This window comes from Triticum aestivum, chromosome 5D (genome assembly GCF_018294505.1).
Source record: "Triticum aestivum cultivar Chinese Spring chromosome 5D, IWGSC CS RefSeq v2.1, whole genome shotgun sequence".
NCBI lineage: Eukaryota > Viridiplantae > Streptophyta > Magnoliopsida > Poales > Poaceae > Triticum > Triticum aestivum.
In genome coordinates, this window is record NC_057808.1 from 525,381,180 (window position 1) to 525,452,384 (window position 71,205).

At 42.9% G+C, this 71,205-nt stretch overlaps 2 protein-coding genes, 1 long non-coding RNA gene and 1 other non-coding gene across 4 annotated transcripts; 2 read left to right on the forward strand and 2 right to left on the reverse strand.

Annotated features, from left to right (window-relative positions):
* The first annotated feature begins 9,571 nt into the window (after positions 1 to 9,571).
* LOC123123464 (leucine aminopeptidase) lies at positions 9,572 to 13,419 on the forward strand. The gene is made up of 4 exons (XM_044543980.1): positions 9,572 to 10,630; positions 10,983 to 11,216; positions 11,333 to 11,659; positions 12,855 to 13,419. Exons 1-4 carry the CDS (start codon positions 9,638 to 9,640, stop codon positions 13,146 to 13,148), a joined length of 1,848 nt encoding a protein of 615 aa, XP_044399915.1. The 5' UTR covers positions 9,572 to 9,637; the 3' UTR covers positions 13,149 to 13,419.
* Positions 13,420 to 14,493: 1,074 nt separating this feature from the next.
* LOC123125969 (uncharacterized) lies at positions 14,494 to 15,480 on the reverse strand. The gene is made up of 2 exons (XR_006461524.1): positions 15,201 to 15,480; positions 14,494 to 14,772 (listed from the first exon to the last, which is right to left on the reverse strand). It is a non-coding gene; the product is annotated as an uncharacterized lncRNA (long non-coding RNA).
* A 9,700-nt stretch (positions 15,481 to 25,180) lies between these two features.
* Positions 25,181 to 25,253, forward strand: TRNAE-CUC (transfer RNA glutamic acid (anticodon CUC)). Its single transcript has one exon. It is a non-coding gene; the product is annotated as a tRNA-Glu (tRNA).
* A 467-nt stretch (positions 25,254 to 25,720) lies between these two features.
* LOC123125970 (uncharacterized) lies at positions 25,721 to 29,055 on the reverse strand. Its single transcript, XM_044546401.1, has 2 exons — positions 28,969 to 29,055; positions 25,721 to 27,308 (listed from the first exon to the last, which is right to left on the reverse strand). Exon 2 carries the CDS (start codon positions 27,262 to 27,264, stop codon positions 25,915 to 25,917), a length of 1,350 nt encoding a protein of 449 aa, XP_044402336.1. The 5' UTR covers positions 27,265 to 27,308; positions 28,969 to 29,055; the 3' UTR covers positions 25,721 to 25,914.
* Between the last annotated feature and the right edge of the window lie 42,150 nt (positions 29,056 to 71,205).

Genomic DNA, 71,205 nt, shown 5'->3' on the forward strand with positions numbered 1-71,205 from the left:
TGGGTTGGCACGGATCGAGACTGGGATTTGTCACTCCGTGTGACGCAGAGGTATCTCTGGGCCCACTCGGTAATGCATCATCATAATGAGCTAAATGTGACTAAGGCGTTGGTCGCGGGATCATGCATTGCGGTACGAGTAAAGAGACTTGCCGGTAACGAGATTGAACAAGGTATTGGGATACCGACGATCGAATCTCGGGCAAGTAACATACCGATTGACAAAGGGAATTGTATACGGGATTGATTGAATCCTCGACATCGTGGTTCATCCGATGAGATCATCGTGGAAGATGTAGGAGCCAACATGGGTATCCAGATCCCGCTGTTGGTTATTGACCGGAGAGGCGTCTCGGTCATGTCTGCATGTCTCCCGAACCCGTAGGGTCTACACACTTAAGGTTCGGTGACGCTAGGGTTGTAGAGATATGAGTATGCGGAAACCCAAAAGTTGTTTGGAGTCCCGGATGAGATCCCGGACTTCACGAGGAGTTCCGGAATGGTCCGGAGGTGAAGAATTATATATAGGAAGTCAAGTTTCGGCCACCGGGAAAGTTTCAGGGGTTATCGGTATTGTACCGGGACCACCGGAAGGGTCCCGGGGGTCCACCGGGTGGGGCCACCTATCCCGGAGGGCCCCATGGGCTGAAGTGGGAGGGCAACCAGCCCTTAGTGGGCTGGGGCGCCCCCCATGGGCCTCCCCCCTGCGCCTAGGGTTAGAAACCCTAGGGTGGGGTGGCGCCCCACTTGCCTTGGGGGGCAAGTATCCCCCCTGGCCGCCGCCCCCCCATCCAGATGGGACTTGGCCGCGCCCCCCCCCCCTCCCAGGGGGCCTATATAAAGGGGGGAGGGAGGGCAGTAGCATTACAGCCTTGGGCGCCTCCCTCCTCCCCTGCTACACCTCTCCCTCTCGCAGAAGCTCGGCGAAGCCCTGCCGAGACCCGCTACATCCACCACCACGCCGTCGTGCTGCTGGATCTCCATCAACCTCTCCTTCCCCCTTGCTGGATCAAGAAGGAGGAGACGTCGCTGCACCGTACGTGTGTTGAACGCGGAGGTGCCGTCCGTTCGGCACTCGGTCATCGGTGATTTGAATCACGGCGAGTACGACTCCGTCAACCTCGTTCATTGGAACGCTTCCGCTCGCGATCTACAAGGGTATGTAGATGCACTCCTTTCCCCTCGTTGCTAGTATACTCCATAGATGGATCTTGGTGAGCGTAGGAAAATTTTAAAATTATGCTACGATTCCCAACAGTGGCATCATGAGCCAGGCCTATGCGTAGTTACTATGCACGAGTAGAACACAAAGCAGTTGTGGGCGTTGATGTTGCCAATTCTTCTTGCCGCTACTAGTCGTATCTTGTTTCGGCGGTATTGTAGGATGAAGCGGCCCGGACCGACCTTACACGTACGCTTACGTGAGACAGGTTCCACCGACTGACATGCACTAGTTGCATAAGGTGGCTAGCGGGTGTCTGTCTCTCCTACTTTAGTCGGAACGGATTCGATGAAAAGGGTCCTTATGAAGGGTAAATAGAAATTGGCAAATCACGTTGTGGTTTTACGTAGGTAAGAAACGTTCTTGCTAGAAACCTATCAAGCCACGTAAAAACTTGCAACAACAATTAGAGGACGTCTAACTTGTTTTTGCAGCAAGTGCTATGTGATGTGATATGGCCAGAAGATGTGATGAATGATATATGTGATGTATGAGATTGATCATATTCTTGTAATAGGAATCACGACTTGCATGTCGATGAGTATGACAACCGGCAGGAGCCATAGGAGTTGTCTTTATTATTTTGTATGACCTGCGTGTCATTGAATAACGCCATGTAAATTACTTTACTTTGTTGCTAAACGCGTTAGCCATAGAAGTAGAAGTAATCGTTGGCGTGACGACTTCATGAAGACACAATGATGGAGATCATGGTGTCATGCCGGTGACGAAGATGATCATGGTGCCCCGAAGATGGAGATCAAAGGAGCATAATGATATTGGCCATATCATGTCACTATTTGATTGCATGTGATGTTTATCATGTTTTGCATCTTATTTGCTTAGAACGACGGTAGTAAGTAAGATGATCCCTTATGATAATTTCAAGAAAAGTGTTCCCCCTAACTGTGCACCGTTGCGAAGGTTCGTTGTTTCGAAGCACCACGTGATGATCGGGTGTGATAGATTCTAACGTTCGAATACAACGGGTGTTGACGAGCCTAGCATGTACAGACATGGCCTCGGAACACACGCAATACACTTAGGTTGACTTGACGAGCCTAGCATGTACAGACATGGCCTCGGAACACGGAGGACCGAAAGGTCGAGCATGAGTCGTATAGAAGATACGATCAACATGGAGATGTTCACCGATCTTGACTAGTCCGTCTCACGTGATGATCGGACACGGCCTAGTTAACTCGGATCATGTTTCACTTAGATGACTAGAGGGATGTCTATCTGAGTGGGAGTTCATTGAGTAATTTGATTAGATGAACTTAATTATCATGAACTTAGTCTAAAATCTTTACACTATGTCTTGTAGATCAAATGGCCCACGTTGTCCTCAATTTCAACGCGTTCCTAGAGAAAACCAAGCTGAAAGATGATGGCAGCAACTATACGGACTGGGTCCGGAACCTGAGGATCATCCTCATAGCAGCCAAGAAAGATTATGTCTTAGAAGCACCGCTAGGTGAAGCACCAATCCCAGAGAACCAAGACGTTATGAACGCTTGGCAGCAGCGTGCTGATGATTACTCCCTCGTTCAGTGCGGCATGCTTTACAGCTTAGAACCGGGTCTCCAAAAGCGTTTTGAGAAACATGGAGCATATGAGATGTTCGAGGAGCTGAAAATGGTTTTCCAAGCTCATGCCCGGGTCGAGAGATATGAAGTCTCCGACAAGTTCTTCAGCTGTAAAATGGAGGAGAATAGTTCTGTTAGTGAGCACATACTCAGAATGTCTGGGTTGCACAACCGCTTGTCTCAGCTGGGAGTTAATCTCCCGGATGATGCGGTCATTGACAGAATCCTTCAGTCGCTTCCACCAAGCTACAAGAGCTTTGTGATGAACTTCAATATGCAGGGGATGGAAAAGACCATTCCCGAGGTATATTCAATGCTGAAATCAGCGGAGGTGGAGATCAGAAAAGAACATCAAGTGTTGATGGTGAATAAAACCACTAAGTTCAAGAAGGGCAAGGGTAAGAAGAACTTCAAGAAGGACGGCAAGGGAGTTGCCGCGCCCGGTAAGCCAGTTACTGGGAAGAAGTCGAAGAATGGACCCAAGCCTGAGACTGAGTGCTTTTATTGCAAGGGAAGTGGTCACTGGAAGCGGAACTGCCCCAAATACTTAGCGGACAAGAAGGCCGGCAACACCAAAGGTATATGTGATATACATGTAATTGATGTGTACCTTACCAGTACTCGTAGTAGCTCCTGGGTATTTGATACCGGTGCGGTTGCTCATATTTGTAACTCAAAACAGGAACTACGGAATAAACGGAGACTGGCGAAGGACGAGGTGACGATGCGCGTCGGGAATGGTTCCAAGGTCGATGTGATCGCCGTCGGCACGCTACCTCTGCATCTACCTACGGGATTAGTTTTAAACCTCAATAATTGTTATTTAGTGCCAGCTTTGAGCATGAACATTGTATCTGGATCTCGTTTAATTCGAGATGGCTACTCATTTAAATCCGAGAATAATGGTTGTTCTATTTATATGAGAGATATGTTTTATGGTCATGCCCCGCTGGTTAATGGTTTATTCTTGATGAATCTCGAACGTGATGTTACACATATTCATAGTGTGAATACCAAAAGATGTAAAGTTGATAACGATAGTCCCACATACTTGTGGCACTGCCGCCTTGGTCACATTGGTGTCAAGCGCATGAAGAAGCTCCATGCAGATGGACTTTTGGAGTCTCTTGATTACGAATCATTTGACACGTGCGAACCATGCCTCATGGGTAAGATGACCAAGACTCCGTTCTCCGGAACAATGGAGCGAGCAACCAACTTATTGGAAATCATACATACCGATGTGTGCGGTCCAATGAGTGTTGAGGCTCGCGGAGGATATCGTTATGTTCTCACTCTCACTGATGATTTAAGTAGATATGGGTATGTCTACCTAATGAAACACAAGTCTGAAACCTTTGAAAAGTTCAAGGAATTTCAGAGTGAGGTTGAGAATCAACGTGACAGGAAAATAAAATTCTTACGATCAGATCGTGGTGGAGAATATTTAAGTCACGAGTTTGGTACACACTTAAGGAAATGTGGAATCGTTTCACAACTCACGCCGCCTGGAACACCTCAGCGAAACGGTGTGTCCGAACGTCGTAATCGCACTCTATTGGATATGGTGCGATCTATGATGTCTCTTACCGATTTACCGCTCTCATTTTGGGGCTATGCTTTAGAGACTGCCGCATTCACTTTAAATAGGGCTCCGTCGAAATCCGTTGAGACGACACCGTATGAATTATGGTTTGGGAAGAAACCTAAGCTGTCGTTTCTAAAAGTTTGGGGATGCGATGCTTATGTCAAGAAACTTCAACCTGAAAAGCTCGAACCCAAGTCGGAGAAATGCGTCTTCATAGGATACCCTAAGGAAACTATTGGGTATACCTTCTACCTCAGATCCGAAGGCAAGATCTTCGTTGCCAAGAACGGGTCCTTTCTGGAGAAGGAGTTTCTCTCGAAAGAATTGAGTGGGAGGAAAGTGGAACTTGATGAGGTGATAGTCACCCCTTCCGTACCGGAAAGTAGCGCAGCGCGGGAAAATGTTCCTGTGGTGCCTACACCGACTGGGGAGGAAGTTAATGATGATGATCATGAAGCTTCGGATCAAGTTACTACTGAACTTCGTAGGTCCACAAGGACACGTTCCGCACCAGAGTGGTACGGCAACCCTGTCCTGGAAATCATGTTGTTAGACAACGGTGAACCTTCGAACTATGAAGAAGCGATGGCGGGCCCGGATTCCGACAAATGGCTAGAAGCCATGAAATCCGAGATAGGATCCATGTATGAAAACGAAGTATGGACTTTGACTGACTTGCCCGATGATCGGCGAGCCATAGAAAATAAATGGATCTTTAAGAAGAAGACAGACGCGGATGGTAATGTGACCATCTACAAAGCTCGACTTGTCGCTAAGGGTTATCGACAAGTTCAAGGGGTTGACTACGATGAGACTTTCTCACCCGTAGCGAAGCTGAAGTCCGTCCGAATCATGTTAGCAATTGCCGCATACTATGATTATGAGATATGGCAGATGGACGTCAAAACGGCATTCCTTAACGGCTTCCTTAAGGAAGAGTTGTATATGATGCAGCCGGAAGGTTTTGTCGATCCTAAGAATGCTAACAAAGTATGCAAGCTCCAGCGCTCAATCTATGGGCTGGTGCAAGCATCTCGGAGTTGGAACATTCGCTTTGATGAGATGATCAAAGCGTTTGGGTTTACACAGACTTATGGAGAAGCCTGTGTTTACAAGAAAGTGAGTGGGAGCTCTGTAGCATTTCTCATATTATATGTGGATGACATACTATTGATGGGAAATGATATAGAATTCTTGGAAAGTATAAAGGCCTATTTGAATAAGTGTTTTTCAATGAAGGACCTTGGAGAAGCTGCTTATATATTAGGCATCAAGATCTATAGAGATAGATCAAGACGCCTCATTGGTCTTTCACAGAGTACATACCTTGACAAGATATTGAAGAAGTTCAATATGGATCAGTCCAAGAAGGGGTTCTTGCCTGTATTGCAAGGTGTGCAATTGAGCACGGCTCAATGCCCGACCACGGCAGAAGATAGAGAAAAGATGAGTGTCATCCCCTATGCCTCGGCCATAGGGTCTATTATGTATGCCATGCTGTGTACCAGACCTGATGTAAACCTTGCCGTAAGTTTGGTAGGAAGGTACCAAAGTAATCCCGGCATGGAACACTGGACAGCGGTCAAGAATATCCTGAAGTACCTGAAGAGGACTAAGGATATGTTTCTCGTTTATGGAGGTGACGAAGAGCTCGTCGTAAAGGGTTACGTCGACGCTAGCTTCGACACAGATCTGGATGACTCGAAGTCACAAACCGGATACGTGTATATTTTGAATGGAGGAGCAGTAAGCTGGTGCAGTTGCAAGCAAAGCGTCGTGGCGGGATCTACATGTGAAGCGGAGTACATGGCAGCCTCGGAGGCAGCACAGGAAGCAGTCTGGATGAAGGAGTTCATTACCGACCTAGGGGTGATTCCCAATGCGTCGGGCCCGATGACTCTCTTCTGTGACAACACTGGAGCTATTGCCCTTGCGAAGGAGCCCAGGTTTCACAGGAAGACCAGGCATATCAAGCGTCGCTTCAACTCCATTCGTGAAAGTGTTCAAAATGGAGACATAGATATTTGTAAAGTACATACGGACCTGAATGTAGCAGATCCGTTGACTAAACCTCTCCCTAGGGCAAAACATGATCAACACCAGGACGCAATGGGTGTTCGATTCATCACAATGTAACTAGATTATTGACTCTAGTGCAAGTGGGAGACTGTTGGAAATATGCCCTAGAGGCAATAATAAATGGTTATTATTATATTTCTTTGTTCATGATAATTGTCTATTGTTCATGCTATAATTGTGTTATCCGGAAATCGTAATACATGTGTGAATACATAGACCACAACGTGTCCCTAGTAAGCCTCTAGTTGACTAGCTCGTTGATCAACAGATAGTCATGGTTTCCTGACTATGGACATTGGATGTCATTGATAACGGGATCACATCATTAGGAGAATGATGTGATGGACAAGACCCAATCCTAAGCATAGCATAAAAGATCGTGTAGTTTCGTTTGCTAGAGCTTTTCCAATGTCAAGTATCTTTTCCTTAGACCATGAGATCGTGCAACTCCCGGATACCGTAGGAGTGCTTTGGGTGCACCAAACGTCACAACGTAACTGGGTGACTATAAAGGTACACTACGGGTATCTCTGAAAGTGTCTGTTGGGTTGGCACGGATCGAGACTGGGATTTGTCACTCCGTGTGACGGAGAGGTATCTCTGGGCCCACTCGGTAATGCATCATCATAATGAGCTCAATGTGACTAAGGCGTTAGTCACGGGATCATGCATTGCGGTACGAGTAAAGAGACTTGCCGGTAACGAGATTGAACAAGGTATTGGGATACCGACGATCGAATCTCGGGCAAGTAACATACCGATTGACAAAGGGAATTGTATACGGGATTGATTGAATCCTCGACATCGTGGTTCATCCGATGAGATCATCGTGGAACATGTGGGAGCCAACATGGGTATCCAGATCCCGCTGTTGGTTATTGACCGGAGAGGCGTCTCGGTCATGTCTGCATGTCTCCCGAACCCGTAGGGTCTACACACTTAAGGTTCGGTGACGCTAGGGTTGTAGAGATATGAGTATGCGGAAACCCGAAAGTTGTTCGGAGTCCCGGATGAGATCCCGGACGTCACGAGGAGTTCCGGAATGGTCCGGAGGTGAAGAATTATATATAGGAAGTCAAGTTTCGGCCACCGGGAAAGTTTCGGGGGTTATCGGTATTGTACCGGGACCACCGGAAGGGTCCCGGGGGTCCACCGGGTGGGGCCACCTATCCCGGAGGGCCCCATGGGCTGAAGTGGGAGGGCAACCAGCCCTTAGTGGGCTGGGGCGCCCCCCATGGGCCTCCCCCCTGCGCCTAGGGTTAGAAACCCTAGGGTGGGGGGGCGCCCCACTTGCCTTGGGGGGCAAGTATCCCCCCTGGCCGCCGCCCCCCCCCATCCAGATGGGACTTGGCCGGCGCCCCCCCTCCCAGGGGGGCTATATAAAGGGGGGGAGGGAGGGCAGTAGCATTACAGCCTTGGGCGCCTCCCTCCTCCCCTGCTACACCTCTCCCTCTCGCAGAAGCTCGGCGAAGCCCTGCCGAGACCCGCTACATCCACCACCACGCCGTCGTGCTGCTGGATCTCCATCAACCTCTCCTTCCCCCTTGCTGGATCAAGAAGGAGGAGACGTCGCTGCACCGTACGTTTGTTGAACGCGGAGGTGCCGTCCGTTCGGCACTCGGTCATCGGTGATTTGAATCACGGCGAGTACGACTCCGTCATCCACGTTCATTGGAACGCTTCCGCTCGCGATCTACAAGGGTATGTAGCTGCACTCCTTTCCCCTCGTTGCTAGTATACTCCATAGATGGATCTTGGTGAGCGTAGGAAAATTTTAAAATTATGCTACGATTACCAACAGTCGCCACATACGCCTTCGTACTCGACGTGAACGTCTCCTCCAATTAAACGTGCATCGTTGGAAGGCCTAAATTAATTCCAGAAAAATGCGAGCACCAATGTCAAGTCTAGGACTTGAACTCTGGTGGGCTTAGAATACCATTGTCTTCCTAACCATCCAACCAGAGGTTGATTCACATGTGTCCGTGATTTTAGCATGTCATGCACACACACTCTTTCATTTTTTAGATAGACTAGATGATTGTACATGTGTTGCAACGGGCATAAATATTCTAGTATGCTACCTGTGATTATCTGCCCATATAATGTGATTGTATAAATAATTGTTAAACAAATCGTGCTCATATCTAAATAAAATTTTAGATTCTTTGGTAAACACTTATTTGATAAGGACTTATTGGCTTACTAAAGAAACCATAATATTATTTGGTAAGTCAACAAAAGGTTTGACAGTTAATGCGATTTAAAAAAAACCCAGATATATGAAGGAAAAAAAAACCAAAACCAAGAGAGACAGGGGGAAAGTATGTAAGGTCAAGGATGAGATAGACCACATATTCTTACATTCATTTTAAATAGGATATATATATATATATATATATATATATATATATATATATATATATATATATATATATATATATATATATTGTGCCTACTGCTCGGTTGCGGTTGCGGTTGCGATTGCTTAATCATTCCAAAACCAACAAAAGCTTAGTAGAGTAGTACCTAACATTATCTTAAACAAGTTGCAGCCATGTTCTCATTCATCACCATTTATTTTAAGAGTAGTACCATCATATAATACTCCCTTCGGTCCTTTTTACTCCGCATATAAGATTTTTTTAAATCAAACTTTATAATGTTTGATCATATTTATTTATATGAAAAAATATCAACATCTATACTATACTAAAGTTATACAGTATGAAAATTAATAATATCATGACGTATCTAATGGTATTGATTTCGTATTGTAGATGTTTGATATTTCTTTTATAAAATTTGAAGTAAAAAGGACCGAGGGAGTACTAAAAGTATTATAACCCTTTGGTTTACAACCTGGAATTTCCTACACCGGCAAGTTGCACCATGATGTCATTAATCATTCCAATCAAAGAGACCCTGCAAGTTGCACCCCATCTTTTGGGTTGGAGCGACCGATCGAGTGACTCACTCGTGATCGGAAGCAACTCACGCAGGAGGAGCCACCCTTTCGTTTCGTTCCCCCGGTTTCGCAGCAAAAGCACGGAGACTTTCGTTTCGTTCCCCCGGCTCGACCAGACCCAACCCCGACCCAGCCGGAAAGGCCAGCCAAACCCTCCCCAGTCCCCATTCCCCACCCCCCTCCGAGCTCGCCATGGCGCCGGTGGATCCGCACTCCTACACCGACGGCGCGCACCCGGTGACCGCCCACGCCGCGCTCGCCTTCTACCTCGACTTCGCCGCCTCCACCATCCACGCCTCCGCGCTCGTCACCCTCTCGGCGCCGCACACCGGGGACCTGCTCCTCGACACGCGCGCCCTCGCCGTCCACTCCGCCGCCACCGCCCCCGCCCCCGACGCGGCCCCCTTCCCCATCCCCTTCTCCCTCGCCGCCGACGCCGACCCGGTCCTGGGCACCGCGCTCACGCTCGCCCTGCCCCCCGACACTGCCTCCTTCCTCCTCACCTTCTCCACCTCCCCGGCCGCCTCCGCGCTGCAGTGGCTCGCCCCGCCGCAGACCGCCTCGGGCCTCCCCTTCGTCTTCTCCCAGTGCCAGTCCATCCACGCCCGCTCCGTCTTCCCCTGCCACGACACCCCCGCCGCGCGCATCACCTACTCGCTCCTCCTCAACGTCCCCGCGCAGCTCTCCGCCGTCGCCGCCGCGCGCCACGTCGCGCGCCGCGACCCCGTCCCCTCCGACCACCGCGGCGCCTGCGACGACGCGCTATGGTGCGCGCCCGGCCGCATCGTCGAGGAGTTCGAGATGGCGCAGTGCGTGCCGCCCTACCTCTTCGCCTTCGCCGCCGGCGGGATCGGCTCCCGGGACCTCGGCCCGAGGACGCGGGTCTACGCCGAGGGCGGGGACACGCTCCTCGACGACGCCGCCCGGGAGTTCGCCGGGGTCGAGGACATGGTCAAGGTCGGGGAGTCGCTCTTTGGGCCCTATGAGTGGGAGAGGTTCGATCTGCTGGTGCTGCCGCCCAGTTTCCCCTACGGCGGCATGGAGAACCCCAGGATGGTGTTCCTCACGCCCACGGTCATCAAAGGGGACGCCGCAGGGGCGCAGGTGGTGGCCCATGAGCTCGCGCATAGTTGGACTGGAAACCTCATCACCAACAAAACCAACGAGGACTTCTGGCTAAATGAGGTGATCCTTTTGTCCTCATGTGTGCTTGTTTTTTTATCTTATATGCAAATGGAATTCGAATTTACCAAAACACCTGTTGTTGTCTAATTGAGGGGGCAGATTTGTATTGTAGCTACTGATAGTTAACTTATCCATCTGCATTTGCATGAGGTAGATTTTGTACTGTTGTGTGTTTGTAAAATCCTTTCAAGCAAGCAATTTAATTTTAACTAGAATCTCAATCAAATGCGTTACAATTTTCTTCAACCAGGTCTCATTGTATAGTTGATTCACATCTGCTTTTTCCAACTGTTGTGAGTGAGGTTCACACATTCAACTAGAACTGTCACGGTAATATCTTTTCCGCATACAGGGTTTCACAACATATGCTGAGAGGAGGATTGTCGAGGTGGTTCAAGGTGAGGAGCGGGCGGCCTTAAACAGCGGAATTGGATGGAGAGGGTTGAACAGAATGATGGAGAGGTTTAAGGATAACATGGAGTTTACCAAACTGAAGCCGAAGATGGCTGGGATTGATCCTGATGATGTTTACTCAGAAGTGCCCTATGAGAAAGGCTTCCAGTTCCTTTGGCGCATCGAACGCCAGGTGGGTATAACACAAGATTTAGTTTACACTTATTTGTACCATTCTCTGATGAAATCGGTGAGAATTTGATGACTAACTGTGACTGTGTACTGCGCTCTGCCTGTTGATTGTATTAGATTGGCCGACCTGCATTCGATGAATTCCTCAAGAAGTATATTGCCAACTTCAAGTTCCAATCGATAGATACAGAGACATTTCTTGAATTCCTGAGAGCCAATGTACCTGGGATTGAAAATCAAGTTGACCTTCATGAGTGGATCAATGGTACTGGTCTCCCTCCGGATGCCATGGAGCCAGAATCAGCTACCTATAAGAAGATTTGTGTCTTAGCTGCAGAGTTTAAGTCTGGAAAAATTCCAAGTGAAGAGGAGGTGGCAGACTGGAGTGGACAAGAATGGGAGCTTTACTTGGAAAATTTACCCACAGATGTTGAAGCATCACAGGTTTGAATTGTTGGCAATACTCTGTTTTGATACTTCATCCAGTTTCGAATAGTCTATCTCTTCCTTTATAAAAGTGAAAAACGCCATCAGACATGCTTTGTTAATTTGACAATATACAGTAAATGCATCCAAGTCAGTTGTTGAAGCATTTTCTTATGTAAAGAAGAAGTCATAGTATGTTACATGACCAGTTAGAATAGATTGTTCCTCCTTCGGGACCAGAGATAACCTATTTGTTGTCAAATCATGCAGTCCTGCTGAATGCCAAATAAATAAGATAGTTGTCTGTGTGAGAACAGTTGTCCAGAGCAAGTCACATGTCTTTTGATTCATCAAGGGATATCAAACTAGCATCAGATTTTAAATACATTGAAATTAGTGGAAGAAGCATATATTCCTTTGTCTTCTTCACTCTGGAATGATATTAGAACCAGATTCTCCTTATTAGTTTTATTTATAATGGGTTGGGTAGACTTGTCAACGCAGTTTCTATCTCGAATATCAGTTATGCTGAGGGTACTTTGGAGAAGTCCCTTACTCATCATATATTTAGTCTATTATGAATGTGATGAAAACTTGGCTTTCTATTATAGAATCGTTGGGTGGCAGCATGAAAAACTACATACTCTCTCCGGTCCGAATTAAATGACGTGGACTCTATACAATGTCCATTTTACATTGTACACAGGTTGCGTCAATTAATTCAGACCGGAGGGAGTAATAGTTTCTCAATTTATTGATACTGAAGCAGTTGTTTCAAGTCACAGAGGGAGTAGTAAAGTTCCACCCTCTTTAGCTAGGAAACTTCATTTATAGATTACACAGTACCCAATGTGAACATTCACATGATCATGTGTTTAAGCCTATGTTGGGTTCAATACTTATTGAGTCCATAGCCCCCGTTTGAGCATCTAATTAAAAAGTATGGATAGCTCTACAAAGCAAGATCTAGAAAGTACCGAGACCTTCAGGTGTGTTCAGGCTAGGGAATTCGTTACTATCTTTCAGAGTATTGTTTTATTTATATGTGGTTTTCAGTTACTGCAAACCGAAGTATTCAGTGTTATACTATACCGTTATATAGTCATTCTGTGGACAAGAGCTTGGCTTCCAAACAAATATTGATAGAAGTTACATAACTGATAAGTGACTTAAGATTAACTGATTTTTATCGCCATTTGTCGTTTCTATCCAGGTTACTGCTCTTGATGAACGGTACAAGCTGTCAGAAAGCCGCGACTACGAGGTCAAAGTCGCATTCCTCCAGCTAGCGATCCCCACGGGCTGCAGGTGTTACTTCAACGAGGTGGAGAAATGCTTGAAGCAGGTGGGGAGGATGAAGTACCTGCGCCCGCTCTACAGCTCGCTGGCTCGGTGCTCAGGGGAGGAAGAGAAGATGCTGGCCAAGAGGATCTTCTCGGAGGCCCAAGAGTTCTACCACCCGATAGCCCGCGGCGTCGCGGAGAGCATCCTTTTGAAGCATGGCTAGTTGAGTTGAAGCCACATTTTACCGAGCCTGAACTAGAGAGAACATCTTTGATGCCTATTGACTGTTTGCTCGCTCATTTCTTCCGCATAAATTTATCTCTAGAGCTGACCTTGGATGAAACACTGAACTTCCTTCCGTGATGTGTTATGTGAGACTGCATGTGCGTAATTTATTCTGACCCTGTAAGGAACTTGAAACTCTGCCTCCTGATAACAATATCCTGTGTTGATACTGCTATGATCTCTTAATGATCATCGTCTTTTAAGTCAAATCTTGCTTATACTCCCTTCGTTCGGAATTACTTGTCTCGAAAATGGATGTATCTAGAACTAAAATACGTCTAGATACATCTATTTCTGCGACAAGTAATTCCGAACGGAGGGAGTATATATTAGACTAGCAATGTGCCTGTGCTTTGCTATGGAATGAGGATGTTATCAGTAGTGTGTTGAGCACCTGTGGTTGACGTGGTTCTATCGACTGCGAGCTAGTGCCCCAACGGGGATTGAGCGTCATGGAGGTGATTGAACACGAGGAGTGGGAGTAGGTTATTGAATTTCAAACCCATCGTAACAGAGATCGGAGAACAAAAGCGGCAGGGGAGGGATTGGATTGGATGAGAAGAGATGGCGGCCGTTTATGCAAATGGTTTTTGTGTGCTGGTTTGTACAAATAAAAGTGTTGTGTTTCTTTTTTGGATCGGAGGGAGTAGCTTATTGTGCTGCATGCTATGCAAGGATCTCAATCGTCTGAAAATGCTTGATGCAACACTATATGTCTGAAAATGCTCGATGCAATGACTGCAACGAGTTGGAGTCTGAAAGTGTTCTATGCAATGCTGGCTATGTTTGAAGGGAGTGTCTATCTCGCGCGCGCGTGTTGCAGCGCTCGTTTTCGGACAGGCCTAATTTGGAAAGTGACTTAGTTACATGGATTAATTAGGGGTGGATTAATTAGCAGCGGGCCCCCTGAAAATCAGGGGGTGGCGATTAGTGTTGATTTGGGGTGGGGCCGACTCCCAGCCTTCGCATGTGTACGCGCACAAAAGTCTCACATGGTGGGCCCTGATAGAAAATCTGGTCGGCTGAAGTCTTGCGCTGGATTGGTTTCGCTCGTTGCAGCGGCCGAGCGTGAAGGAGTCTTCTCGATGTTTGAAATGATGTGCTACCAGCATGCTGACCAAAAAAATAAAATAAAATAAATATTCCCTCCGTCCGGAAATACTTGTCTTAAAATGGTTGAAAATGGATGTATCTATAACTAAAATAAGTCTAGATACAACCATTTCTAGGACAAGTATTTCCGGACGGAGGGAGTAAGCTAGAGGGGCTCCGGCTGGCAAGCCTTATGATAGGCAGTTTGTGACCCTGGCCTTCCCGATGTTCCCAGGGTAATAACTGCCATATTATGGCCCATATGTTTGGGGGTGTGTGCAAAGAGATCAGCTAGCAGAGAGAAATATCAATATTTGTTCTTCCTCGCCTCCTCCCGCCGCTCCCTGGCCTCCTGCTCCTTCCTCGCCTCGTCGAATCTGTATCCCAGTATTCCCTTCCCTGTCACATTGTACTTGTATGTGACCATCATGGTAAGGGCGATGCAGCCAAACAGCAGCTCAGGCCCTCTCCTGTAATAAAGCCACCATCAACAGATCAGATATGTTGCAAACCGCAGCAACAATTCAGAAAATAAATGAATTTATGAACAGTTTGTTGGGGAATAATTATGAAGAAATGAGCAACGAGAAGAGGTTGGAAATGGCAAAAGCATCAAATAAGGATGATGTATGTAGTAAGTGCCAGTTTTCGTAAAAAGATTCTATTGCTCTCTTGATGTTATCAGCCGTCCAGGATCCATAATCCGTACCATCGGAGGACATCTTCCTCTATAAATCGGAGTAGCTGAATAAGTTACTACAGTCAAAAGGAAGCTGAAAATCACAACTAGTCGAGCCTCGAGCCAAGGTAGGGAAATACTACCGCAGGCTTACAATCCCAAACATATGAATACGCAAATTACCCATGGACAAGCAGAGGTACCTACGTACGTACGTACCCTGGTGGTGCGGCTGCATCCGCTGCTGCCGGAGAACCGACGGGCCGGCGCCTGCCGCCGGAGCGCGACCCCAGTGGCCGATCGGAGCATCGCCAACGCCGCGCTTGTATTGCTCTGGACGGCCGAAGATCCCGGTGGTTGAGTCGGCTGAAAGATCGCCGGAGCGTGCGTCTTCGACGTCGCCTGGGGTCTCAGGTCGCGCCTCGCAATCGCCTCAGCCTCTGGGTCTCCAGCGGCCTGGTACAATCCTGCCCTTGGGCGTAGAAGCCCTCGAATTCACCACTGATCCGCCAAAAAAAAAACATTACGAATGGAAATCATCGATGCAGACCAGGAGATGTGGACGGCCGCGATCTGTGAAGCAAAGAAAATCGCCACCCCCTAGATAAGAAAAAAAATCAATAAGGGCCAGTAGAAACCGAGCTTTGGTTTCAGCAAAAGGCCCAACTCAAACAATCAACCATATATTGTGCTACATCTTCCCATTTTTTGAGACCTCCTGATTTAGTCGAGGAAATGACGACTGAAGGACCTTGTATGAACCGGCCATGGAACACCCCATTTACTTCCTCGATTTAAATAAAAAGTACTTTTGAAAGAACCATAATTGTATTTACAAAAAGAAAATAAAGAAAAGGTCTGTGTATGTACACATATGGTTCATACATGTGAAATAAAAAGAAATCCTCATCGCCTACTTAACAAATTTTTATGTATGCGAAAACTATATCATGTGTTACAAAATTCATGTATTTTTTTTAAAAAAAACTTAATACATGCGTGAATATATTTTCATACATTTATGAAAAAAATAAAGTGTAAAAAGAAAAACCATAAACGTAAATCGAGAAAAGGGTGAAGGATATAGACAAAAATGCAAGGAATAAGGGGCTAATATGCTTAAGAGATGTCGCCTGTTCCTCTCCCGAAACCCACCCCAGGCGATTTCCTCTTCTCCTCGAGGATCCGCCCATGGCGTAGCCCTGAAAACAGAGTCTCCACGAAAACTAATCCTGTTTCCCTCCCCTTCAATTCTACCCAACCAGATCCCAGGTATTTAGCCAGTATCAAAAGCCGCCTCAGAGAAACCGCCGCGACCGTCGAGTGCCTAAAGACCCAAATCGCGTCTTTGAGAGTTCATTTGGAGATCGTAAGAGCAAGTTTTCCTATTTTCCATCCCCCTCATGATGAGAGAAAGGGGCCGCCTGATCCTGGACGTGGGCAATCAACGGAGCAATCTTCCCGCTTTAAGGGTCATGAAGGGCAGGACAATTCATGGAGGCCGTTTCTGCTAAAGGAGATGGAAGGGCTGTTAATCCCCCTCATTATGCACCGAATTACTCCCTGTGAATTCGGTGCATAATGAAGGTATTAACATGGCCATGGAGGATCTACTATTTAGAGGAGGCTTTGTTCTGCATAATCCATCACCAGTCTCTCGTATCCAGTGTTGTGCTATTCTGTGGCACACAAGGTGTTCGTACTTTTGCCTCATGGCTGCAAAGGAAGTCCACCAGATGAAGGGTCTTGAGGAGGAGGCGGGGGCTGATGTTGTGGAGGCGTGTGGTGCAGTCGGGTCGGGGTCTGCTGCTGGTTCCTCGGCCGGCCTGCTTGGCGACCACGCCCTATCCACCATGGTCCAGCGGCCGGGGAAGGAGCTGGCCATGGCTGTGAAGGGTCCGACAAAGAAGACCCTGGTCATCAACATGACTGGGGCCCGGAAGGCAGTGCAGGCACGCTTCCTGGCGGTCGGACTGTTCCTGTCCGTACTGTTGGTGAACTCCAGGCAATTGATCGACCACATGAAGAAGGTTTGGAAGGTGCGAGGAGAGCTGGGTGACCATGAACTGGTTGCAGCGGATGGGCGAAGATTTGTCCTCGAGTTCTCTGAAGATGGAGACCGGCAGCATGTCATCAAGGGGGGGGCGTGGCAGTATCAAGGGTGATGCGTTCTTGGTCGTCGGCCTGGAGAATGGAGTTGATCCTGCTTCGGTAATTTTTTCTCATGTGCCGATGTGGGTACAGTTCAGGGGCATCCCTTTTTACCTCCTCACTAAGGAGCTTGCTCGTAGCCTCGGTGATCAGGTTGGACCAGTGGTGATGATTGACAATCATGTGAGGGGCAATATCTGCGACAAGTTTCTCAGAGTGAGAGTGCAGCTGCCCTTGTACTCTGCTCTACAGAAGGAGATCACGCTTGCCGATGAGATCACAGATGAAGAGGTGACAGTTTATCTGCGGTATGAGAGATTGCCAAATTTCTGTTTATTCTGTGGATTCATAGGACATATGGAAGTGAGGTGTGACTTCCCAAATGCAGAAAAGAAGCTAAGGTACAGTAAGGAGCTTGGTGTGTTCCCAGTACATTTCGATGATCCCCGAGCTTGGTTTCTACCTGAAAAAATGGGGCAAGCTACTGGATCCCGGTCGTCAACTCCCCTATGGCGTGCTCCTAATCCAGCCAGCCATGCCATGGTTATGTCAGCGGTGGAACAGATGCGGGACGAAGTTGCTCGCCTCTCGGTGGGCGATGAGATGGAAACTGATAAAAACCAGAAGTCTCAAGTTACAAGCACTCTGGTTGACTCTGAGGCTGAAGCAAATCTCAGGGAGATACAGAACACTGATGAATCAAATAACAGGCCAGTGAACGCGATGATATCTGCTAACTCTGGAAGCCTGAAGAGGGCCAACAACACCAATGCCTTGGCCCCTGCTGTGTGCAACAAACCCAAGGCCGATGAGTACAAGGAGGAGGAGACCAATGAGCACAAGGCGGGGGCTACGGTGGGTATTCCTGCGTCGGCGTCTGATCCTACGGGCGTCGATATGGTGGCCACGGCGGGGGTGTACGTCACGGGCGAACTAAACAAGACGCAGAGCTACGAGGATATCCAGCAACCTGTTGTCAACAACACCATGGATCTCCCAGAAGGGTCCATGGTGTTTGCAATCGGCTCAAACACTCCCCCCGGTTCTGGACCGGGGAAGGGAAGATTGGGTCTGGGTGTGGCCAAGCTGGGTCGCAAGGGACTTGGTCGCTCCCCCATGCTTGTTTCTGATGTAGATGGCAGAGCCAGCTCCATTGTAAAATCGGCACTTGGAAAGAGGCAACATTGCTCTGCAGTAGAAAAACAGTTAGAGGAGGAGAGTAACATCTCAGAACAAAATGTAAACCAGAAAAAGCTCTGTAGTGGAGAGAAACACCATGTGGTAGGGCAGGACTTAGGGTTGAAGGGTGGCAAGGAAGCAACCGATCCTGGGGCTATCGGTAAACTGACGGGCGCGATTGACGACGCCCGTCAGGAGAAATGAGTATCCTCAGCTGGAACTGCCGGGGCCTGGGGCAGTCTCGGACAGTTCAAGAGTTGGTGTGCCTCGTGCAGACCTACCGCCCCCGGATCGTCTTCTTATCTGAAACAAGGCAATGTGAGGACAAGGTAAAGGCAATAAAATGGAGACTAGGGCTGAAGCATTGTCTTACCCATGATGGTAAAGGCAAAGGAGCCGGCATTGCTTTGTACTGGGATGATTCAATAAATATTAAGATTTTGTCGTATGGTCCACGTTATTTGATGTGCTTGTGTCTAATGACCCCAATGGCCCAAAGTGGCGGGGAACTTTTGTCTATGGAGAGCCACGTGCACAAGACCGACACCACATGTGGTCGCTTCTCAAGCGGATTCGACCAAATGCGAGTGAACCTTGGATGATGATTGGCGATTTTAATGAAACCATGTGGCAAGCTGAACATTTTTCTTGCTCTCGAAGATCGGAAGGGCAAATGGCTGGGTTCAGGGATATGTTGTACTTTTGCAATCTTCATGATATTGGATACAAAGGAAAACCCTGGACTTATGACAATAAACGGGGGGGGGGGGGCGGAAGAATGTTAAAGCCAGAATTGATAGAGCTGTAGCCTCTCCTTGTTGGAGTGATAGATTCAAAAAGGCTCAGCTCACGCATATTATTTCCTCGAGGTCTGATCACTTCCCCTTATTACTGGACTATGAAGGTGTACCAGAAAGGAGAAAAATCCAAAGATTATTCAGGTATGAGGCCATGTGGGAGAGAAATGAAACACTTTCTGTTGAAATTGAGGAAGCTTGGAAGAAGAATAATGTGCCCAGTTCGGGCCTGCAGGGGATTGCCCAGAATTTGGCTAATGTGAAGCATGGACTTCAATACTGGAGCAGTAAATTTTTTAGGTCTGTTACTTTTCATGTGCAGTACCTTCGGAAACAACTCGCCAACTTATGGGACAGAGCTCCTTCGGTTCAGAGAGACGAGCTAATTCGTAGGAAGTCTCTAGAGCTGGATGAATATTTGTACAGAGAGGAAATCCTATGGCGTCAACGATCTAGAGTTAAATGGCTTCGAGAGGGCGAACAAAATACGAAATACTTCCAGCAAAAGGCCACTTGGCGGCAAAAGAAAAACAAGATAAGTAAACTGCGCAATACTGAAGGTAAATGGGTTGAAGGTGCTAATGAATTGGCTAGTATGGCCACTGAATTTTTCAAAGAGCTTTACAAGGCGGATAACAATCTAAATCCAGAGGCATTGCTCAACCTCTTTTCGGCCAAAGTGACACCTGAGATGAATGATCAGCTATGCAGTGAGTTTACTGAGAAAGAAATTAGTGATGCATTATTCCAAATTGGGCCTTTAAAAGCACCGGGTGTTGATGGTTTTCCGGCTCGTTTTTATCAGAGAAATTGGTCTTTTATGCGGGATGATGTAGTTGCTGCAGTAAAGGAGTTCTTTGTGAATGGAGTTATGCCTGAGGGCATAAATGACACGGTCATCGTTCTCATACCTAAGGGTAACGCGCTGGAGGGCCTTAAAGATTTTCGTCCAATAAGTCTTTGCAATGTCATTTACAAGGTGATATCTAAGTGCCTCGTCAACCGATTGCGGCCTTTCCTTGATGAGCTTGTGTCTGAAAGTCAAAGCGCGTTTATCCCGGGAAGGATGATAACTGACAATGCCAGCATCGCTTTCGAGTGCTTCTATAAGATCCAACATAGCAAAATCTCCCAAAACACTCACTGCGCTTATAAGTTAGACCTGACCAAGGCTTATGATCGCGTCGATTGGAAGTTTCTGGAAGGTGCCTTGTCCAAGTTTGGCTTCTGCCAAAAATGGATATCATGGGTTATGACTTGTGTTCGCTCAGTGAGATATGCGGTGAGGATGAACGGGGAAATTCTGGAGTTCTTTTACCCCACGAGGGGCTTGAGGCAGGGTGACCCACTAAGCCCTTACTTGTTCCTCTTTGTGGCTGAGGGTCTCTCCATGGCCCTGGAAAAGCAGTGTGAAGTTGGACACATTACCCCAATTAAAGTGGCCAGGGGAAGCCCAGGGATCTCGCATTTGTTGTTCGCAGACGACAGTTTGCTCTTCTTCAAGGCTTCGGAAGCTCAAGCTCGAAGTGTGAAAGATGCTCTATCTTTATTCCAGCAAGGTACTGGTCAATGTCTTAGCCCCGGAAAATGCTCTATTTTGTTTAGTCAGGCGTGTCCAGAACTGGTCAGGAAGGCTATTTCTAGTACCTTGGATATTACAACTTCTACTTTTGAGGAGAAATATTTGGGCCTTCCAACCCCTGAAGGCCGCATGAAAGGTGAACATTTTCAACCCATTTCAGCTCGTTTCACTAAAAGGCTTACAAACTGGGCTGAGAGGTTCATGTCTCATGGTGCGAAAGACAACCTTGTAAAATCAGTGGCTCAGGCTATTCCCACTTACACTATGAGCATTTTCAAGATGGGGGCTGGTTTCTGTGATCAGTATGAAAAACTCATTAGAGATTTTTGGTGGGGCGATGAGCAAAATAAGCGGAAAGTGCATTGGATGTCATGGGATAGAATGACCCGTACTAAATCGCAAGGCGGATTGGGGTTCCGTGACATGAGAATTTTCAACCAAGCTTTGTTGGCGAAGCAAGCATGGAGACTTGTTCAAAGGCCGGACAGTATGTGTGCTAGAGTTTTGAAGTCAAAATATTATCCAAAAGGTAATATCATGGATACGGTCTTCCCCTCGGATGCATCTCCGGTTTGGCGAGGGATTGAACATGGGCTTGAGTTATTAAAGAAGGGCATGATATGGAGAGTGGGAAATGGAAAAAGCATCCAGATTCTTAGACATAATTGGATCCCTCGCCAAGAAGGGATGTCGATCATGTCCCTTAAGAACAGAAGCAGAATTCGTTGGGTCAACCAATTGATTATTCCAAACACAAATGAGTGGAATAGGCCTTTGATTCATAGTTTGTTCTATGAATTTGATGCTCTAGAGATTTGTAAAATTAGGATACCATCAAGTCCTGTTGGCGATGTGCTAGCGTGGAATCATGAAAAGGATGGTAATTTCACGGTGAGAAGTGCGTACAAGTTGGGGCTGAACCTGAAAAATGGTACAGGCTGGGAAGAATCATCACATAGTCACGGCAATGGAAGAGTGTCTCTATGAAACCTCATATGGAAAGCACACATTCCCCACAAGATCAGAATTTTTGCTTGGAGAACTGCTACTGATTCCTTACCAACAAAAGAAAACAAATTAAAGCGGACTTTGGAACATGATAGTATTTGCAATATTTATGGTAGGGAGCCTGAGGATGCATACCATGCTACTGTTCGCTGTACTAAAGCTAGAGCGTTCAGGGAAGCTATGAGGAAAGTCTGGCCTTTGCCAAAAGAAGAATGATTTGCTCGTTCCGGACCCGATTGGTTGCTGATGTTACTCAACCAATGTGATAACACCTCCAAAGAGAGAATCTTGTTGTTGTTATGGAGAGCCTGGTACTTACGTGATGATATAGTGCATCATAAAGGTACTGCTTCCATTGCCGAATCTGTCGTCTTCTTGTCTAATTATTGGTACTGCCTTAACGGAGACATTAGTTCTGCTCATGACTTGAAGGGCAAAAGTCCTGTGGCTGCAACTCCGAGAGCGAAATATGAACTTAGTGCCCATGCTTTCAATTGGACCAGGGCACCTGTTGGCGTTATGAAGGTAAATTCTGATGCATCTTTCATTGCTACTTCGAGTTTGGCAGCGGCTGGAGTCATTGCAAGAAACAGCGACGGCGAGGTCTTGTTTAGTGCGGGCTGGATCCTCCCTGAGTGCAGTGATGCCGAAGAGGCTGAAGGGTAGGCGATGCTCTTAGGCAAGCAAACTTTGGAAAAAATATTTTTTGGTCCGACGATATTCGAGACAGACTGTGCGGCTGTTGTGGAGGCCCTCAATGCAAAGTCTGTGATCAGGCCAAGATGGTGAGCTACTTATAACGATTCTTTGGTGTTATTGAGGAATTACCCATCCTGGAGAGTGACAAAGATTGGAAGAGAGAGCAACGTGGCTGCTCATAATCTTGCTGCTTATGCTAGATCTAATGGCAGTTTTTTTATGATGGGCAGTGTGCCATGCAGTATAACTGATGTAATCTTCAAAGATTGTAATCCGGGTAAAAGTAATATATAAAGCTCTCTTTTTCCCTCAAAAAAAAATGCAAGGAATACAAGAATCAAAGAAATAAACCGAAACCCAAATGGGGTGTCCAGAACGGGCGCACGGCGCACTCCACGCATTTTGTTGACATTTTGACGGGTTGAGCATCAGATATGCATCACCCAATTTTCCCTGAGAATCCTATTTGCCGCTCGCATCGACAAATAACGAGAGCTATGCCTTTGTCCCAACTCCAAAGTGGGTGGCCGGGCCCAATAAGATCAGGACCATCTTCCGATTCATTTTCACATTTTTGCTGATGCCTTTTAGTTTCTCTCTTGTGTTTTTGTTTTTTTCTGCTTGTTTTGTTTTGTGTATGGGGAAAATACGTAACCACTTGCAATTTTTGTGTGTGGAAAAGGCCTAAGGCCATTTATTTAGTATCACATGTCTTTCCATACACCCTTACAGAAAAAAACACATCCAAATTCTTAGGAGTGTCGAATTATTAATACCCATGCATCCGTTGGTGACCTTCTCTCGATGGAGCGAACTTGTTTAAACCCGGAAGCTTGTAGAAGCAGCAGCCATGAAGTCGTCAATGTAGACCAGAAGACCCCGATGGCCATGATCTGCGTAGCAAATCACCGCCACCAGAAGAAAACACCAAAAAGAGCATGCAAATCATCTGAAGAAACATATATTCTAACACACATGAAGAACTATTTTCAAATGCATGATTTTTTTTAAATATGAATTTTTCGTACAAGGTTAAAAAATATGATATATACTTTTAATATATGAAGATTTATTTCTAGGTACATAACATTTTATTTTTCATAGACAAAATATCTCCATGTTAAACCGTTTATTTTAACAATACATTTAAATTTTATTAAATAATAAAATCCGGTGGCCAAGGAGGAGGTCCCTGATGCGTAGTGCAGAGAGGGTGGCGAGCGTAGAGCGGTAGAGGCTTTAGCAAAGGCGGCGAGTCGAGGTCCAAGTCGAGCGGCATGGGCAGTCACCAGTTGGGTGATTGGTCCACATCTTTGATGTCCGAAACAGTACGAGGTTGATTGGCTTGTGATTTCCAATACATTTAAAATTTTCTAGCTAAATACCCTTGCGATGCAAAGGTGGCAACTTTATTCTAGTGGTTCAACATAGGACAATTTTGATTGGATTGATGCGATTGAGATTGTGTACGTACAACTATGTGAGTTGATTTTATTGTTTGCTTGCAAGAATTTCTTGCTATTGGCGATTTATTTGATTTGTGCTGATTGCTTTGCAAAGGTTTGTTCACAAAAATAAGGAGGTGTGGGTCAGTTTCAGAAAAATAAATAAAGGGGGTTATCACATGGTTTAAAATAAAATCGGTGGGAAGGGGCATATCTCGATGAGAGAGGTGGAAGCGATGGAAGCAAAGCCAATAAACTTCCCTTTGATATCAGAGATTAAATAAGAAAATTAGGTGGCCAAGGAGGAGGTCGCCGATGTGCGTGCGGAGAGGGTGATGAGCATAGAGGCTTTGGCAGAGGCAGCAAAGTCAAGGTAGAAGGTGAGTGGCATGGGCAGTCACCAGGTGGGCAATCAGTCCACATTGTCGACGTCCAGAAAACTACGAGGTTTTTTGGCTTGTGACTAAGTTGCCTTAGGTTGCCGCACCTATAGTTAGATAGGTTTGACCAACTTAGGGAGTGTTTGGTTCAAGTCTCATCTTAAGCAAGATATTCTTTGCCACACTGAGGCTCAACTTGTAGTTTCCATTTTATTGACATAAGCTTAGACAAACTTAACAAAAAAATGTGGTAAAATATGGCATTGGCTGGCTTAGAACCAGATGCAACATCTCGAAATTTTCCCTGTCCACCGCATGCGGTGTCCATGTTGTTGAGGGTACTTGTTGTGCTCTTAGTGTTGCCTCTGACGAAGACTTTGGTGGGACCGTTTGATTGCATACTATCTCCATACAGGTTTATTAGTCTCCCATCGTATTTTAGGTCAAATTTTGATCATATATTTGACTAGCGAAATGTTAATGTCTGTCACAAAAAATTAGATTGTTGGATTCGTATTTAAATATAGTTTCTAGTGATATTATTTTTGCTACGTATAACTTATATTTTATTAGTTATTAAAATCATGGTCAAAATATGACTACAAATACGAGGCGACTAGTGAACAAGGACGGAGATAGTAATTCCTATCCTAATTCTACCAAGTGATCAGCTTGGTAAGCTATCAACAAAAAATGCAATCAAATTTCAAGTCTCAAAAGTTGAGGACCTCCCATTGGTGCAGTGTTGAGCAACATCAAGACTAAGGTGCCCAGCTCTACATCTTGTTCTTCTGATCGTGTCAATTTGGTCTTCTTTTTTCTCACACCACGTTAATCGGTCAGTTAAAGTAACGGGTATAGCACATGTTCTTGCTTGCTCGAGTCGACACTGAATGTGCATTAGCCCGTCAGAATGTAACAAGAATAAACAAAATTAAATTTAGAACTCATAGCACAATCCGTCGTAGTCTAGGTGGTTAGGATACTCGGCTCTCACCCGAGAGACCCGGGTTCAAGTCCCGGCGACGGAACTAATTTTTTTTATTCTAATATAATTTGACTTTTGATGATGTCCTATGTGCCTTTTGGGGACAAGGCGTATCACAGAGATCAGTTCATTCTCACTAAACCTGCAAGCACTCAGAAGATCAGAAGGTCCAGGGAAAATTCAGTTGATGTGAAACAAAGCTGGCCTGTTGACTGTACATGCTTCTCTGACTAACCCAACACTAACCCTGAAACTTTTGAAGAAAAACAATGGGCTGAAGCTTGTAACGAATATTTGTTTTGGCATGGTACAGGTAAATGAATTGCAGCGTCCTATTATACATGGAAAAACTGTGGGGGGGAATCTGACAACCATGCTACCCTGGCGTCACTTGCACATCCCTTCAGCAAAAATGGCCTACCAGCTCAGATGCAAAGACAAACGCATGGGTCAAACACAACTTATAGTTGATAAAAATAAATAAACACAGCTTCCCTAAAAAACAGCTTAGGAAAGATAACCTTGGATTTCAACAGGACATGCCAAAGGTTTGACAGGAAATGTCGTTAGACTGAAGTAACAAACTGATAGTCACTACTCATTATTGTGATATGATGATCATACAAAATAAAACACTTCCAACCATAAATAGAACTCATGGTTGTTCTACCAGAAACTAACCGGATTGACGTTGTTCCTAGCCATTAAGATGCTCCGTTCGCCGTCAAATTCCTTCCCATTAATGTCCTCCACCTGTCTTGAGCCTTTTTCCTTTCTACGTCCAGCGACAACGAGCCATCGACGACGAGGTTTGTGATTGCGAGGCAGGTCAGCCAATCAATCTCATATGGGCAGAGGAAGTACTTCTTGGTCACACTCGCACAGTCAATCTTCCTCATCGACCTATCACTGAGGCTGAATAGAAAGAAGCCATCTCCATCAACCCAGAGCACCACCGCACCACTCTTGCCCCGGAACATCTCCAAGCTGACCTTCCCCCTGATCCCTAACGTGACCACCCGCTGCGGCAAGGAACTTCTCATGTCAATCCTTTCAGATAGCACCCAGCTGCTGGTGTCACTGCCCTCACTGTTGTGTTTCCAGAGTGACACCCGAAGGCCTTGCATGAAGAGCAACAGAAGCCCCCCGTCCGCTGAACTCCCCAACACTGGATCCTTGTTGCGCTTTGCTTCTGGTGGGAGCTCCAGGTATGAAAGCTCCATATTGCCAGTGTGTAGTGTGGCAACATGAGTGAGCGACAATTGTTTCCAGCTATCACAGAGCCAGCTGATGACACCATCATAAGCAGCTGCTGAGGATGGCACCAAACAAAGGCTACGCCTTAGCTCAGGAACTACTGGAGATTCCATCCATGTTCCAGTCTTTGAGCTGTAGCACACGGAGATGAAATGCTTTAATCTTCTTATCCAAATGGCAGTCAGCTGGAAGGACTGGGACACATGTCCATAAATGTCGACATCATTGGTGACTAACAAGGCATAATGGTGAGGAGGCATATATTCGAGGGTAGGAATCTTAAAGGTTTCACCAGTGAGAGGATTGCAAACACATAGCACATCCCTCGTGGCCTGACCATTGGCGTCTTTCGATTGGCGGTGGAGGACCAGGAAGCTGTCCTGGGATGCAATGGGCTTATAGAAGTTGAGGCTTGCACCAAGACCTGGAATGAAGGTCCCAAGGGATAATGGCTTGATAACACTGCGAGCGGATTTGCTGCCAACAAATCGTGACAATTCTGACTTCCGCACAAAGCTTGGTGCCAAACAGCGGGTTTTGTCAATATGATGCTTCCAGAGCTCCGGGGAAGACTTTTTCTTGTCCTGGTAGAAGAAGCCAAGAAGGAGGGACGGGGTGAAGCCGTGGTCGCCATGCCGCCTCCTTAGGCGATCAAGGAAAGTCGGGTCCTTGATGAGATTGCGCCAGAACTTGCAGGACGATGCCAGGCGGGCAAGGGAGGCTGGATCAGAGATGTGTGCCGGGATCTTGTACATGATGTCCATTGGAAGATGTGGTGCTGAGTAGTCGTCCTCCATTGGTCTCTTTTTTTTTACAGTCTCCAATCTCCATTGGTCTTTCCCTGTAAAGAAAAGCAAGCCACGTGTGTTTATCCCATGAGTTAACTGATTGTCCCAAGGGAATTTATCATAGACTTTCTTAGGATGACTTAATAGAAAGATCTGATCGAAATATCCAAAAAAAAGTATTTGGAAGAACCCCCTAAGGAAAACTGCACATTCCAATTTAAATCATCATCCAGAATAATAGTAAGGCAGACTTGGAATATTCGACAAAGCTATGGTTATTTCCATAGAACCGCGATATAAGAGATGCGACACGCGATTCATGAAGCTACACGGTAAAAATCCATTCCACATTCATCAGCAGCGTTAGGGCTAATTTCTGATTAAAATATCAAACTGATTGAACTGGCATTAAATTACATTACATAGCAAGACATTCTTTTACTAGAAAACAGTTTGTATGGAAGGACACCAACATGGTCGTGAGCCAAACTTGGAAACATTAACAAGCAACGATTATTCTGCTGGAACCACAAACTGACAAACACATGGAACTGTATACCTATAACATATGACTAGTGATAATTATAGTGTACCAGTTTTGAATCTGGATTTGCTACCCTACCATTTGCTTACTGCCCAAACAACCGTTGGCTCAAAAACCACGGTTTATTTCTCCTCCCATGCATATCACTGCCAACCATCAAACAAACACGGACATAATCAGACGGCTAAGATCAACCGGATTTGCTCCCGTTTCCGGTGCACATGCCTGACTGGGCTTGTCAATAAAAAAAAAAATCCTGATTGCTGCCGATGTCAAGAAAGTTCAGAAACTGATGTCACCTCATCACATGTATGTACGGCAATTCTGCAAGAGCTAGCACTTTGCAGTTTGTCTTATTTATTATACGCTAACATCATTACTCAATTGTAACCAATGTTAGCTAAAGTTTTATTCTGCTCAATAGAAGTGAAATATTTTTATTTCAGTCCACCATAAACTTTGTCTCAAGCTAATACAAGAGTATCTGTCAACTCTAAATAAATTTAGTTTCACAAAATAGCCCATATGTATGTACAGTACACAACCAGAGGACTCAAATGGAACTATGGATTAATGGAGCTCATGAAACAACATAGTATGTAAATAAAACTGCAGCTTTTATGGTGCACCAAAATTCACAAAATAGGCTTGCGTGTTGGAAGCTCAGTTCGATTTGTGCAAGTGATTTGCATCTTATTATGCAATTTATCATACGAGTTCACAGCTGTTGCAAATATATATACCACGAAATTTACTCGGGATCTGTGTACCGATCATACAGATCTATACACGTGCCTCCTACCAGTGACCGATGATTCGTGAGCCTATGCGGCCAGTAATAGCACAGCACGCCACTGTTCATCGCCGTTGCCGTTAGGGTTAGGTCTTCACCCAATATCCCCAGCTGAATAGCTGATCCAGCATCTCGTTACCCTACTGCGATCGAAATAAAACACTAGGCAACAACCCCACAGACACGGGATAAGTGGGGATTGGGGAGGAACTGCCAATCAATTTCGCTGGCTCGGGAGCAGACGGTTTATGGGGGTGGGGGGAGAACTAAGAGCAGCCATCAATCACGACGTATAATCCATCTGCCCCCAGATTGTTTCAGTAATACTACGTACAAGGCAACTTCGCAGTGGATAGATACCTAGGAAGAGAGGTACCTGGTCGCCGTCGCCGTGGGCGCCGCCGCGTTCGCGCCTGTGTGGCGTCTGTGTACGGGGAGAGGACGACAGAAATGGGGCCGGACGGCGATCACTAAGCAAGAAGCCTCAGTCGTGACGCCGTTATACAAGAGGCATACGACGTGTACGGCCCGGTCCAAAGCCTGTTTTTTTTTAGAAAAACGGTCCACAGCCTGCTGAGACAGTATTTTGGGGTGCTCCTATTTACCGCATTATGCGGCAAACAGACGCCTCTACGCACAGACCGCGCGCAACTGGGCCGGCCCATTGGAGTAAACCTCTTCGCGATTGTTCGGCGCAAAAAATCAGAACAAGAAAGAATGCGCAACCTGGAATTCGATCCACAGATCTTCTGTTGTGGTCAGTACCGTGCTAGCCAGCCAAACTGTACACACAGATGTGAAATTCAGTAGCACCAAGTCTAAAGAACAAACTGCAGCAGCGTCATAACCATCACTCAATATTTTAAAAAACACAAACAATTTATTAAATTCCAATTTCTTTTCAAAATGCGAAAAATGGTTTGAAAGAACACACAATATTTGAAAACTTGGAACAACTTTTTGGAATTATGAAGATATACCAAAAAATGAGAAAAATAAATAAATTCCAAGCAATTAAAACACGAACAAAATCTGAAACTCCGAGCTTCTTTGAAAACGTGATTTTTTTTAGAAATTACGAACATTTTTAGGGAACGCGCTTTTTTTGAAACTCTCAACTTTCTTAGAAACATAAATAAATTTTGAAATTCTGAACATTTTTTTGAAAGTGTGAAGAATTTTTGAAAAAACGAACACCATTCTTATTCAAAACACAAACAAATTTACAGATTCTGAAAAAAATTAGTACAACAAACAAATTGAAACGCTAAACTTTCTAGAAAACACGAAAAATTCTTGAAATTGCGAACATTTTTTGTAAACATGAACAGAATTTTGAAACAACAAACATTTTTTTGAAAACATGAACAAATTTCACAATTCAGAACTTTTTTGGTAATTGTGAACATAGAGCAGCAAAAACCTTTAAGAAGCAACATCCAACCCAGATCCGACATATTTTTAGATCTTCGAACGCAATAGTTTTTGAAAAACCCTGAGTGTTTTATGAAACAAAAACTTTTCAACTTTGTAAAAAGAAATTTTTGCAAACAGAAACATTTTAAAAATAGGAATATTTTCTGAAGTCCTAAACAAATTTCGGAACTAGAACTTTTTCTGAAATTCCCAAACATATCTTAATTTGTGAACAAATTTCAAACTGAACATTTATTGAATGTCTGTACAAATTTGGAAAACAGGAACATTTTCTAAAATTCCCAATTTTTTTGAATGTGTGAACAAAATTGAAAAACGTGAAAGTTATCTGAATTTGCGAAGAAAGTTAAAAAAGGGAACATTTTTAAAATTTGTGATTTTTTTTAGAAATTCCTGAGCATTTTCTAATTCGTGAACAAATTTTAAAACGCGAACACATTTTGAAACGTGAATATTTTTGAATTTTTGAACTAATTTTGAAAATGCGAACAATTTCTAAACCAAGCATTTATTAGTTTGTGAAGGTAATTGAAAAAGACGGACATTTTTTGAAACTTTGAACATTTTTTGAAAATAAGCAAACAAATTTTGAAATTCTAAACTTTTGTGAAATTTTTGAACAAAAATTTGAAGATAGGGAAATTTTCTGAAAAAAAAACTGAAAATTTCTGAAACAACAACAACAAGCCTTTAGTCCCAAACAAGTTGGGGTAGGCTAAATGTGAAACCCATAAGATCTCGCAACCAACTGAAAATTTCTGAAACATTCGTTGAAAATAGAAAAAAAATTGAAAAAGGAAAGAGCAAGAAGAAAGAAAAAAAGACATAAAAAAGAAAGAGAAAAAACTTAAAAAGTAGAAAAAAGAAAAAAGAAATATAAAAATAAAAATAATTCAGGAACCTTCTAGAAGATTCCCAAAACTGAAAAAAAAACTGGCTAGGAACATTCATAGAAGGTTCCCAAAACCGGTAGGGTTGGATCGCTTTACAGGCCGGCCCCCTGGTGTGGGCTCGGTCGATAAGCTGTGCGGAACGCCGACTGTTTGCCGCAGAGCGGCAAATAGGGTTTTCGAGTATTTTGTGCGCTTGTTAAAAAGCCAGACGAGCATTTGTTTCGAGGAAAGACGTAACCCAACGAGTCCCCCACACAGCCGAGGCAGAAAATTAAATCACGAGCCCATGAATGGTCGCAGCCCAAAAATGGTACACCTACTGAAAGATCGTGGATGTCGCCTAGAGGGGGGGGGGTTTGAATAGGCGCTTTAAAATAATTACAGTTGAGCCTTGAACAAATGCGGAATAAACCTAGCGGTTAATTTGTCAAGCACAAAACCTACAACATATAGGCTCACCTATGTGCACCAACAACTTATGCTAAGCAAGAAAAACTACTTAGGTGATAGCAAGATATATGACAAGAAACAATATGGCTATCACAAAGTAAAATGCATAAGTAAAGGGCTCGGGTAAGAGATAACCAAGGCACGCGGAGACGACGATGTATCCCGAAGTTCACACCCTTGCGGATGCTAATCTCCGTTTGAAACGGTGTGGAGGCACAATGCTCCCCAAAAAGCCACTAGGGCCACCGTAATCTCCTCACGCCCTTGCACAATGCAAGATGCCGTGATTCCACTAAGGGACCCTTGAGGGCAGTCACCCAACCCGTACAAATGGCAACGCTTGGGGGCGGTCACCGAACCCGTACACTTTGGCAACCCTTGGGGGCGGTCACCGAAACCCGTCAAATTGCTTGGGGCGATCTCCACAACCTAATTGGAGACCCCGACGCTTACCCGGAGCTTTACACCACAATGATTGAGCTCCGAACACCACCAACCGTCTAGGGCGCCCAAGCACCCAAGAGGAACAAGCTCAAGGGTACCAAGCACCCAAGAGTAATAAGCTTCTCAACTTGTAACTTCCACGTATCGCCGTGGAGAACTCAAACCGATGCACCAAATGCAATGGCAAGGGCACACAGAGTGCCTAAGTCCTTCTCTCTCAAATCCCACCGAAGCAACTAATGCTAGGGAGGAAAATGAGAGGAAGAACAAGAAGGAGAACACCAAGAACTCCAAGATCTAGATCCAAGGGGTTCCCCTCACATAGAGGAGAAAGTGATTGGTGGAAATGTGGATCTAGATCTCCTCTCTCTTTTCCCTCAAAAACTAGCAAGAATCCATGGAGGGATTGAGAGTTAGCAAGCTCGAAGAAGGTCAATAATGGGGGAAGAACACGAGCTCAAAGGATAAGGTTCATTGGGGAAGAAGACCCCCCTTTTATAGGTGGGAAAAATCCAACTGTTATGGTCACAGCCCGCACCGAGCGGTACTACCGCTCCAAGGAGCGGTACTACCGCTAGGGCGGTAGTAGCCCTTTGAAACACAACAGCGAGGAGGCAAAAAAGCCAGAAGAACCGTCGGAGCGGTAGTACCGCTTGACCTCACGGTACTACCGCTAGGGGTAGCGGTACTACTGCTAAGGGTAGCTGTACTACTGCTTGCGAGCGGTACTAAAAAATTACATCCGTGCCTACCACCGCAGGACTTGTGACGAGTTTTTGGTCCCGAGCGGAAGTAGCCACGGAAGTAGCCGTGGTAGTACTGCTCCAAGCGGTAGTACCGCTCCCAAGAGCGGTAAAAAATTACATCCGCTCCTGTCCGCGGTAGTACCGCTGCAGCCTTTTCAGAACACCAAAACTGACACAACTTCTGCAAACGGACTCCGAATTCGACGAAACCAAGTTTGTTGGAAAGCTAGCGACAAGGGCTAAAACAATCTTGATAGAAATACCAATAAGAAGCAAATGAGAAAAGGCCCAAAAGAAAATGGTGAGAACCCTTCCTCGGATAAGACCGGTAAAACCTCCAACATCGAAAACATCATAGAAGACGCATGCAAACTCCGTTTTCGATGAACTCAAGCTTGTCATCAAGATGACCATAAGCTCTAAGACTCACAAAGAGAACCAAACAAGTACCAAGAAACATGATGCAAGGATGCAATGGTTTGAGCTCTCGACGAACGATACGATCAAGCTACTCACTTGAGAGCCCCCCTTGATAGTACGGCTATCGATCCTATAACCCGGTCTCCCAACTACCACCATGAGACCGGTAAAATAGAAAACCTATCAAGGGAAAACCTTTGCCTTGCACATGGTCCACTTGAGCTAGATGATGACAATCTTGACTCCCTCAAGTTGGACCACCTTTCTTGATTGCGTTGGCTCGATGAAGACTAGATGATTACTCCCCCATAGTCCACTATGGGTGAGCCACTCTTCGGCACATCTTCAAAAGTCCATTGTCACCACAATGGATGACAAGCTTCAAGCACTTGATCTCTTCGTGATGCTCCACTTGAACTTGCACACGGCAATCTTGATGACGATCACCACTTGATGTCATCCTCTCCATGGGTTGAGTGATATCTTCCTCTTGACGCAAGCCCATGAACACGTACCTAACCCCACATAGAACTCTCACATAGACCATGGGTTAGTACACAAAGCACAATGGACAATGCTTACCATACCATGGGATCACTTGATCCCTCTCGGTACATCTTCTACGCTTTGTGAGTTGATCAACTTGATTCACTCTTGACTTAGTCTTGATCAACCTAGAATCTTTCCAACTCTCTTCATTTGGATGATGTCTTGAAGGTAAACATGAATGATCACACAATCTTCTTCTTCAAGACATGCTTGCAATAAGCTCAACTCTCACATGACCAATCTTTGGATAATTCCTTAATAGCACCTTGGTCAACACAAACTCTCCTTAAAACCAACACATGTACTCCAAGAAAAGCCTATGGACAAAACCTTCAAATATAACTCAAGGCAACCATTAGTCCATAGAGATTGTCGTCAATTACCAAAACCAGACATGGGGCAGCACATGTTCTTTCACCTACGTAGCCTGTTACTTGAACTTACATTTCTTTCCTTATCAACTAATCATCTCCCCCCTGAAGGAAGATATTCTGTAATCGTCGAAGAGATCATTGCTAGGGCAAGAGAGTTTAATAGGTGTGTTTTTGTTTTTGTGGGTCGAGCTATATGAATTGGGATGCTCACAACTTAGCTAAGTTTTCTAGTTCTTTGGAGTCTAGTCGCCATGTGTGCTCGGGGTTCCTCATGATCCCCTCATTATCCCTGTAAACCTGGCAGCTGAGTAATAAAGATTGGTTTATCACTAAAAAAAACTAATCATCTCCCCCCTGATTTTTATGGTGTGGCCTTGGGCCTTTTTTCTCCTTCAACGAAATTAGGCCAAATCAGCTCTTACATAACTTTCTTAAGTAGTTTTACGTAGGTGTAGCAAAGCTCATCGCAGTCCCCGTAGGAATCTGTACAGAGCGTAGGAGGAGAGCTCCTCCCCAGCGCGGCGGCTATTTCTGCGGTGGATCCTCTTTCACGCTCATGGGCATCAAAACGTCATGCCTTCGCTGAAGGCGCTCCCATTGGGCCGGCCCACATAGGCGGCATCGTTTCTCTTTTTTATTTTTAAAAAAAATATTCGTACTAAACGTTCAAATATTTCCTGTTCTAATTTTCAATATTTGTTGACAATATTTGTGTGTTATACAAAAAGTTCAACGTGTATTGCAAAACTGTGCATATGCATTCAAAAACTGTTCAGCATATATCACTAAAATGTTCAACGTTTATTTAAAAATTGTTCAGTGTATATAAAAAATGTCTAATGTGTATTTAGAAATTGTCTAGAGTATATTACATGTTCAATGTATATTTAAAAATTGTTCAGTGTATATAAAAAAATGTCTAATGTGTATTTAGAAATTGTCTAGAGTATATTACATGTTCAATGTATATTTAAAAATTGTTCAACGTATATGAAAAAATGTTCATTTTTTCTATTTTTGTTTATCTTTTCAAAATTTGTTCGTGTTTTAAAGGTTTTTTTGAATATTCAAAAAAATTGACATTTTCAAACATCATTGCATTTTCCAAGAAAATTGCAAAAAAAAACTGGATATGCTACTGTGGCTGGGTACTTCAATGTTACCACTGTGCTTAAGCTTGCAAGCTCGAGTGGCCAACAACCGTTGATTTGTAGCAGGAGGCCGGGAGTTTGAGTCCGCACTGCTGCTTTTTTTCATGAAGTTTTTACATTCGTTGCCTGCGAACGGTCGGCCCGCTTGCGCGACCTTTAGCAAACCCTGCACGAAAGCTGCTCCATTTGACGCTACCGAGCGTCAAACGGGCTCATTTCTCGCTTTATGCGAGATGATGGAAGGAATCTCTCACGTAAAGAAGATACAATAACGGCCGGTCCAGTGCTAGTAATAAAATAGGAGAAAAAGGAAGGAAAGGAGGGCTCATAGGGATTCAATCCCAGGTAGCCCGGGCTAGTGTGAGGCTACCTGGGATCGAATCCCTACGAGCCCTCCTTTCCTTCCTTTTTCTGAGGCTACCTGGGATCGAATCCCTACGAGCCCTCCTTTCCTTCCTTTTTCTCCTATTTTATTACTAGCACTGGGCTGACCCGTTATTTTGTAAATATTGTTCAATATTTTTCAAATACTTGTTCAACATTTTTATATACATGATTAACATTTTTTTCAAATACTTGTTCAACATTTTTGAAATACTCATTCAACATTTTTTGTATATGCATTCACCATTTTTCAAATACATGATTAACATTTTTGTAAATATTATGTAAAGTCTTTTTTGTAATATATATGTGTAGAGTATTTGAAAGTGTAAACAAAATTAAAAATGGAATAAACAAGCAAAATAGAAACGTGAAGAAAAAACATAAAAGAAAACGAGGCAGTGTAGTACCCGTCACATATTTTATTGCAGTTCTACCAAAATAACCATATCTCTGTTCAATATTTTCAACTCTGCCTTACTACTATGTTGGATAATGGTTTAAATTGGAGTTGCAGTCTTCTTGTGGGGGTTCTTCCAAATGCATTGTTTTGATATTTTAGTCAGATCCGTCTATTAAGTCATCTTAAGGAAAAAAAATTAATAATTCCCTTGGGCCAATTGTTTAAATCATGAGGTAAACACACGTGGTGCCTTGCTTTTTTCAAGGAAGGACCAATGGAGGATGATGTGATGGAAATATGCCCGAGAGGCAATAATAAAATGGTTATTACTATATTTCCTTAATCATGATAAAAGTTTTTATTATTCATGCTAGAATTGTATTGACCGGAAACTTAAATACATGTGTGGATACATAAACAAATACCGTGTCCCTAGTGAGCTTCTACTAGACTAGTTCGTTGATCAAAGATGGTTAAGGTTTCCTAACCATAGACATGAGTTGTCATTTGATAACGGGATCACATCATTAGGAGAATGATCTGATGGACAAGACCCATTCGTTAGCTTAGCATATGATCGTTCAGTTTATTGCTACTGCTTTCTTAATGTCAAATACATGTTCCTTCGACCATGAGATCATGCAACTCCCGGATACCAGAGGAATACCTTGTGTGCTATCAAACGTCACAACGTAACTGGGTGATCATAAAGATGCTCTACAGGTATCTCCGAAGGTGTCTGTTGAGTTGGAGTGAATCGAGATTGAAATTTGTCACTCCGTGTAACGGAGAGGTATCTCTGGGCCCTCTCAGTAATACAGCATCACAAGAAGCTTGCAAGCAAAGTGACTAAGGAGTTAGTTACAAGATGATATATTACGGAACGAGTAAAGAGACTTGCCGGTAACAAGATTGAACTAGGTAATAGAGATACCGACGATCGAATCTCGGGCAAGTAACATACCGACAGACAAAGGGAACTACGTATGTTGTCATAAAGGTTCAACCGATAAAAGATCTCGTGGAGTATGTAGGAATCAATATGGGCATCTAGGTCCCGCTATTGGTTATTGACCAGTGAGGTGTCTCGGTCATGACTACATAATTCTTGAACCCGCAGGGCCGCACGCTTAATATTCGTTCACGCTAGAGTAGTATTGGGATATTTGATGAGTGGTAACCAAATGTTGTTCGGAGTCCCGGATGAGATCCCGGACGTCACGAGGAGTCTCGGAATGGCTGAGAGGTAAATATTTATATATGGAAAGTCACATTTTGGGTTCTAAAAAAGGTGCAGTTTTTTCGGTATTGTACCGGGAAGCTTCCAGAAGGTTCCGGAGGATTCCGGAGGGGTCCGGAAGTCCACAAGTGGGCCCACCATGACCCAAGGGCTAGCATGGGCTGTTGGGAGGTGCCTTGGCCTTATTGGGCTAGGCGCACCATGTCCTCAAAAGCCCATGTGGCTAGGGAAGGCAAAAAAGGAAGGAGTCCTAGTAGGAATAGGATTGGACTTGGAGTCCAAGTCCTCCCCCCATTAGCTGCGCCCTAGGGCTTGGAGGGGCTGTTTCCCACGCCCCTCCACCTATATATATAGAGGGGAGGGGTGCCCCAAGAACACACACCAAGCCCTTGGCGCCCCTCTCTCTCCCGTTACTCCGTAGTTCCACCGCCTCATCCCGGCGACACTTAGCGAAGCACCGTCGGTGCTCCACCACCACCATCACCACCACGCCGTCGTGTTGGTTGTGATCCCATCTACTTCTCCTCTCCCGCTTGCTGGATCAAGAAGGAGGAGACGTCATCGAGCCGCACGTGTGCTAAACTCGAAGGTGCCGTCCGTTCGGCACTAGATCGGTTGGATCATGATCGGATCGCGAAGAATACGAGTACATCAACCGCGTTGATAAAGGCTTGCGCTTAGCGATCTACAAGGGTATGTAGATTATCTCCCCCTCTTGTAGTTATGCATCTCCATGGATAGATCTTGCGTGTGCGTAGAAATTTTTTGTTTTCCGTGCAACGTTACCCAACATGATGATGGTGCACGGCATCTTCCTATGGACATCATGTACAAGATCCCAACACACGTATCCGATCCAACCTCCCTTGCCTGCCTCGCTTCGTCCAGCAAGTTATGGCGCAATCTCATCAAGGATCCGATCTTCCTTGATCGCCTTAGGAGGCGGCATCGTGACCACGGCTTCACCCCGTCCCTCCTTCTCGGCTTCTTCTACCAGGACAATGAAAGGACTTCCCCAGACCCATGGAAGCATCACATTGACAAAACCAGCTGTTTGGCACCAAGCTTCGTGCGGATGTCTGAATTGTTACGCTTTGTTGGCAGAAAATCCGCTTGCAATCAGGGGCGGAGCCATAATTTTCGCCAATGGGTTTATTCACTAACTAGTTGTGAAAATTCCATATGAACTAAGTCCTGCTTTGTGACATATCAGAACGAGATTATATCAGTCAAATAAAGCACAATGAATATGAATATGATATCACTTATCACACATATTTGTTACTTTAAAATTGAAGAGTGCATAACACACCGATCGACTGCAATTATAAAATCACTCGTTTACACATTATAAATAAAGTCGTACCAGATAAACTTCATATTTCAGATCCAACTTCTCATCTTTCTGAAACATTGAAGAAAATAACAGGTTAGTTTGGCAAGTTTAAAATAAAAGTGACATCATGTAAAGTCACTCACATTTCAGAGCGTCCCTTTTTGATTTTTCATCGCCTTAAAAAGATCAAACACAACATCATTACTAATGGGAGAAAACATCTCGTTCTCCACATAGCAAATTAGACAATCACTCATGAATTGATCACCAATTTTGTTGCGCAACTTTTTCTTGACAACATTCATAGCCAAAATGCATCTTTTCACGGATGTTGTGGCAACTGGTAATATCAATACTAGCTTTAGAAGATATACCAAAGGAAGAGTAACATGTTTATTATTCTGCACCAATAACTTTGCAAGATCAGCAATCCCGTCCAAATAGAAAGCCTTTCATCTGCTTGCACATTATCAATGTAAGTGCGCAGTTCAGGACCATGATCATCCATTTTTTTGAATCAAAATCATCTGGATAAAACTCAGCTAGCTTCACTAAGCTATCCAAGTTAAAAGGGACAAATCCATCTTTTGGGTTGAAAGAAGCGATGTGACGAAGTAAGGCAGAATTTACCTCATTGAAACGGTCATCAAACTCTTCAAGTTGCCAGTCAATAACAGAATCAAGACACTCTACTTGGTAATGCTGGAGGTTTTTCTTATTAGTTTTTGTCTTGGTTTGTCTTGGTTTGTGTTGATTGATATATTGCTCCTGCATATTCGCGTTCTCAATGTGATGTTCTTCAAAAAATGAATATGCCTTCTGTATCAATGAGCCCCATCCATTCTCCCTTAGTTCTTGTAGCTCATTTCCTTGTTGACTTCACACATGACATGGCATTAAGGATGTCTTGATCCTTTTTTTGTAAAGAATGTGACAAAGTATTCGCATTTCCTAATATATGCATCATCATGTGCAAATAAAACACAAAATCAAAGGTCTCGAAATATGCTAAAAGACCACGTGCCTGACTTTTCTTTTCATTTTTGCCTTATTTCTCCACATATTTCAGAACATACATGACTGAAGGGAATAACTTCACTGGACTTGAGAGAGTTCTGTAGTGTGAGCCCCAACATGTGTCACCAGTTCTATGAAGAGTTTGATCTTGATTTAACCCTCTGCCAGTGCTAATCTGCCCACTACCTATGGCTTTTTATTACATCCTCTTGATGTTTCTCTCTAATCATGTCCTTTCTTTCGCAAGAAGCTCCAACCACATTAAATAAAATGGAGATCATGTAGAAAAAAATCTGCAATATCTTTATGCTTCTTTGCTATTGGTACAATAACCGACTGGAGTTGGTGAGCAAAACAATTCACATAATAGACCGACTTATTCTCTTGCAAAATCTTTGCTTTCAAGCCATTGAACTTGCCACACATATTACTAGCCCCGTCATAACATTGTCCTCTCACTTGTCTTATGCTTAAACCAATATAAATGAATAATTTTTTAAGTGTGGCCTGAAGACACATTGCCGATGTTTCTTGCACATGTACAACTCCAACTAACCGTTCAATGATAAATCCACACTTGCTACGATATCTCAAAACAATTTCCATTTGCTCTTTGTCAGACACATCAGCAGCCTCATCAATCAAAAACTGAACACATCACCTCCAACTTCTTCAATAATAGAATTCAAAGTTAGATGTGCAAAACAATAAGGGGATCATAAGAGATTAGTTTAACTTGTAAGACAACAAAAATAGTAGGAAATAAAATTTAATTATGATGTTACCTTGGCAAAATAGTTGGCAATTTCCTTTTGAATATCTCCACATACCCACTTGCAATTTTGTGGAGCATTATCAAGAACTACCTTCTGTATATCATCATTTTGATTTGCCAAAGTCTTTACCAACTCTCCAAAGTTACCCTTGTTTTTTGACTCTTCTGATTCGTCATGGCCTCGGAAAGCTAAGCCATCATTTTACTGCTACATTATGGAAGCTATTAACATTACCTTTACCGTCATGGGTATCCAACCTACTTTTCTTGTTCTAGCCGTTAATTCCAAATGCATCACTCCCAGCTTGTCCCTCATTATTATGTCTAAAAAGATAGCAACACAAATAAAAGGCCTTATGCACCTTGTCACTATAGTCAAGCCAACAACCATAATCTTTAAATCATTCTGGATTGAACCTTCGTGGAGTATCTCAAATGTCCCTGTGTGGATAAATGATAATCCCCAAGTGCAGGGAATCATCGTAGCAATTCCCAAAGGTGGAAGTGATAAGTATGGAGTGTCGAACCCACAAGGAGCTAAAGGTAAGATCAATATTCTCTCAAGCCCTATCTACCACTGATGCGACTCTACGTGCACCGAACGTTTGCCTCCAACTAGAAACGAGAAATAAAACTACGTTGTGGGTATGAAGAGGATAACTTTGCATGGTATCGGAGAGCTAAAATATAAAAGTAGGTGCTGTTATCATAAAGTTAGAATATATTACTAAATATTATAAATAGCGAGTGTGGAATAATGGTGGATCGGTGTGCGAAATTGTCCTAGGCAATTGTTAACAAGACCGGTAGTCGTCATTGCAATTTCATATGAGGGAGAGGCATAAGCTAACATATTTTCTCTTCTTGGATCATATGCACTTATGATTGGAACTCTAGCAAGCATCCGTAACTACTAAGATCATTAAGGTAAAACCCAACCATAGCATTAAAGCATCAAGTCCCCTTTTATCCCATACACAACAACTCCCTTACTCGGGTTTAAGCTTCTGTCACTCTAGCAACCCTCTATAAGCGAATCATGAACGTATTGCAACACCCTACAACGGGAATCCCTCACGCTTGCGCGACACGGAGGGCACCATAGGACATCACCAAAATAAAACATACAACTCGTACCAATCTAGATCATCAATCAACCCAAGGACAAAAGATATCTACTCAAAACATCATAAGATGGCAACACATCATTGGATCATAATATGTGGCATAAAGCACCATGTTCAAGTAGGGATTACAGCGGGGTGCGGGAGAGTCGACCGCGTAAAATAGATGAGGATGGTGATGTTGATGAAGACGATCACCGCGGCAATGATTTGCCCCCTTGATGGCACTCCAGCGCCACCGAGAGAGAGGAGGAGGAGAGGTTCTCCCCCTTGTGCTTCCTCCTCCATGGCCTCCCCCCTAGATGGGGAAAGGTTCTCCCTCTGATCCTTGGCCTTCATGGCGATGATGGCCTCTCCGGGATACTCCTCCATGGCCACCGGTGATGATGGCCCCTCCGGCAGGGTGCCGGAGAGGGCCTAGATTGATTTCTCGTGGCTACAAAGGCTTGCGGCGGCGGAACTTCCGATCTAGGTTAATTTTCCGAGGTTTCTGTATTTATAGGAATTTTTGGCGTCGGTCTCACGTCAAGGAGGTGCCCGAGGTGTCCACGAGGCAAGCCCACGCGCCTGGGGGGGGGGGGGGGGGTGGGCGCGCCCCCCACCCTCGTGGGCACCCCGGGACTCTCCTGGCCCAACTCTTTTACTCCGGGGTCTTCTTTTGGTCCATAAAAAATCGTCAAAAATTGGCTCGTCAATTGGACTCCGTTTGATATTCCTTTTCTGTAAAACTCAAAAACAAGGAGAAAACAGAAACTGGCACTGGGCTCTAGGTTAATAGGTTAGTCCCAAAAATCATATAAAACCACATATAAAAGCCCATTAAACATCCAAGATAGATAATATAACAACATGAATACTTCATAAATTATAGATACGTTGGAGACGTATCAGCATCCCCAAGCTTAATTCCTGCGCGTCCTCGAGTAGGTAAATGATAAAAATAATAATTTATGAAGTGTGAATGCTAGCGGGTGCACAAGTTTGATCAATGGTAATTTCAATCACCTTTTCTAGCATCATTATATGTCATAACAGTAGCTCATCTCATAAAACTTATCATGATAAAGTAACAAGCTATTCACATGTTAAAGTATAGATCGTAAACTTTCTTGAAAACTAACAAACCGTGTTATCAGTCATCAAACAATTACAATTCATCTTATTTTCAGGAAGAGTCTATGTCAGAGCTTTGATTTAGCAAACTCCACATACTCAACTATCATTTAGTCTTTCACAATTGCTAACACTCACGCGATATTTATGGGTTCAAAGTTTTAATCGGACACAGAGAAAGATAGGGGCTTATAGATTCGCGTCCCAACCTTTTACCTCAAGGGTAATGTCAACAATAATAGTTCATGATAACTTACATCCAATTGGATATATATATCAGGATCTTTCCAACACAATATGCTTGCTAAAGGATAAAATGTAAAAAGGAAAGGTGAAGATCACCATGACTCTTGCATAAGGTAGAAGATAAAAGTAAAAGATAGGCCCTTCGCAGAGGGAAGTAGAGGTTGTCATGCGCTTTTATGGTTGGATGCACACAATCTTAATGCGAAAGAACGTCACTTTATATTGCCACTTGTGATATGGACCTTTATTATGCAGTCCGTCGCTTTTATTTCTTCCACATCACAAGATCATATAAAGCTTATTTTCTCCACATTAATAGATCATACATATTTAGAGGGCAATTTTTATTGCATGCACCGATGACAACTTACTTGAAGGATCTTACTCAATCCATAGGTAGGTATGGTGGACTCTTATGGCAAAACTAGTTTAAGGGATATTCGGAAGCACAAGTAGTATCTCTACTTGGTGCAAAGAATTTGGCTATAATGAGGGGGAAAGGCAAGCTCAACATGTTGGATGATCCAAGACAATATACTTTATTTCGGATATAAGAAAACATAACCCATTACGTAGTCTTCCTTGTCCAACATCAACCTTTTATCATGTCATATTTTAATGAGTGCTCACAATTACAAAAGATGTCCAAGATAGTATATTTACATGTGAAATCCCTCTTCCTTCAATATTCTTTCATGAATTGTTCAAGTGACCAATTCTACGTTTGCTAACTTTTAATAACTTTACTACCTATACTTATTATGTGTGAAGTCATTACTCCCCATGTTATAAACATATGAAACATATATATATATATATATATATATATATATATATATATATATATATATAAATTCAGATTTATGACATTCAATTCATTTAACCACTTACTCATAGGATATACGTGAAACACATGAGTAAATGACAAACTACTCCAAAAGATATGAGTGAAGAACACTGAGTAGTCAAATAATTAACTAGCCATGGGAGGATTCTTTTTCATTCAATATTTCAGATCCAATGATTTTATTCAAACAGCAAGTAAAATTTAAAATACGCTCCAAGCAAAACACATATCATGTGACGAATAAAAATATAGCTCCGAGTAAGGTATACCGATAGTTTTGAAGACGAAAGAGGGGATGCCTGCATCCCCAAGCTTAGGTACTTGAGTCTTCCTTGAATATTACCTTGGGGTGCCTTGGGCATCCCCAAGCTTAGGGTCTTTCCACTCCTTATTCTCCTCATATCGATATCTCACCCAAAGCTTGAAAACTTCAATCACACAAAACTTAACAAAACTTCGTGAGATAGGTTAGTATGATAAAGAGTGAACCATCCACTTTGGTACTGTCTAAGACAAGGTTCATAATTATTCCCACACAATGTCTACTTTACCATATCATTTCTACAATTTATATTGAGACATATAAGCCATAGAAACTAGAAAACAAGCAAACTATGCAATGAAAACAGAATCTGTCAGAAACAGAACAGTCTGTAATGATCTGAACATAAACTATACTTGTGCTACTCCAAAAATTATGAAATAAATTGGTGGACGTTAGGTATTTGTCTATTAATCTTATGAAAAAGGAATCAACTCAAAAGCGCTCTTCTGTAAAAAACGACAGCTAATCTCGTGAGCGCAAAGTTTCTGTTTTTTACAGCAAGATCACATTAACTTTCACCCAAGTCTTCCCAAAGGTCTTACTTGGCACTTTATTCAAACAAAAGCTATAAAACATGATTAATACAGTATCTTAATCATGTAAACACACAAAAACAGTAAGGGTAAATATTGGGTTGTCTCCCAACAAGCGCTTTTCTTTAGTGCCTTTTAGCTAGGCATGCTGATTTCAATGATGCTCACATAAAAGAAAAGAATTGAAACATAAAGAGAGCATCATGAAGAATATGACTAGCACATTTAAACATAACCCACTTCCTATGCCTAGGGATTTTGTGATCACACAACTTATGGGAACAAGAATCAACTAGCATAGGAAGGCAAAACAAGTATAACTTCGAAACTTTAAGCACATAGAGAGGAAACTTGATATTATTGCAACTCCTACAAGCATATATTCCTCCCTCATAATGATTTTCAGTAGCATCATGAATTAGTTTAACAATATAACCTTCAAATAAAGCATTCTTTTCATGATCTACAAGCATAGAAATTTTTCTACTCTTCACAAAAGCAAAATTCTTCTCATTCGGAATAGTGAGATCACTAATTCCTAAAGTTGACACTTTTCCAAACCCACTTTAGATGATAGTATTATTCATACTCCAAAATATATAAGTGAAGTTCATGGAGAATTCTACAATTAATATAGACCAACTAATATCCAAGCTCAAAATATAAAAGTGAAGCACACGAAGCATTCTACAAAACCATACTCAAATGATTTAAGTGAAGCACAAAGAGCAATTCTGTAAGATCATACTTAAAAGATATAAGTGAAGCACGTGGAGTATTCCATAAATCAATGAAGAGCTATCTCATACTAGCATGATTCTTAAAGAAAAATAAAAACTCAAAGGACACAAATCATGTGAACAAAACAAAAACCGAGGTATACCGATATTTGTTGAAGAAGAAAGATGGGATGCCAACCGGGGCATCCCCAAGCTTCGATGCTTGAGTATCCTTTGAAATATTTACTTGGGGTGCCTTGGGCATCCCCAAGCTTGAACTCTTGCCTCTATTTATTCTTCTCACATCGGTAACTCCTCGTTCTTCAAACACTTCATTCACAAAAACTTAAACAAAAACTTTGTGAGATCCGTTAGTGTAATAAAGCAAACTACCACTTTAAGGTACTGTAATTAACTCATTCTTTATTTATATTGGTGTTAAACCTACTGTATTCCAACTTCTCTATGGTTCATACCCCCCCGATACTAGCCATAGTTTCATCAAAATAAGCAAACAACACGTGAAAAACAGAATCTGTCAAAAACATGACAGTCTGTAGTAATCTGGAAGTTTAGTATACTTCTGTAACTCCAAAAATTATGAAATAAATTTGAAAATTTGAAAAATTTGTACATAAGTAATGTGCAAAAAGTTTCAGACCCATTTGACTTTCCAGTAAAAAAAATGTAAATTCACGCACTACAGCCAAAGTTTCTGTTTTTGTTCTGCACATAGCAAACAAGCAGTCTAATCATCCTAAAACCAAAGCTTGGCACATTATTTTTATAATACAATGGATATATACAAGGGGATAATTATTTACAGAGAAACTTCCATGAAAAATTCTACATTGTTTCCATGAGCATGAACACAAGTGCTCAAGGTCGAACCTCACTTTTGCAATGCATAACTTTCGAATCACTTCTCTTTTTGAAAAACTTTTTAGGCATGAGAGGCAAGTAATTTTTGTTGTATTTTCATTCTTTAACATTTTTTTTGTATGTTTCACCCACAACTTAACAGAAACAAAAACAAAAAAAACAAAATCTATTTAGTGAAGAAAGCAAACAAGCACACACGAGAATATCAACCCCACGCTATTGCTCCCCGGCAACGGCGCCAGAAAAGAGCTTGATAATCCCCAAGTGCAGGGAATCATCGTAGCAATTCCCAAAGGTGGAAGTGATAAGTATGGAGTGTCGAACCCACAAGGAGCTAAAGGTAAGATCAATATAGCCCTATCTGCCACTGATACGACTCTACGTGCACCGAACGTTTGCTTCCAACTAGAAACAAGAAATAAAACTACGTTGTGGGTACGAAGAGGATAACTTTGCATGGTATCGGAGAGCTAAAATATAAAATTAGGTGCTGTTATCATAAAGTTAGAATATATTACTAAATATTATAAATAGCGAGTGTGGAATAATGGTGGATCGTTGTGCGGAATTGTCCTAGGCAATTGTTAACAAGACCGGTAGTCGTCATTGCAATTTCATATGAGGGAGAGGCATAAGCTAACATATTTTCTCTTCTTGGATCATATGCACTTATGATTGGAACTCTAGCAAGCATCCGCAACTACTAAAGATCATTAAGGTAAAACCCAACCATAGCATTAAAGCATCAAGTCCCCTTTTATGACACGGAGGGCACCATAGGACAGCACCAAAATAAAACATACAACTCGTACCAATCTAGATCATCAATAAACCCAAGGACAAAAGATATCTACTCAAAACATCATAAGATGGCAACACATCATTTGATCATAATATGTGGCATAAAGCACCATGTTCAAGTAGGGATTACAGTGGGGTGCAGGAGAGTGGACCGCGTAAAATAGATGAGGATGGTGATGTTGATGAAGACGATCACCGCGGCGATGATTCCCTCGATGGCACTCCGGCGCCACCGAGAGAGAGGAGGAGAGGTTCTCCCCCTTGTGCTTCCTCTTCAATGGCCTCCCCCCTAGATGGGGAAAGGTTCTCCCTCTGATCCTTGGCCTTCATGGCGATGATGGCCTCTCCGGGATACTCCTCCATGGCCACCGGTGATGATGGCCCCCTCCGGCAGGGTGCCGGAGAGGGCCTAGATTGATTTCTCGTGGCTACAGAGGCTTGCGGCGGCGGAACTTCCGATCTAGGTTAATTTTCCGAGGTTTCTGTATTTATAGGAATTTTTGGCGTCGGTCTCACGTTAAGGAGGTACCCGAGGTGTCCATGAGGCAGGCCCACGCGCCTGGGGGGGGGGGGGGGTGGGCGCGCCCCCACCCTCGTTTGCACCCCGGGACTCTCCTAGCCCAACTCTTTTACTCCGGGGTCTTCTTTTGGTCCATAAAAATCGTCAAAAATTGGCTCGTCAATTGGACTCCGTTTGATATTCCTTTTCTGTAAAACTCAAAAACAAGGAGAAAACAGAAACTGGCACTGGGCTCTAGGTTAACAGGTTAGTCCCAAAAATCATATAAAACCACATATAAAAGCCCATTAAACATCCAAGATAGATAATATAACAGCATGAATACTTCATAAATTATAGATACGTTGGAGACGTATCAATATACAAACCTAGACGACAGCATGTAAGGTCCCCTTGTTAAATATCGTCGCCTAATCTCATGTTGCTTATTAGGGTTTCTTGTGTACTCCGACATTCTCTTCCGATCAGCCGGATCATAGGGAAACTCATCTAAATTAATCTCTTTCTGGATAGAAGGCTTCGGGAGACTACTGGAAGCAACATTTGATGCTCTTTGCTTACATCTAATGGGTGACCTCTATGTCCTCGCATCATAATATGGATCTGGTGATCGACTTCTCTTCTTTGAAAAATATCTTTCCATAGCCTACATCAATCAAAGTCCAGGAGAAAAAGAACTAGAAAATTAGGCAAAAAGTTTCCCATACCAGGCTACTAGATTTAGATTGGGTAGAACGTACAGAGGGAAGAGATGTGGAGGTGATCTTATTGCCTCAAATTAAACTGCAGTTGAGCGCTTCTAGGCTTGCCGCTGTGGCGCCATCGATTCCGTCGGGTGTCGGTGATACGTCTCCAACGTATCTATAATTTATGAAGTATTCATGCTGTTATTTTATCATTCTTGGATGTTTTACAACCATTTTATAGCAAATTTATATCATTTTTTGGGACTAACCTATTGACCCAGTGCCCAGTGCCAGTTGCTGTTTTTTGCTTGTTTTTTACATCGCAGGAAATCAATACCAAACGGAGTCCAAACGCAACGAAGTCCACGTAGATTTTTTATGGACCAGAAGGAACCCAATGGGCCAGAGCTGCACCAGGGGGGGTGCCCTGAGGGGGGCACAACCCACCAGGGCACGCCAGGCCCCCTGGCGCGCCCAGGTGGGTTGTGCCCACCTTGGTGGCCTCCCGTACCCCTTCTTTGCACTATAAATTCCCAAATATTCCGAAACCCTTCGGGGTAGGCCTAGATCAGAAGTTCCACCGCCGTAAGGCTTTGTAGCCACCGAAAACCAATCTAGACCCCATTCCGGCACCCTGCCGGAGGGGGGAATCATCTCCGGTGGCCATCTTCATCATCCCGGCGGCCACCACGATGAGGAGGGAGTAGTCCACCCTCGGGGCTGAGGGTTTGTACCAGTAGCTATGTGTTTAATCTCTCTCTCTCTCTCTCTCTCTCTCTCTCTCTCTCTCTCTTTCGTGTTCTTGAGATGTCACGATCTTGATGTATCGCGGGCTTTGTTAATATAGTCAGATCATATGGTGTTTCCCCCTCTCTGATGAATTGAGTTTTTCCCTTTGAGATTTTGTTGTTATCGGATTGAATACTTTTATGGATTTGAGAACACTTGATATATGTCTTGCAATTGAATACTCGTGGTGACAATGGGGTATCGTATTGATTCACTTGATATATGTTTTGGCACTCAACTCGCGGATTCCCGAGGTGACATTGGGGTAATCCATGCATAGGGGTTGATGCACGTTCTTGTCTTTAGTTTCCTCGGTAGAAATCTCGGGGTACTCTTTGAAGTTCTTTGTGTTGGATTGAGTATTATGAATATGAATTTTCTTTGGTGTTATTTTAGTATGAACTCTAGGATAGATCGAACGGAAATAATAGCTTTGTGTTATTATAGTACGAACTCTTGAATAGATCGAACGGAAAGAATAGCTTTGAGGTGGTTTCGTACCCTACAAACAATTTATTCTTATGTTCTCCACTAGATAGGAACTTTGGAGTGATTCTTCATTGCACTTTGAGGGATGGTTATATGATCCAATTATATTAGCATTGTTGAGAGATTGCACTAGCGAAAGTACAGACCCTAGGCCTCATTTTCAAGCATGGCAATACCGTTTTTGTGCCCGTTTTCTATTTGCTACCTTGCTGTTTTTTATTTATTCAGATTATAAAAATATATTTCTACCATCAATATTACACTTTTATCACCATCTCTTCGCCAACTAGTGCACCTATACAATTTGCCATTGTATTGGGTGTGTTGGGGACACAAGAGATTTCTTGTATTTGGTTGCAGGGTTGTTTGAGAGATACCATCTTCATCCTACACCTCTCACGGATTGATAAACCTTAGGTCATCCACTTGAGGGAAAATTGCTACTGTCCTACAAAACTCTGCGCTTGGAGGCCCAACACAAGTCTACAATAATAAAGTTGTGTAGTAGACATCAAGCTCTTTTCTGGCGCCATTGTCGGGGAGGTGAGTGCATGAAGGTATATCTTTAGATCTTGCAATTGAGTCTTTTAGTTTCTTGTTTTATCACTAGTTTGGTTTATAAAAGAAAACTACATAAAAAAATGGAATTGAGGTTGCATCATATTATTGATCATCTTTATAATATCTTTCTTGAAAATGATGGATCGGAAAATTGTGCTCAATTGTTAGAAGAAGAAGTCAATAAAATGTTTGGCACAAAATATTTGAATGATGAGCATGATTGCAATGTTGTTAGTATGAATTCTTTGAATATCCAAAATGCTAATGATGATTGCACAAGTCATGACAAAAATGTTTCTTATAAGCATGTCACCTTTTGCGGAGTGAATTGGGAGTGCAATTGCACACCAAAAAGGGAAGATACATTTTGTAAGAATCATAAATATTTAGAAACAAAAAAGTTGCAAGAGAGGCTAGATGATTGTGCTGAAACATTTAATTTTTTCCGCCATCCTTGTGAACTTTGCAATGAACATGGTCAGTTAAATCTTCAATGCAGATTCTTTCATGATCAAATAGTGTCCAAAAATTGTGATAACTTGATTACCCTTGAGCATCATAAAGAGCTTAGTCTTCTTTTGGGGTATGAAGAAATGAAACATATAACTAAGGATATTCCAAAATTTAATCTCAAGAGATTTCTTGATTTTGATCTAGAGGAAATTTATATGTTTTGTACGGTAAATTGCATTGAGAATCCTTATATTGCCAACTATCTAAAGACAAGAAAACAAATAGAATATGAAGAGAGCACTAATGAAAGGGAAAATATTTCCCAATACCCTCATAGTGTTTATTATGATGAATCGGGTAACGAGGAGGAACTTCCTATCCAATCAATCTATTCAACAAGGAGCTCGAAAAAATAGAACTCACACATGACGTGGTGAAAAGAACAAAAGAAGAAAGAATAGAGGTAAAAAGGTATCTCTCCCAAATAAAGTTGCTCCTATTTATGTGCCTCATGAAAATGAATCAAAAATAATTGTGGAAGATGATGCATGATTGTAGCGACCCGACCCGAATGGATCAAGTCTCTGTGCTTAAGTGTCATCCCTGGATCGGTATGCTGACACACACAGTACTCGAGGATTTATAACAGAGGTAAATCACATGTATAAAGTAACGTAAATACTATTACCTCAATCCAAATAGCGGAAGTAACAAGGTTGTGGATTCCCATCAACACCAACGGCAAAGTTGAGTGTAGAAATCGTAACCCTAACGTATCACTTACTCGTCGTAAGATATCCTGCAACATGAAACGTTGCAGCCCGAAAACGGGCAGCACATGGAATATGCTGGAAAATTCACACCATAGAGAAATGATGAACAAAGGCTATCACTACATGCATATATGGCTGGTGGAAAAGCTCTATGGTTATAAAGTTTTTGCGAAAAGCCAATTTTTCCATACTGCAAAGGAATAAATTTTATTTAACTATCATGGTGGTTGTGAAACATTGAGATGGTTGACAGCATCTCAATCCCAATTAAGTATCATCATTAACCCAACAAGATTAATTAAAGTAACATGATGAGATCAACGGGATAATCCATGAACTAGATACTCAAGATGTCCATAACCGGGGACACGGCTAATCATGATTAGTTTGTACACTCTGCAGAGGTTTGTGCACTTTTCCCACAAGACTTGATCTCCTCCATTGGGATTCTCGCACTTCATGGTGTTTGAGAAACGGATGACCGAGACACAGTCTTTCAGAAGCATTAACTCTTTACTCTGGGTGGACAGTTACACCTACTTTCCCTCTACATCTGCTAGCCCACCACTGAAAGAGGTCACACAACATACTCAACTATGCCAGAGCCCATAATGGCTTGTGGCTGCACACGGAAGTTTCTAGCATGAATAATCTTATGATCCCTTTGAGTCTGGGTGGCGGTCCATAGGATGATCACACGGGTACTCCGGGATATCCAAAAATACAGGCAACACTGGGTTCTCCAGGTGCCTCAATCCACCCAGTTGTTTATTTAAGTAGCCACCTTAGGTAAACCATTAGTTAACAATCTCACATCTGTCATGAATATCTCTCAAACCCAATCCACGTCTACAATCATAGCATAGCGATATAATAGCAAACGTAGAAGTAACTCCCAAGGGTTTGATAATAAAATAGGTAATAGGTACTACCTCATCTACTTCCCAATACCCACAGTTTAATTAGATCCTAACCATGCAGTGTTTGAGGATTGATCTAATGCAATAAAAACTGGGTTTGGAAGAGTATGATCAAAGTGTTACTTGCCTGCAATGTTGATGAAGATGATTCGCACTCAATACTATGGATAGATCTACTCATCACACTCCGGTCGATCCATCGTAAGCAAGCAATGGTAACCACACATAAGCAATCACTCAAAAGATCAGAAAGGACGAGGAAAACAATTCGGAAAACCTCAAAACCAAGCAAATAAATCTTGCAACACAAAACAATTTCTAACAGTACCAAAATTATATGAATTTGGCCTTATCAGAAAGTTTAGGTCAAGAGCTTCGATTAGCAAAAAGAATCAACTCAAACGGAGCTACGAAACTCAAGTTACGATCAAACGAAGTTTCAATTCAAATCTGATCTAATTCAAATTTTTAAATTTCAAAAACATGTTTGAGTTGGATTACTGGATAGAGGGGATCATAACAAAGACGTGGGCGTTGGTTTCGTTGGATTTGGACAAACGAGCAAAAAGTTGTGACCGATTGAAGAACAGGGCTAAACGGTAAATAAAATCATCACAGATAGGTCCCTGGCGGAAAACAAAAATAAAAGGAAAAGACTAAATAGCGAACGTTCACTACAGAAACTTACGCGACGAAAACCGTTTGCTACAAAACTAAACTAGTGAGCGTTCGCTAAATAACTAATCCTAAAAAAAATCTAGGTTTTCTTAATAAAACCAAAAACGAATAAAATAAAAAAAAATAAATCGGGGCGGTTCACGGTTTATACCGGTTGGGTTTTCATCGAAAACCGGTGATTTTCGGCGGCGGATCGGGCCCGGCGAGATCGGGGCAGTGGCGTGCTTCGGTGACGGCGGTCGGCGACGGCGGCCCGCGGGCAAGGCGAGCGGCGGCGTGGCTCAGGAGGAGGAGCGGCGAGCGGCGGCTGCGCGAGGCGGTGGTGCGGGCGGAGTGCGGCGACGGTGGAGCGGCGCAGCAGGCAGCGGCGGCGGCGCGAGGGGCGAGGAGGAGAGGGGGCGGCGCGGGGCTCCGGGCGGCGCTATTTATAGGCGCGGGAGGCGAGGCCTGCCGTGGGCGAGGGGCAGCGACGGCGCCGGACTCCGAGAGGAGTCCCGGTCGCGCACGGGAGGAGGGAGGCGGCGGCGACCTGGGCCGGCTGGGCTGGCTCGGCTGGGCCGGCCCAGTACGGACGAAGAGAGTTTTTTTGTAAAAACCTTTACTCAGACAAACAGAATAAAATATATATATATATATATATATTATATAGGCAAATAATATATCAAAATTTTCAGAAAAAGATTTTCTACAACATGAACATTTTTGTAAAGTCAAATAAAATCCTCACAAATTTACATAAAGCAAAGAGTGCTACTGCCTTAATAAAATCCAATAAAAATCATTTTAAAAATACCAAAATGATTTCAAATTTATTTCTCTCCAATTTTCTGTTGTAGGGAATCATGTTACCCTATTTTCCATATATTTTTATTTTGGAGAAGATAATTTGAATAAAACTCAAATAACTCCAATATTGAAAAATAATTTCAATGGGACTTTGAATTTAATCCTTTGAAACTCCCAACTCATATTTCATATGTTTTGAAGAAGTCATTTTATCTTCTCTCGTGAAAATCATTGAGTTGCATAAAGTTTCAGAATTGGAAAATATTTTCAAATGAAATTCAAATATTTTCAACACCCCTTGTCATTTAAATAAATGGAAGAAGTCATGTCATCCTCTCTCTAGGGTTTTGTGTTTGAAAAAGATTTGAACTCATGGAGATCATAAAAGCAAAATGAAAGTTTGGGAAAGTCCTTTTATTCCCTCTCATTTAACTTTCAAAAAGTTTCGAATTCCACTCAATTTCACTCAATCAATCAAACAATCAAATCCGATCTATCAGTTTATTATAACATTCCAAAATTTAGAATTTTGGGATGTTACAAACTACCACCCTTAAAATGAATCTCGTCCTCGAGATTCGGAGAGGCTAGAAAGAAATAGGTTAGGGTTTGGGGGTCTTCTCAAAATCCATCGATCATCTCAGGGGTCTAGGGTGCTACCACCCTTAGAAGCATTGTTACTGTTCCATCAAAACTCATATACTCCATCCTTATCTTTGACAGTGTCAGTCTTCTCAGATTCTCGGAAAATTCCTTCTCTGGGCTCTTCTGGTAGTGGCATAACCTTTTCCTCAAAACTTCTGTCCTTTCATCTTGGTAAGGTTCCTCTATGACTGGTTCTTCTTAGCTGACGGGTCAGGCGCCAATACTAAACACTATCGACATCTCATGGTGGTCAACAATTTATGGTTTCTCCTGCAGAAAATGGGTCTAGGTTGATCCTCGCCGTATAACCTACGGTTGGCACAGCTTCCTTGTACAAGGGAAAAATACTTACACCATTTTAAGGTTCAAACAAGGTTTAATACCGTCGTCTCTCTACTATAGGTAGGTCACTCAGATTTACCATCCCATATAGCAAAGCGAACAATAAGAGTAAGTCGGTATGGTGATCAATCCATCCCGCACCCAAATCATTACCTTGTATATGGTTTAGCGAATCTCGCATTCTAACACTCGGTCATCCTTGCAAGCATTGCAGAATTTCTCTTGTCGACGAACCAAGTTCGGATAAATCCATGGATTCTGCAAGCCAAACAAACATCTATCGTTCCTTCCCAACCCTCAGGTTTTGCGTAACTCCTATAAGATCGTTTGTCGATAAAATCGTAACTTCTTCTAGGGTTTTTCCTTCAGCAAGAATGTGCTTGCTTCTTGGCAGGTCCTGGGGCCTGTGGGTTATGGCCCATCTCATCACTTGTAGTCCTTGAACTTATCATCGGGCAACTTATCATTATTCCAACATCCAACTTCCTAGTATTCTTAAATCCATCCAATTGTACTGTCTTCCTTCCTTCTATTGGCACCAAACTAGGACATGATTACTCAGACTCATCATGGAATTCCATTGATCCATATTTCCAACATCATACCTCCTTTATATCCAATAGTAATTCATCTCTTCATCCTCGGGGGATATCCCACATACCGAGATAAAAAAACTTATACTTATGAAGTCCATACTCCACTTCGTGGAACATCATTATCCTTTCTAGGGTCAAGCGTCCTTACAGGGGAATATTGGCCATCTCTGCATGGCACTTCTTCAACTGGGAAACGTGAAACACATCATGAACTCCTGACAGTCCTTCGAGTGACTCCAGCTTGTTGGCCACTTCTCCCATATGCTCCAAAACTCGGTATGGTCCTACAAATCTCGGGGCTAACTTTCCCTTAACTCCAAATAGTTTAACTCCTCGTAGAGGGGACACACGAAGACATGCTCTGTCTCCAATTTCATAGACTACCTCCTTTACATCCAATAATACTCCATACCCTCATATTCTTGGGGTATCCAACATATCGAGATAAAACTCATACTTATTTTGTTCGAAATCCACTTCGTGGAATATCATTACCTTTTTCCAAGGGTCAAGTTTCCTCACAGGGTACTACCACCTTTAAAATGCACAATCTTCCATAGACCATATTTCTCATATCCTCGAAAATGGTCAAAATCTTTCTTCATAGAGCAACAACTCATAAAATCCAAATCAATACCAATGATGGTAACTTTATTGATTCTCAAATTATTACAATCTCCTGCATTCCATTACATGCCTCAACCCGACACCTCACTAATAAAAGAAATGTCCACACTACTACTACTATTTTCTCGTTGCACTCAACTATTTATCACAAGTCTCCGTCTCCTTGGGGCATTCTCTGGCAAAGTGCCCTGCTTCATCACAACGGAAACATATTACTTCTGACATATCTCGGGGTTTCCTTGTGATTATATAGCCTCCTGGGGTCCTCATCTTCCCTTTTGGGCAATCATTGTGGTAGTGTCCTGAATTTTTGCACCTGAAACATGTGATATGACTCAGGTCTCTCTTTGTAGAAATTGGGTTGTTCCTGGGATCCAATCTACTTCTCTTCCTGGACTTTTCCGTTCCAATCAGGGCTTCTATTTCCTGTGGGTCATACTCTACTTCCTCTGTCGGGAATTCTACTAAATCCCCATTCAGACAATTTTGGGAGATGTGTCCTTCTTCTCCACATGAATAGCATGACTTGGTGCAGGGTTTAATTGGTTCTTCTTTGGGTGTGTCCTCCACCTCTTCCTTCATCACAGATTCCTCTAAAATTTCCATGAGGGCTCTTTTCATTGCTTCTTTCTTCTGCTGGATGGTCCTTTGTACCATGGGGTAGATGTGACAGTGAGCAGGGTAGTGGGTAGTCCCTTCACACAAGAAACAAGTGATCTGCCTAGTTGGGCATTCTTCAGCTGGGTGACTTCCTTCACAATTAGGGCATTCATCCTTGTGTTCCTTATGGTTGTGTCCTATTTCTCCACAAGGCTTGTATGCACAAGGTTTCTTCATATCCTTTCCATAAGGCTTCAATTTCTGGGACACAAGACGAGATCTTTGTAGAGTCCACTTAAATTCTTTCCAAGTGGTTACTCCTTGCCATCCATTGGTGGTTTGGTACACCCTCCACCAAGTAGCAGCACCTCTTTCAAAACATTGAAGAGTATGCCGGGTCATATCCTTTCCGACTATAGGGTTATTCTTCATGTGATCCTCCATGTTCTGAATCCATCGGTCCGTCTCCAATTGACTCATCGGTCCAGAAAATACAAGCTCATCTCCATTCATCTTCTATTGGGTCCATGGGTTTGGGGTGAGATAAGAGAGGTAGAGAGAGATGCACACAATACAAACAAAATTTTGAAAAGACAGATTTTTATCGTGGCTGTCGAAAAAACATCAAACAAATGACAGCTCACAAACGTCGCATCTAACATAGGCATATAACAGGGGTTGGGTCTTCTAGAGGTCAAAAAAAATCTTCAAAGTCGCCAAACTCTTGAAGTCTTGTTCATGTCCCCGATGGCTTCTTCCAATCATGCTTGTCCTTCTTAAGTTCTTTTGCCAGATCATCTCTGTTGACTCAAAGTCTCTTGTGACATCCTTGAATATTCTGGACTTGCATTCCAAACTTCTGGGTTTCATCAACCTCGACATGGACCATGGTCCTACTGTCCTTCAGTTCCTGACGAATCTTTGATGTCTCAAGGTTTTGCTCCTCTAGCTTGGCTACTTTCAGCTTCTGGGTTCTGAGTTCTTCACGAAACACTTCTTTGTCAAATACAGCTTCCTGCAGGTCCATCCTAAACTTCTTGATGTAATACTCCAGATCCTGGTGATACTCTGGTCTAAAGTTAAATCTTTATCTTGCTGATAGGTGCTCCATCAGCTTTCTACCATCCAATCCTTCCATGCATCCGCATGCTTAACTCCGCACGGTGACAATAGCATAAACGGGTAATAACACCATGGTCAGCCGTGTCTATGCCCATGTTACTGCCATGAGCTTTCATTCCATAACTGATATCTCCTGTCTTTGGGTTTTCCTTCAAAACTTTGGATTCTTATGCTCCATGTTCCGGTCTTTCTCCGATACACCTTGGTCTCGGGTATTGACGGCTTCCATAGTCTGCCAAGTTCCATAAGGGTAACCTTCCTAGGTCATACACATCTGGCAATTCTTCAGAGCCTTCAAATTCTCCCAGTCTTCGGAGTCTTCAACCGTTGTAGTTTCCATTATCATAATGCACGGTAAAATCCTCTTCATTCCAAATGGTCTTAGTTGTCCGATATCTTGTACTTCTTGGAGTGGTCTCATCAGTTGAATCTTCGTGTCGTCAAAAGGGAAAAGGGGTAGGGTCTCACTAAAAGGAATATTTGAATAAGACTCAGAAAAGAAGAGAGGTAAAAGATCTTTTTGAAAAGGAAAGTTTTAGAGAAAATCCTTCCTATGGGCTTGCCAGTTTCTAGGGTCACGTCCTACAGTCAACATGTGCTCTGATACCATCTTGTAGCGACCCGACCCGAATGGATCAAGTCTCTGTGCTTAAGTGTCATCCCTGGATCGGTATGCTGACACACACAGTACTCGAGGATTTATAACAGCGGTAAATCACATGTATAAAGTAACGTAAATACTATTACCTCAATCCAAATAGCGGAAGTAACAAGGTTGTGGATTCCCATCAACACCAACGGCAAAGTTGAGTGTAGAAATCGTAACCCTAATGTATCACTTACTCGTCGTAAGATATCCTGCAACATGAAACGTTGCAGCCCGAAAACGGGTCAGCACATGGAATATGCTGGCAAATTCACACCATAGAGAAATGATGAACAAAGGCTATCACTACATGCATATATGGCTGGTGGAAAAGCTCTATGGTTATAAAGTTTTTGCGAAAAGCCAATTTGTCCCTACTGCAAAGGAATAAATTTTATTTAACTATCATGGTGGTTGTGAAACATTGAGATGGTTGACAGCATCTCAATCCCAATTAAGTATCATCATTAACCCAAAAAGATTAATTAAAGTAACATGATGAGATCAACGGGATAATCCAAGAACTAGATACTCAAGATGTCCATAACCGGGGACACGGCTAATCATGATTAGTTTGTACACTCTGCAGAGGTTTGTGCACTTTTCCCACAAGACTCGATCTCCTCCGTTGGGATTCTCGCACTTCATGGTGTTTGAGAAAGGGATGACCGAGACACAATCTTTTAGAAGCATTAACTCTTTACTCTGGGTGGACAGTTACACCTACTTTCCCTCTACATCTGCTAGCCCACCACTGAAAGAGGTCACACAACATACTCAACTATGCCAGAGCCCATAATGGCTTGTGGCTGCACACGGAAGTTTCTAGCATGAATAATCTTATGATCCCTTTGAGTCTGGGTGGCGGTCCATAGGATGATCACACGGGTACTCCGGGATATCCAAAAATACAGGCAACACTGGGTTCTCCAGGTGCCTCAATCCACCCAGTTGTTTATTTAAGTAGCCACCTTAGGTAAACCATTAGTTAACAATCTCACATCTGTCATGAATATCTCTCAAACCCAATCCATGTCTACAAGCATAGCATAGCGATATAATAGCAAACGTAGAAGTAACTCCCAAGGGTTTGATAATAAAACAGGTAATAGGTACTACCTCATCTACTTCCCAATACCCACAGTTTAATTAGATCCTAACCATGCAGTGTTTGAGGATTGATCTAATGCAATAAAAACTGGGTAGGGAAGAGTATGATCAAAGTGTTACTTGCCTGCAATGTTGATGAAGATGATTCGCACTCAATACTCTGGATAGATCTACTCGTCACACTCCGGTCGATCTATCGTAAGCAAGCAATGGTAACCACACATAAGCAATCACTCAAAAGATCAGAAAGGACGAGGAAAACAATTCGGAAAACCTCAAAACCAAGCAAATAACTCTTGCAACATAAAAATTTTTCTAACAGTACCAAAATTATATGAATTTGGCCTTATCAGAAAGTTTAGGTCAAGAGCTTCGATTAGCAAAAAGAATCAACTCAAACGGAGCTACGAAACTCAAGTTACGATCAAACGAAGTTTCAATTCAAATCTGATCTAATTCAAATTTTAAAATTTCAAAAACATGTTTGAGTTGGATTACTGGATAGACGGGATCATAACGAAGACGTTGGCGTTGGTTTCGTTGGATTTGGACAAACGAGCAAAAAGTTGTGACCGATTGAAGAACAGGGCTAAACGGTAAATAAAATCATCACAGATAGGTCCCTGGCGAAAAACAAAAATAAAAGGAAAAGACTAAATAGCAAACGTTCACTACAGAAACTTACGCAATGAAAACCGTTTGCTACAAAACTAAACTAGTGAGCGTTCGCTAAATAACTAATCCTAAAAAAAAATCTAGGTTTTCTTAATAAAACCAAAAACGAATAAAATAAAAAAATAATAAACCGGGGCGGTTCACGGTTTATACCGGTTGGGTTTTCATCGACAACCGGCGGTTTTCGGCGGCGGATCCGGTCCGGCGAGATCGGGGCAGTGGCGTGCTCCGGCGACGGCGGTCGGCGACGGCGGCGCGCGGGCAAGGCGAGCGGCGGCGTGGCTCAGGAGGAGGAGCGGCGAGCGGCGGCTGCGCGAGGCGGTGGCGCTGGCGGAGTGCGGCGACGGCGGAGCGGCGCAGCAGGCGGCGGCGGCGGCGCAGGCGAGGTGCAGCGACGGCGGCGCGAGGGGCGAGGAGGAGAGGGGGCGGCGCGGGGCTCCGGGCGGCGCTATTTATAGGCGCGGGAGGCGAGGCCTACCGTGGGCGAGGGGCAGCGACGGCGTGGCGGAGCCGGACTCCGGGAAGAGTCCCGGTCGCGCACGGGAGGAGGGAGGCGGCGGCGACCTGGGCCGGCTGGGCTGGCTCGGCTGGGCCGGCCCAGTACGGACGAAGATAGTTTTTTTTAAAACCTTTACTCAGACAAACAGAATAAAAAAATATATATATTATATAGGCAAATAATATATCAAAATTTTCAGAAAAAGATTTTCTACAACATGAACATTTTTGTAAAGTCAAATAAAATCCTCACAAATTTACATAAAGCAAAGAGTGCTTCTGCCTTAATAAAATCCAATAAAAATCATTTTAAAAATACCAAAATGATTTCAAATTTATTTCTCTCCAATTTTCTGTTGTAGGGAATCGTGTGACCCTATTTTCCATATATTTTTATTTTGGAGAAAATAATTTGAATAAAACTCAAATAACTCCAATATTAAAAATAATTTCAATGGGACTTTGAATTTAATCCTTTGAAACTCCCAACTCATATTTCATATGTTTTGAAGAAGTCATTTTATCTTCTCTCGTGAAAATCATTGAGTTGCATAAAGTTTCAGAATTGGAAAATATTTTCAAATGAAATTCAAATATTTTCAACACCCCTTGTCATTTAAATAAATGGAAGAAGTCATGTCATCCTCTCTTTAGGGTTTTGTGTTTGAAAAAGATTTGAACTCATGGAGATCATAAAAGCAAAATGAAAGTTTGGGAAAGTCCTTTTATTCCCTCTCATTTAACTTTCAAAAAGTTTCGAATTCCACTCAATTTCACTCAATCAATCAAACAATCAAATCCGATCTATCAGTTTATTATAACATTCCAAAATTTAGAATTTTGGGATGTTACAATGATACGTCTCCAACGTATCTATAATTTTTGATTGTTCCATGCTATATTATATTCTGTTTTGGACATTAATGGGCTTTATTATATACTTTTATATTATTTTTGGGACTAACCTATTAACCGGAGGCCTAGCCCAGAATTGCTGTTTTTTGCCTATTTCAGAGTTTCGCAGAAAAAGAATATCAAACGGAGTCCAAACGGAATGAAACCTTCGGGAACGTGATTTTCGGAACGAACGTGATCCAGAGGACTTGGACCCTACGTCAAGACATCAACCAGGAAGGCATGAGGTAGGGGGCGCGCCTACCCCCAGGGCGCGCCCTCCACCCTCGTGGGCCCCACGTTGCTCCACCGACGTACTTCTTCCTCCTATATATACCTACGTACCCCCAAACTACCAGATATGGAGCCAAAAACCTAATTCCACCGCCGCAACCTTCTGTACCCGTGAGATCCCATCTTGGGGCCTTTTCCGGAGCTCTGCCGGAGGGGGCATCGATCATGGAGGGCTTCTACATCAACACCATAGCCTCTCCGATGATGTGTGAGTAGTTTACCTCAGACCTTTGGGTCCATAGTTATTAGCTAGATGGCTTCTTTTCTCTTTTTGGATCTCAATACAATGTTCTCCCCCTCTCTTGTGGAGATCTATTCGACGTAATCTTCTTTTGCGGTGTGTTTGTTGAGACCGATGAATTGTGGGTTTATGATCAAGTTTATCTATGAACAATATTTGAATCTTCTCTGAATTCTTTTATGTATGATTGGTTATCTTTGCAAGTCTCTTCGAATTATCAGTTTGATTTGGCCTACTAGATTGATCTTTCTTGCAATGGGAGAAGTGCTTAGCTTTGGGTTCAATCTTGCGGTGTCCTTTCCCAGTGATAGTAGGGGCAGCAAGGCACGTATTGTATTGTTGCCATCGAGGATATCAAGATGGGTTTTATATCATATTGCATGAGTTTATCCCTCTACATCATGTCATCTTACTTAAAGCGTTACTCTGTTCTTATGAACTTAATACTCTAGATGCATGCTGGATAGCGGTCGATGTGTGGAGTAATAGTAGTAGATGCAGGCAGGAGTCGGTCTACTTGTCTCGGACGTGATGCCTATATACATGATCATACCTAGATATTCTCATAACTATGCCCAATTCTATCAATTGCTCAACAGTAATTTGTTCACCCACCGTAATACTTATGCTCATGAGAGAAGCCACTAGTGAAACCTATGGCCCCCGGGTCTATTTTCCATCATATTAATCTTCCAACACTTCGTTATTTTTATTGCCTTTTATTTTACTTTGCATCTTTATCATAAAAATACCAAAAATATTATCTTATCATATCTATCAGATCTCACTCTCGTAAGTGACCGTGAAGGGATTGACAACCCCTTTATTGCGTTGATTGCGAGGATTTATTTGTTTGTGTAGGTGCGAGGGACTTGTGCGTGGCCTCCTACTGGATTGATACCTTGGTTCTCAAAAACTGAGGGAAATACTTACTCTACTTTGTTGCATCACCCTTTCCTCTTCAAGGGAAAACCAACACAGTGCTCAAGAGGTAGCAAGAAGGATTTCTGGCGCCGTTGCCGGGGAGTCCACGCAAAAGTCTACATACCAAGTACCCATCACAAACCCTTATCTCCCGCATTACATTATTTGCCATTTGCCTCTCGATTTCCTCTCCCCCACTTCACCCTTTCCGTTTTATTCGCCCTCTCTTTCACGTTTGCCTCTTTTTTGCTTGCTTGTCGTTATGGCTAGTTCCCTATCTTCTCCGTTGTCTCCCGAGAATGAAGTTCTTAATTTTAAGCAAGGGAGGGAGAAAATCTAAAAGACGCTTGGTATAGAATTTGCAATGCTCAAAATAGATCTACCAGGAAGCAATCTACTTCCGTTCTTCTTCGCAATTTTTATGTAGGCGCTACTCCTTGGTACAAATATATCCTTGATACCATTACCGGAGGGAATTTCTTGGGTAGCCATACTTTTGATTCTTATAATGCTATGATAGATTTGTTTGGCTCACCACCTCTTTTGGTTAATGGAACTATGTTAACTTTGGAGCATGTAATGCAAAGACTTGAAATTATTGAAAATAAAGTTGCCACCGTAGAGTCAATTGAAAATTTGGATAAAAAGATCCACAACCAAATCACCCAATATGGATCCAAAGTAGGAGTCATTTTGAAAAATATTAAGGAAAAGGAACCCATAGTTAATGAAAGAATAAATCAGGATTCCACTAGAATCGATAAACTTGAGGGTATCATTACCAACTTGGGAACCGCTTTTTCTTCCATAAAGAATACTCCAAGTCCTCCAACTAAAATTGCCAAGCTTATGTATGTTCCTAAAAATAAGGGTGAATCCTCTAGTAAGGAAACTGCGGATCTCAAATCTATAAGTATTCATCCAATCTTTTTGCTATCATTAAAGAACCATTTGCTACAAATAAATTTTTCGGTCATGTGCCTAGAAGTTTGATAATTTATAAAAAGAAAGAAACTCCTAAGGGTGATAGATGTCTCATTGAAGAATTGCCTACCAAAGATGGCAATACCTAGATCTATCTTTGCTTTTATGCCTAGCTAGGGGCGTTAAACGATAGCGCTTGTTGGGAGGCAACCCAATTTTATTTTTAGTTTTTTTTTGCTTTTGCTTCTATTTAGGAATAAATATTTGTTCTAGCCTCTGTTTAGATGTGTTTTTATGTTTTAATTAGTGTTTGTGCCAAGTTAAACCTATAGGATCTTCTTGGATGATAGTTATTTGATCTTGCTGAAAATTCCAGAAACTTTCTGTTCATGAAAATAATTGTTAAAAATCACCAGAAAATGATAAAATATTGATTCCAATTGCTGCTGATCAATAAACAAATTTTCTAGGTCGTCCTATTTTGGCTGAAGTTTTTGAGTTCCAGAAGTTTGCGTTAGTTACAGATTACTAAATACTGTTCTGTTTTTGACAGATTCTGTTTTTCGTGTGTTGTTTGCTTATTTTGATGAATCTATGGCCAGAAGTTTGCTTATTTCGTGTGTTGTTCTGCTTTTGGCAGATTCTGTTTTCAATGCATAGTTTGTTTGCTTTCTAGTTTCTATGGCTTATATTGCTCAATATAAATTGTGGAAATGATATGCTACAGTAGGTGTTGTGTGGAAACAATATGAATCTTGTCTTTGGCAGTACCAAAGTGAAATGGTTTGCTCTTTATCATACTAACCTATGTCACAAAGTTCCGTTAAGTTTGGTGTGATTGAAGTTTTCAAGTTTTGGATGAGATGTCGATATGAGGAGAATAAGGAGTGACAAGATCCTAATCTTGGGGATGCCCAAGGCACCCCAAGGTCATATACAAGGAAGATCCAAGCAATTAAGCTTGGGGATGCCCCGGAAGGCATCCCCTCTTTCGTCTCCAACATTATCGGTAACCTCACTTGGAGCTATGTTTTCTTTCGTCACATGATATGTGTTTTACTTGGAGCATTAATTTATTTTGTTAGGATTTTCTTGCTGTTATTTAGAATAATGTTTTTCATCTTTCATTTCAATAACTGTCAAGGATAGCCTTTACCATGCTTATTTTACAAGTCTACATGTTGCTGTTTGAAAACAGAAAGTTTATCGATGTTGCAAAAATTCCTTAGAAAAGTCTGAATGTGATAAAACGTTGAAACTTTTTGCAAATTAAGCTCTGATAAATTTTCTACAGTGTGGTAGAATTTCATAATGTTTGGAATTGAATAAATATTGATACTCTTGCATTCTTTACAAACTGTACTGTTTTGGCAGATTGCTGTTATGTTTGCATTGTTTGCATATGCTTGCTTGTTTAATGAATCTATTTGAGGATAGGAGTATTAAATATGCAGAGGCATTTAATATGCAATGTTGAATAATAATTTTATTGATTTGCTTCAGTAGAGAGTGATAAGGTTTTGGCATTGGTTTATACTAACTTATCTCACGAGTTCTTGTTGAGTTTTGTGTGGATGAAGCTTTTGAGATTTAGGAAAACCGTGATATGAGAGGAATTAAGGAGACAGAAAAGCTCAATCTTGGGGATGCGCAAGGCATCCCAAGATAATATTTCAAGAAGTCTCAAGCATCTAAGCTTGGGGATGCCCCGGTAGGCAGCCCACCTTTCTTCTTCAACAACTATAGGTTAGTATCGGTTGAGCCTAAGCTTTTGCTTCTTCACATGATGTGTGCTATCCTTGAAATGACATTTTATTTTATTTTGCTTGCTGTTTTAATAAAATACTTAGATATGAAAGTTTTAAATAAGAGAGAGTCCTCACATAGCTATCTATTTACTTAACTACTCGCATGATCTTCACTTATATCTTTTTGAAGTAGTTTGTCATTTACTCTTGTGCTTCACCTATATCCTATGAGTAAATTGTTGAATAAATTGAATGTCATAAAGTTGAAATCATATCATGCCTAGTGGTAGCTTCACATTTGGTTTAGAAAGTGAAATCTTTTGAGGCTTGTCAATCACAATATTGGTCATACAAGCAATTCACGAATAATTAGTATAAGGAAGAGAACTTTCACATGCAAGCACACTATCTTGGAAATCTTTTGTGATTGTGAGCCCCCATCAAAATATTATATGCCAAAATTGTAGACGTTGGACAAGGAAGACAACGTAATGATTTCTGTTTCCTCATATTCACATAGAGGTCATATTGTCATAGATCCTTTAACATGTGGTGCTTGCCCACCATCTTTGCTAGCCAAAAATTCCGCACCAAGTAGAGATACTACTTGTGCATCCAAAAACCCTTAAACCCAAATCTTATTTTCAAGAGTCCACCATACCTACCTATATGCGGTATTTCTGTGCCGTTCTAAGCAAATTTGTATGTGCCATCTCTAATTTTCAAAAATAAATTTCTCTTTTGTGTGCTTGTACCGCTCGCGAGGCGGTGAGGGGTGGCCAATATTTTCCATGCTAGATGTGTTATTCTCACGATGAGTGTTTATTCACTTGTCATTGCATGAGTGTAAGGCAAAGGTTTTAGGGATGCCCAGTCCCGAAATAAAAAATGAATTTACTTTATGTTTTCAAATAATAAATTCCTTGGAAAGTGTTGGTATGGAGGGCACCCATGGATACGGCTAGCCATTGAAAGTGAAAGTATGGTGGAAAAAGGAATAAACTTTATTTTCTGTTTGGGAACCGCCTATGATATATCTAGCACGGAAAGTGTTGGGAGCTCTAAGTCATTTTCGTTGGTGGGAAAAGTATACCTCTCAAAATGTTTTTATCTCTCAATTTTCACTTTGAGCTCTGGCACATCGACAAATCCCTACTTCCCTCTGTGAAGGGCCTATCTTTTACTTTTCAGTATTTACTTTTATGCAAAGAGTCAAAGTTATTCTCTCTATTCCTTTTTATTTTTTCTCTTTTGGCAAGCATCATGTGGTGAGGAAAGATCTGGGCACATATGTCCAGTTGAATATGGGTAGCATGAGTTATTATTGTTGGCATCACCCTTGAGGTGAATACGTTGGGAGGCAAAACAATAAGCCCCTATCTTTTTATGTGTCCGATTGAAACGTTTTGCTCATGTGTATGCGGTGAGTGTTAGCAATCATAGAAGACTATATGATGGTTGAGTATGTGGAGCTCTTACTTAGACTCCGTTGAATAAGTTGAATTGCAATTGCTTGGTGACTAAGAACATAGGTTGTTGGGTTTCAAGAGAGTTCATTGTTTGAACCTTAACATGTGAATTGGTTGCCACTACAACAGGAGAAATTTTATGAGACAGAATTGCTGTTACGATGCTAGAAAAAGTGATTTAAATTTTCATTGATCAAACTTTTGCACTTTGCTAGCATTCACACTTCATAAATTATTTCTTTTATCATTTACCTACTCGAGGACGAGTAGGAATTAAGCTTGGGGATGCTGATACGTCTCCAACGTATCTATAATTTATGAAGTATTCATGCTGTTATTTTATCATTATTGGATGTTTTACAACCATTTTATAGCAACTTTATATCATTTCTGGGACTAACCTATTGACCCAGTGCCCAGTGCCAGTTGCTTTTTTTGCTTGTTTTTTACATCGCAGGAAATCAATACCAAACGGAGTCCAAACACAACAAAACTCCACGGAGATTTTTTATGGACCAGAAGAAACCCAATGGGCCAGAGCTACACCTGGGGGGTGCCCCGAGGGGGGCACAACCCACCAGGGCGCGCTAGGCCCCCCTGGCGCGCCCAGGTGGGTTGTGCCCACCTCGGTGGCCTCCCGTACCCCTTCTTTGCACTATAAATTCCCAAATATTCCGAAACCCTTCGGGGTAGACCTAGATCAGAAGTTCCGCCGCCACAAGGCTCTATAGCCACCGGAAACCAATCTAGACCCCATTCCAGCACCCTGCCGGAACGGGGAATCATCTCCGGTGGCCATCTTCATCATCCCGGCGGCCAGCACGATGAGGAGGGAGTAGTCCACCCTCGGGGCTGACGGTTTGTACCAGTAGCTATGTGTTTAATCTCTCTCCCTCTCTCTCTCTCTCTCTCGTGTTCTTGAGATGTCACGATCTTGATGTATCGCGGGCTTTGTTAATATAGTCGGATCATATGGTGTTTTCCCCTCTCTATCTTGTTACGATGAATTGAGTTATTCCCTTTGAGATTTTGTTGTTATCGGATTGAATACTTTTATGAATTTGAGAACACTTGATATATGTCTTGTAATTGAATACTGATATGTCCATTTTGCATCATGTTTTCTTACTGTTATTTACAATGTTTTTATCCATAATAATGCTTTTTGGAGTAATTCTAATGCCTTTTCTCTCATAATTTGCAAGGAACACACCAAGAAGGAGAATTCCAGCAGCTGGAAATATGGACCTGGAAAAGCTACGTCAGGCCATCCATTCTGCACAACTCCAAATGAGCTGAAACTTCACGGAGATTTTTTATGGATTATTAAGGAATATTGGAGCCAATAAACACCAGAGGGGGGCCACCAGGTGGGCACAACCCACCTGGGTGCGCCAGGTCCCCCTGGCACGCCCTGGTGGGTTGTGGCCTCCTCGGCCCACCTCCGGTGCCCATCTTCTGGTATATAAGTGGTTTTGACCTAGAAAAAAAATAGAATAATACTTTCGGGATGGAGCGCCGCCGTCTCGAGGCGGAACCTGGGCAGGAGCACTTTTGCCCTCCGGCGGAGCGATTCTGCCGGGGGAACTTCCCTCCCGGAGGGGGAAATCATCGTCACCGACAACTCTTCCATCTTGGGGAGGGCAATCTCCATCAACATCTTCACCAGCACCATCTCATCTCAAACCCTAGTTCATCTCTTGTATTCAATCTTGTTACCGGAACTATAGATTGTTGCTAGGGGGTGACTAGTAGTGTTGATTACATCTTGTAGTTGATTACTATATGGTTTATTTGGTAGAAGATTATACGTTCAGATCCATTATGCATATTAATACCCCTCTGATCATGAGCATGTTTGTTGATTGTGAGTAGTTACTTTTGTTCTTGAGGTCATGGGATAAATCATGTTGCAAGTAATCATGTGAATTTGATATGTGTTCGATATTTTGATGGTATGTATGTTGTGATTCCCTTAGTGGTGTCATGTGAATGTCGACTACATGACACTTCGCCATATTTGGGCCTAAGGGAATGCATTGTGGAGTAGTAAATAGATGGTGGGTTGCGAGAGTGATAGAAACTTAGAGCCCAGTTTATGCACTATTCCATAAGGGACCGATTGGATCCTAGAGTTGCGGATGCTTGCGGGAGGGTTAATCATAAGTAGGAGGTTTGTTCAAGTAAGAACAACACCTAAGCACCGGTCCACCCACATATCAAATTATCAAAGTAGCGAACATAAATCAAACCAACATGATGAAAGTGACTAGATGAAATTCTCATGTACCCTCAAGAACGCTTTGCTTATCATAAGAAACCATTTTGGCATGTCCTTTGCCTCAAAAGGATTGGGCTACCTTGCTGCATACTTGTTACTATTATCGTTACTTGCTCGTCACAAATTATCTTGCTATCAAACTACTCGCTACTTACAGTTTTAGCACTTGCAGACATTACCTTACTGAAAACTACTTGTCCTTTCCTTCTGCTCCTCGTTGGGTTCGACATCTTACTTATCGAAAAGAGCTACAATTGATCCCCTATACTTTTGGGCCATCAAATACTCGTGGTGACAATGGGGTATCGTATTGATTCACTTGATATATGTTTTGGCACTCAACTCGCGGATTCCCAAGGTGACATTGGGGTAATCTATGCATAGGGGTTGATGCACGTTCTTGTCTTTAGTTTCTCTGGTAGAAATCTCGGGGCACTCTTTGAAGTTCTTTGTGTTGGATTGAGTATTATGAATATGAATTTGCTTTGGTGTTATTTTAGTACGAGCTCTAGGATAGATCGAACGGAAAGAATAGCTTTGTGTTATTTTAGTACGAACTCTTGAATAGATCGAATGGAAAGAATAGCTTTGAGGTGGTTTCATACCCTACAAAAAATTTATTCTTATGTTCTCCGCTAGATAGGAACTTTGGAGTGATTCTTCATCGCACTTTGAGGGATGGTTATATGATCCAATTATATTAGCATGGTTGAGAGATTGCACTAGCGAAAGTATGGACCCTAGACCTCATTTTCAAGCATTGCAATACCATTTTTGTGCCCGTTTACTATTTGCTACCTTGCCGTTTTTATTATTCAGATTATAAAGATATATTTATACCATCAATATTACACTTTTATCACCATATCTTCGCCGAACTAGTGCACCTATACAATTTGCCATTGTATTGGGTGTGTTGGGGACACAAGAGATTTCTTGTATTTGGTTGTAGGGTTGTTTGAGAGAGACCATCTTCATCCTACACCTCCCATGGATTGATAAACCTTAGGTCATCCACTTGAGGGAAAATTGCTACTGTCCTACAAAACTCTGCGCTTGGAGGCCCAACACGAGTCTACAAGAATAAAGTTGCGTAGTAGACATCAGTCGACATCTGAGGAGGTGATGACCGAAGCAGAGGGCTAGGGCTAACCGAAAACTGGTCGAGATGGGGAAGAGAGAGGCGAGGCGAGTTGGGACAAATCAACGACGCGTGCTGCCGCCGTGTGTGTATTCATCATACAGGTATTGACTAGTAATGAATAGGCCCGACAGTGGGCTTTTGGGCTTTTAATATATCTATTCATGTGGCCTTAGCAGCTTGATGGGGTCAGGCCTAATATGTGGCATATAACATGTAAAGCGTTGGCTCTACCCTGCTTGCAATGCTATCAAGCCACTGTCTCTTGAGACCTTCATTCCAGGTCTTGGTGCAGTCATCAACTTCTATAAGCCCATTGCATCCCAGGACGACCTCATGGCCCTCCACCCAGTCGAAAGACGTTAATGGTCAGGACATGAGGGATGTGCTATGGGTTTGCAATCCTCTCACTGCGAAATCATTAAGATTCCTACCCTCGAATATATGCATCCTAACCATTATGCCTTGTTTGTCACCAATGATGTCAACATTTATGGACGCGTGTCCCAGTCCTTCCAGCTCAATGTCATTTTTTGGATAAGAAAGGCAAAGAGTTTCACCCGCGTGTGCTACAGCTCGAAGACTGGAACATGGACAAGGCCTCAAGGTGAACCTGAGCTTATGTCTGGCCATTACTTGGTTTCATCCTCGACCACTACTTCAGGCGGTGTCATCCATTGGCTCTGTGGTACCTTGGAACAAATGTCGCTCACCCACGTTGCCACACTGCATATTGAGAATATGGGGTTGTCATACCTGGAGCTCCCACCGGAAGAAAAGCACATCAAGATACTAGTGATGGTGAATTCAGCAGATGAGGGGATTTTGTTGCTCTTCATGCAAGGCCTTTAGATGTCACTCTAGAAACACACCGGTGCACTTGGCAGTGACAGCAGCACCTGGGTACTTTCTAAAAGGATTGACTTGAGATGTTCCTTGCCTCAGTAGGTGGCCACGTTGGGGATCAAGGCA

Bases quoted from the DNA above. Each gene is read 5' to 3' on its own strand.
- LOC123125970 (XM_044546401.1), bottom strand. From the start codon at position 27,264: ATGGAGGACGACTACTCAGCACCACATCTTCCAATGGACATCATGTAC.
- LOC123123464 (XM_044543980.1), top strand. From the start codon at position 9,638: ATGGCGCCGGTGGATCCGCACTCCTACACCGACGGCGCGCACCCGGTG. The intron at 10,631-10,982 runs GTGATCCTTTTG...TTCCGCATACAG, and splicing joins AGGACTTCTGGCTAAATGAG to GGTTTCACAACATATGCTGA. The intron at 11,217-11,332 runs GTGGGTATAACA...TGATTGTATTAG, and splicing joins TTTGGCGCATCGAACGCCAG to ATTGGCCGACCTGCATTCGA.